At 46.7% G+C, this 71098-nt stretch overlaps 2 protein-coding genes and 1 pseudogene across 7 annotated transcripts; all 3 read right to left on the bottom strand.

Annotated features, from left to right (window-relative positions):
- Positions 1-8223: 8223 nt before the first annotated feature.
- On the bottom strand, positions 8224-42871 carry PPCDC (phosphopantothenoylcysteine decarboxylase). 5 transcript variants are annotated; one of them, XM_070430101.1, is made up of 6 exons: positions 42797-42871; positions 29082-29288; positions 13902-13997; positions 12859-12987; positions 9563-9731; positions 8224-9137 (listed from the first exon to the last, which is right to left on the bottom strand). In XM_070430101.1, the coding sequence occupies exons 2-6, from the start codon at positions 29265-29267 to the stop codon at positions 9052-9054; spliced, it is 666 nt and encodes a 221-aa protein (XP_070286202.1). In that variant the 5' UTR covers positions 29268-29288; positions 42797-42871; the 3' UTR covers positions 8224-9051. The 5 variants fall into 5 exon arrangements, with proteins under 5 accessions (XP_070286202.1, XP_070286198.1, XP_070286206.1 ...); XM_070430097.1 differs by lacking the exon at positions 42797-42871 and adding an exon at positions 34397-34495; XM_070430105.1 differs by lacking the exons at positions 13902-13997; positions 42797-42871 and adding an exon at positions 34397-34495.
- LOC139000365 (U6 spliceosomal RNA) lies at positions 19518-19616 on the bottom strand (annotated as a pseudogene).
- On the bottom strand, positions 35225-59053 carry SCAMP5 (secretory carrier membrane protein 5). 2 transcript variants are annotated; one of them, XM_070430083.1, is made up of 8 exons: positions 58966-59053; positions 51872-51957; positions 43723-43759; positions 42797-42925; positions 39791-39947; positions 38560-38661; positions 37986-38103; positions 35225-37809 (listed from the first exon to the last, which is right to left on the bottom strand). In XM_070430083.1, exons 3-8 carry the CDS (start codon positions 43727-43729, stop codon positions 37615-37617), a joined length of 708 nt encoding a protein of 235 aa, XP_070286184.1. In that variant the 5' UTR covers positions 43730-43759; positions 51872-51957; positions 58966-59053; the 3' UTR covers positions 35225-37614. The 2 variants fall into 2 exon arrangements, with proteins under 2 accessions (XP_070286184.1, XP_070286192.1); XM_070430091.1 differs by lacking the exon at positions 51872-51957 and having other exon boundaries at positions 58966-59011.
- Positions 59054-71098: the final 12045 nt, after the last annotated feature.

The following is a 71098-nucleotide window of genomic DNA, read 5'->3' on the forward strand; positions in this document are numbered from 1 at the left end:
TCCCACCGTGGCTCCCGGTCCCCTGTCTGCCGGCAGCCCCACTCCTGCCGCCACTGCTCCCATGCACTGATGATGCTGGCCCTGAGCAATTGGGACTGGTGCCAGCAGCAGGTGCAAGCGGGGCTGGCGCCATCAGCAAGTGTGAGTGGCAGCTGCTGCCCTGATCACCCCTCAGGAGCAGAGGGAGGTGGAGAAGCCCTCAGGGGCGATCAGGGCCAACAGCCGCTGCTAGCACCCGCAGACAGCGCTGAGCGATTGGGACTGGCACTGGGCACTGTTGTGGAGTGCGAGCGACAGAATAACCAGAATTCCAGACTGATTAAAATTTGGAGAGCCTTTATTGACTGGCCAGTGTCCGCTCCTCCACTCGGGAAGCCCAAGAGAGAATTGGCCTCGACCATCTGCAGAGTGCAATATTTAAAGGGGACAACTACATCCGTGTTCAGGTTCCCATAGCAAGCAAAGCCAAGTTACAAAAGCTAATTGAGTAGTTTTAGCCAAGCTATTCATCATCCTCCTGTTATTCATTTCTGGGTAACTTAAAGGTCAGGACTATTCTTAATTTTGATCTGTCTGTTCTTTGTAGGCCGTTGCTCAGGTGTGTTCATCTGTTAGTTCTTTGTAGGCTGTTGCTCAGGTGTGTGAGTTCAGTTCCTAGAAACTTTGCGCAGGCTGTCAAGCTGCTGAGGTGGCTAGGTAATTAAGCAGGCCTGAAAATTTTCCTACTCTGTAACAGCGCCAGCTGCGGGTGCAAGCAGGGCCATCGCCAGCAGTGGGTGTGAGAGGCAACTGCCACCCTGATCACCCCTCAGGAGCAGGGGGAGGTGGAGAAGTTCTCAGGGGCGAGATTGGTACCCCTAGCCACCGCTCACACCCACTGACAGCACTGTGATTGGGGCTGGTGCTGGGCGCTGGCAGCGAGTGTGAGCCGGGCTAGCACCGGCAGCCAGTGCGAGCGCTGGCGGGACTGCGGTGCACGGGAGCAAAGAATTTTCAGTAACCACGAGAGGCTTGCCCAGATGACAGCGACTGGTGCCCTGCCTTGGTCTGGAGCCCCCACTCACCTGCCCCACCATCCCGCCATGGCCTATGCCCACCATGTTCCACACTCTGCCGCCTGCTGCCGACGCCCACCATGTTCCGCATGCGTCCCCTGGTGGTCAGCGCACGTCATAGCGACTGGTTGTTCGGTTGTTCTGCCATTCAGTCTAATTGCATATTAGGGTAATATATATATGTTGATTTCAGAGAGAAAGGGAGAGGAAGAGAGATTCAATCAATGATGAGAGAGAATAATTGATCAGCTGCCTCCTGCATGCCCCCTACTGGGGATCGAGCCTGTAACCCGGGTATGTGCCCTGTCCTGGAATCAAATCATGACCTCCTGGTTCATAGGTCGACACTCAACCACTGAGCCACACCGGCAGAGCAGGAACATTTCTTTTTTTTTGGTTAATCTTTACCCAAGGATATTTTTCCATTGATTTTTTTAGAGAGAGTGGAAGGGAGGGGGAGAGAGAGAGAGAGAGAGGGCAAGAGAGAGGAAACATTGATGTGAGAGAGACATATTGATTGGTTGCCTCCCACGGGCTCCTGACCACAGCTGGGGATCGAGCCTATATCCAAGGTACGTGTTCTTCACCGGAATTGAATCCAGGACCCTTCAGTCTGTGGGCTGATGCTCTATCCACGAGCAGGAATACTTTATTAAATGCATTTATTTAAATGCTTTTGTGGTAGATAATTTATTCAGCTGGCTCAAAACTTGAAGTAAGCCTCTGACCTGTTTTTCAACCACCCAATTCCCTTGCTGAATGGCAAACAATGGCTCATTTCTTGTTTATTTTTCAATAGGTATTTGATGTATACATAAGCCAAGATGAACATATTCTCCTTTTCTCCCTCACTTTTTTATACACAGCTAGCATGCAATACATTGTTCTGTATCTAGCATTTTTTTTTAAGCAATATATCTCAGACATTGTCCAATACTAGCACCTGGGTAGCTTCTCCACACTTTGCCTTGTAGAGTTCCACTGCAGCAGTGGTTCTCAACCTTGGCTGCACATTAGAATCACCTGGGAATCTTTTTAAAATCCTGATTTCTGGGCCTCATCCTCTGGAAATTCTGTTTCTTTGTTATGGGGTGGGGTCACAACATTAGTAACAAAGAAACAGAATTTCCGGAGGATGAGGCCCAGAAATCAGGATTTTAAAAAGATTCCCAGGTGATTCTAATGTGCAGCCAAGGTTGAGAACCACTGCCCTGTAGGAATGACCCTAATTTATTTAAGCAGTCTCCAGCTGTTTTATGGTGAGGGTGTTTCCAGCCTTTTACTACCATCAACAATGTTGCAGTGAACAACCTGGTTGAGACATAATGTCATATATGTGAGTGCCTCTATGGGACAAAGCCTTAGAATTGCTGGGTAAGGTATATATGTAATTTTGAAAGATATTTTTAGATTGCTCTCCAAAGAGCAACACTTTCACTATCTAGTAGGTGAAAACTTTTATTTCAGTAGAGTTTGATTTGCACCACTTTCCTCATCAATGTAGTTAAGTAGCTTTTTATGTGTGTCTGTGTGTACTCTGTTTTTATCACCTGCTCACTTTTCTTTTGTGTTCCTGGTCCTTTTCTAATCAATGTACAGGAGCTCTTTATGTATTAGGGGAATTAGATCTCTGTTCTGTGAGCTATAGATAATTTCCCATTTGTTGTTTGTCTTTTGACCTTGCCTTTGGGCTATTGCTAGGCAGAATTATTTTTCTGTAGTCAAATTTATCAGTCTTTGCTTTTATGGCTCCTAGGTTATGTGTGTCTTGCTCAGAAAGGAGCAGGACCTTCCCCCCACCCCTCTACTCCACACACACCTTTTTTAATTTTGTCAGTACAAGAGGCTTGGAATGACCTACCAGGTTTTGTGAGGAAGAGGACAACTCCTCCCCTCTAGTCAATCCCCAATTTAGGGAGACACAAAGTAAACTCACTATTGCAATTCTGTTATAATAAACTAGAGGCCCGGTGCACGAAATTCGTGCACTGGGGGGAGGGGGCCCCTCAGCCTGGCCTGCACCCTCTCCAATCTGGGACTCCTTAGGGGATGTCAGACTGCCCGTTTAGGCCCGATCCTTTACCAGCAGTCGGACATCCCTCTAGCAACTCAGGACCACTGGCTCTTAACCACTTACCTGCCTGCATGCCTGCCTGATTGCCCCTAACCACTCTGTTTGCCAGCCTGATCACCCCCAACTGCTGGCCTGATCACCCCCAACTGCCTCCCCTGCCAGTCTGTTTGCCCCCAAATACCCCCTGCCACCGGCCTGATTGCTCCCAACTGCCCCCCCCTCACCAGCCTGATTGGGGTTGGGGGGGCCGATTGGGGGTGGGGCTGGCCATGGGGAGGGGCTGTGGTTGGTGGGCTGGGCAACCACCCCCCCAAATGGGTTGGGGGGTGGCGATCAGGGCCGGTGGCCTGGGGGAAGAGCCATGGGTGGTTGGCCAGCCAGCCCTGCCCCTGATTGCGGTTGGGGGGGGGGGGCAATCTGGGGTGGGGCTGGGCAAGTGGAGAGGCTGCAGGAGATTGGCTGGCCAGCCCTGCCCCCTCTTGGGGTGGGGGGGTGCAATCAGGGGCAAATAGCCATGGGGAGGGGCTGTTGGCCTATTGTGGGGCGGATTGGTCAAGGATGTGGCTGGTGGGGGCGGGGGTTGGGAAGAGAGGGCGTATTTGGCCAGCCGGCCTGCTCTTCTTTTTTTCTTTTGGCAACTCCACAATTTTAATTTGTGGTGCCTATGCTATGTCTGAAAAAGACCTTCTCCCCCTGCCCAGGAGAGCGATGGGGAGGGGGCAGCAAAAAATAGAAGACATCCCTCCCTATTGCACACAGACCCTATATACAGGCTCACCTAGCCCGGGCCGGCGGGATGCTTGGCACATTCTAGGATCCCTGCTCAGGGCCTGGAGGGGTGACTGGTGGCAGCACACGTGAGAGGGGACCTCTGGGTGACCACTCTGGTCCTGGCTACTGGTCTTGGCACTTCCTGGTCCCCAGTTCCTTTCTGTTCCTGCCTGCAGCCTTGGTCCCCCTACCTGGCCTCAGATGGCCCCCTTGGCTCCTGGGTGCTCTGTCCTCCCCTCCTAACCTGGAGATCTCAAGGAAGGTTATGGCTTCTCAGAGACTCCTCGACAGCCCTATCACTCATGTTCACACAGGGAAGGGGTGCATGTGGCAAAAGCAGCTGTATAAATGCGGGTGCAGGAGCAAGTCCTCCGAGGTCACTTGGACAGTTTGCTGATGATGCAGATCAGGGCCACATTCTCATCCTTGAGGCGCTGGTTGTCAGCTCGGAGATTGGACAGGCCCTTCAGCTCCTCTTCCAGCTCAGTGGCCTTGCACTCCAGGGCCCTGCACTCAAATCTCGCCAGCTCCAGGATGGCCGGCCTCTCTGCAAAGTGCTCTTGCCTCTGCATGGCGCACTCCAGCTCCACCTTGAGCTGCTCCAGCCGCAGCATGGTCTGGGTCAGGGCCTCACAAAATCTCTCATTCTCAATGTGCAGCTTTTCGTAGAGTTTCCTGAAGCTCCCTCAGGCTCTTCCAATTTTGGCTGGGGTTTGGAGTTTAGGTCCTGCTGCCTCAGGAGGGGAAGGGCTGGATTCTGGGCTGATGTCCACTGGCTTCACCTTCTCCCCCTTCACAGGCCCTCTCCTCTCATTGCCAACTCTGCGGTGCTTCCTGGAGGCCTGTGGTCCCTGTCCCTGCCCCTCAGGCACCTCTACTCTCTGGGCAGGCCCATCAGAATGCTTAACCCCAGGGACTTGGGGCTGCCAGGAAGGGTCCAGGCTCTGAGCACCCTGCTCTCCATGTGGATGGGAGAGTCTGATCAGGGGAAGGCCTGCAGGGGGGAGGGGCTGCGAGGTTGGCTGCTGGCCCCCTGATCAGGCGGTGTGCTGGCTACAGTGGGCATCATAGCGACTGGCCCAATCAGGGCCATGTTCTGCCTGCTCACCACTCCCCAGTCCCAACACGGCCTCCACTGCCCGGCTATCAGGCCTTTGGGATCACCAGCTCAGGGCGCCTGCTTGAGAAGGCGCTGGTGATTTCACCTGCATGCATGTTCGCCAACCATCGGCTGATGGAAAGCACTGCCCGCTTGGGGCTGCTCAAACCTGGGCAGGCAGGTCAGGGGCACTGCCGCCAGGGCTATTGCCACTGCCGCCGCTGCTGCTGCTGCTGCTGCTGCTGCTGCTGCTGCTGCTGGGGCTTGAGGCACTGACTGAGGCTGCCAGGCATGCCCGTGACCTGCCCGCCCGAGTTGGGTAGCACATGGGATGCGCCAGCGGGCAGATCACTGCTGCCGCCCGGCCTGTAGCACAGCGGATACCCGGGTGGGTACCCGATAGTTGCGGCCCCACTGCCAACCCCAGGACCCGGCGGGAGGCCCGGATGAGGGCGGAGCAGGTGCCGAACACCGTGGTCCCACCTGCCAGCCCTGGGTCCCCCACGGGAGGCCCGGATGAGGGCAGGGCGGGAGCCCGATTGCCAGGGTCCCACCCGCCAGCCCCGGGTTCCCTGCGGGAGGCCCGGATGAGGGTGGAGCGGGTGCCAAACACCACGGTCCCACCTGCCAGCCCCGGGTTCCCTGGAGGATGCCCGGATGAGGGTGGAGCGGGTTCGGTCCCACCTGCCAGCCCCAGGGTTCCCTGCGGGAGGCCCGGATGAGGGCGGAGCGGGTGCCGAACACCTCGGTCCCACCCGCCAGCCCCAGGTCCCCTGGAGGAGGCCCGGATGAGGGTGGAGCGGTTCGGTCCCACCCGCCAGCCCTGGGTCCCCCGTGGGAGTCCCGGATGAGGGCAGATCGGGTGCCGAACACCGAGGTCCCACCCGCCAGCCCCAGGTTCCCTGCGGGAGGCCCGGATGAGGGCAGGGACCTCTGCCACCAGCCTTGGATAGAAGGGAGCTGGCGGTTGGCACTGTCGGGCCGCCTGCAGTATGCAAATTAGCCGCCATATTGGCTGGTGGTTAATTTGCATATCTCGCTAATTAGCCAATGGGAAGGGTAGTGGTCGTACGCCAATTACCATGTTTCTCTTTTATTAGTGTAGACTAGAGGCCTGGTGCACGACTTTTGTGCACTGGGAGCAGGGGTCCCTCAGCCCAGCCTGCGCCCTCTCGCAGTCCGGGACCCCTCAGTGGATGTCCACCTGCTGGGGGCGGACATCCCCCAAGGGGTCCCTAGCACTGCTGCGAAGGCAGGAGTGGCTTCTGCCACCGTAGCTGCTCACCAGCCATGAGCCTGGCTTCTGCGCACTGACCACTAGGGGGCAGCTCCTGCATTGAGTGCCTGCACCCTGGTGGTCAGTGCGTGTCATAGCAACTGGTCATTTTGCCATTTGGTTGATTTGCATATTAGGGTTTTATTATATAGGATGAGAAAGTGGCACAATGGGTACCAGCCTGAGTTGGCCAGGGAAGGCTTTCCAAAGTAGGTGGCACCCAGACACACAGAGGCATGAGTAAGAGTCAGCCAGGTAAAGAACGGCCTTCCAGTAAAAGCATCAGCATGTGCAAAGGCAAGAAGCAGCAGGACTCCATCAAGGTTGTCCTGTCTGCAGGACTGGTGTGATGTAAGGGGTGGAGCTAGAAATGTAGGCAGGGGCCAAGTATGTCTTACTCAGGAGTCAGGGCCTTACTCTAAGGCAGGGGGGAAATGGCAGAGGGACACATAAGCTGTATGGAGGAAGAACTGACAGCCCAGTGTAGAGACTGGGACCTGGCTCAGAGGCTTCCGTTCCTTGACCAGCAGCAGCCCTAGCAGCCTATAGAGCAGTGGTTCTCAACCTTCTGGCCCTTTAAATACAGTTCCTCATGTTGTGACCCAACCATAAAATTATTTTCGTTACTACTTCATAACTGTAATGTTGCCACTGTTATGAATCATAATGTAAATATCTGATATGCAGGATGGTCTTAGGTGACCCCTGTGAAAGGGTCGTTCGACCACCAAAGGGGTCACGACCCACAGGTTGAGAACCGCTGGCCTACAAACTTCTCTGCTCCTGTGATCTTTTATTAAAACAAGTATTTTATAGCAGGACTCCTGGGCAACAGTCTTCCCAAAAGGGTCCAGCACAGAGCCTGGCCCACAATAAGCACTCAGTAAATGGTAGCAGTTCCTATTAAAATTGGAAAGCCTCACCATTCATTAGCAGGGTGCTGAAGGTAAGGAAGGGCCATGTGGACAGGAAGAGGGATGCTGGAAACCATTTAAGTGGAATTTTGGGACTGTCTCTGAATTTCAGTCACCCAGGCTCTCCCCACACCCCGACCTCCAAACCAGCCAAAAAGGCTGGTTCTTGGTGCTGCCATTTTAGTTATATTTTCTTCAGTGCCCAGAGGCAGTTTTATCCCAAAGGGTCACTTGATTAAGTCAAGTGCTATAGAGATAGAGGCTCTTGGAGGCTTTGGGAGGCCTTGGTTCCAGCCAGGCTTCCTGGTACCCCTTGAAGGCACCTCTACTCTCAGTGGTCTAAGGGCATGCATGGGGTCCCATTCACCCCTGGCCTGGAAGACAAGAGAGCAGGAAGCCAGCCCTAATCTCAGCTCCAAATAGGAAAACAAGCACCTCCCCGGTGCAGCCACCAAACAGCAATTAGGTCAAAGGCAGGAGAGAGTTTCTAGGGCTGAGCATTGTGTCTGGAGCCTGCTTCCTCATCCATGTGTGTTGCTGGGCACTGGGCGGGTGGGGCACACTCAGGCCCCCATCTGAGGTGCAGCAAAATTGAGGACACAGGCCCTGGCTGGTGTGGCTCAATTGGTTGGATTGTCATTCCATATATCAAAAGGTCGTAGGTTCAATTCTCAGTCAAGGCACATGCCTGGGTTGTGGGTTTGGTCCCCAGTTGGGGTGAGTACGAGAGGCAACCAATCGATGTTTCTCTCACATCAATGCTTCTCTCTCTCTCTCTCTCTTTCTCTTCTTCCTCCCCCACCCCCCTAAAATCAGTAAACATGTTCTCAGTGAGGATTAAGGAAAAAACACACAAGAACAACTGAGGACACCAGGAAGCAAGGGGACTGAGTTTCAGGGCAGGTTCCAACCCTGCTGGCTGTGTGCCTGTCACTTGCATAAAGGGCTACATCTGCTTAGGGTCGGGATTTTATTTTTCCCAAAATGAAACAGTCTATTTCAGTAATGTTAGGAATAAACTTCCATTTATTTTACATTTACTATGTAGGAGGCACTCAAGGGGGTGGTTATTCTACACAAATTATCTCATTTGATTCTCTTAATAACTCTGGGAGGGTAGAGTAATACAGATGAGGAAAGTGAGGGTCAGAAAGGCTGAGCCCTGAGCCAAGGTCCCACTGCTAGCAGGTGGTAGAGCTGGGATTTAAACTAGGGCTGTCTTGCTTCAGAGCCCTTTGCCCTTAACCACTGTATGCCATGGGGCCTAACAAGCACCAGATCCTTCCTCACCCACACCTAGCAACACCCCAATCTCTAAGACCACAGATGGGCTGTGAAAGAAGGAAGGAGTCTCTCAAAAGGTCACTTTTCTTTATTTCCCAGTACCCTCAATCTTACAGCATGATCAGGGTCTTTCCAACGTGTAGGCTTTCCTGACCCTGCAGGGCAGCTGAAGTTCCAAAGGCCTAGCCAGGGACCCACCACACTGGGAATCTCCAGCTGAGATGATTTCTAAAAGTGGTTCCTGGGCACAATGGGGAATCAGGTTGGCCAGTCACTCCTCAGTCCCCTCCTAGAGGCACAGGGACAATGCAGCAGCTTGTCCCTCTGGCTTGCTGGAACCATCCCAGGAAAAGGAGGGGAGGAACTCCAGATAGCAAGGAGTCTCCTGGCTGAAAGAAGTTGAGACCTGGGCCAATTTACCTTGGGGCAGTCGGGCCCCTGGAGATTGTGGAGCAGACCCAGGCTAGACCCCTACTCAGCAAAGGTGAATTCCCGCCATACTTTGCCAATGTCCACCTTCACTGACATGGCCTGAAAACACACTGGGTACAGAGGGACACACATGAGAGATCCTGGGTTCAACCCTGCTGAAAGCCAGCATGCTGCGAGAGAACTTCCTTCACTTTGTCCACAATGGTGTCCACCTCAGCCATGGCCCCCAAACCTAGGGAACAAAGTTCTGCTGTGGCCCTGCAGACTGAGGCAGGGTACCACCTCCCACTCCCATCCCACCCTGTACTCCCCCAAGGGCTCCACCCAGACCCCAGTGCCTGAGAAGGACAGGACCTTCTGCCTGAGCCAGACCCTCACATCCTTCTGAGATCCACCAGGACAGGCCCCGGAAACAGTTACAGTAGCTGTCATGAACTATGCACGGGCTGTGTGCCAGGGATACCAGGCACCTTACATGAACTATCTCATTTAATCCTAACAACTCTGAGGGGGAAGGAATTATGATTTCCATCTTCCAGATGAGAAAGCTGGGCTCGGAGGAGAATGGTTTTGCCTGAGGTCACAACAGGCTGGGATCTTAATCCAGATCTGACCATGGGCCATGAGGACAGGCTGTAAGCCTGGCCAGATGCCCACCTTGGTCTCCACACACCAGCTTCTTGGCCACACAGGGGATCTCGATATAGCCAAAGGCCTGGAGCTGGCCCACCTGCTGCGAGGTAAGGGGATGCTCCCACATGGCAGTGTTCATTGCTGGGCAGAAGAGCAGGGGCTTTCCGCGGTCCCAGGCCCGGATGACACAGGTCTGTGAAAAAGGATGGGGGAGGGGTGCCTGCTGTTCCAGCTGCCATCCTCCCCAACCCTTCCAAATCCTACACACCATCCTCTGGGTCACAAGCAGCCATGAGGTTAGGATGACTGAGGGCTGCTATCTGCAGGGAGCTGTCTCATGTCCCTCTAGGAAAAGAGAGGGGAGTTCAGAGAACAATGAAATGAAGAGGCCAGGACCAATGCCACCCTTCTCCGTGCCCCTGCCCTCTCCTGGGGACAGGAAGGAAGTAGGACAGCACACAGCCTCTGGATCTGGCTGTTTGCATCGTCCCAGACACCAGCATTTGTTTCCCACCAATGTCTCTCAGAGTTCAGCAACCAAGCTATGAGTGGACAGTTTCAGTCGCACTTTCTCTTGGCCCCATGACACCTGCTGCTTCTGCAAAAGTCATGAGTATACCTAGAAGAGCCCCTGACTGCATGTGGGGTAGGGTGAGGGCTGGGCTGGGGTTTCTACATGTCCTCAAAATAAAACACACTGACCAGAGCAGAAACCGAACCCCTCCATGTCCCACACTTTCTTGCTCTGCCCACCTCATCTCTAAGCTCAGGGCTTCCTGGACAAACCAGAGCTCCTCCAAACCTTCTGGCAGCAAGAGGCATGAAAGGAGGCATTAGTTCCCATCATCACTTCTGTTTGGCCAACACTGTATTCAGCAACTCAGGTTCTGCCCCTGGGAATCTGCTTGGGCGAAGAGAAGGCCTGGATCCCAATCAGGGGACCAGCTCCCAGCTAGACTGGTGACCCAAGGAAGTCTCCTTCTCTTTCTGAATCTGCTTGGCTGTTTACCACAAAGAAGGGGCCAAGGACTGAGTAGGCCAGAGGGCAGGTCAGATGACAAAAGGCCCGGAGGCCAGTACACAGATTCACACTCAGCACACTGCTCTAATAGCACCACAAGTTCTGGGCACTAGAAAGGAAGGAAGGAGAACTGAAGGAGAGAAGTAGCAGGGTGAGCTTCTTTTCCAGGATAAAGGATAAAGGATATAAGGATGAAACATCTTTTGAGAGAGGACAGAGCCACAGAGCAAGAATGGTGACAGTTAAAACATTGTAAGGCCAAAACCGGTTTGGCTCAGTGGATAGAGCGTCGGCCTGCGGACTGAGAGGTCCCGGGTTCAATTCCGGTCAAGGGCATGTACCTGGGTTGCGGGCATATCCCCAGTGGGGGATGTGCAAGAGGCAGCTGATCGATGTTTCTCTCTCATCGATGTTTCTCTCTCATCGATGTTTCTAACTCTATCTCTCTCCCTTCCTCTCTGTGAAAAATCAATAAAATATATTAAAAAAAAAAAAAAACATTGTAAGATTTGCAATTTCTTAAAATATTTGCCTTCGCCCAGCCAGTGTGGCTTAGTGGTTGAGCATTGACCTATGAACCAGAAGTCACAGTTCAATTAGGGTCAGGACACGTGCCCGGGTTTCGGGCTCGATCCCCATTGTGGGGCAAAGCAGGAGGCAGCCAATTGATGCTTCTCTCTCATCATTGATGTTGCTCTCTCTCCCTCTCCCTTATTCTCTGAAATCAATAATAAAATATATATATATATATATATATATATATATATATATATATAAATAAAATTTGCCTTCAAGTGAAACCTTTTGAGGAAAATGATCTGGGGGCTGGTCTTGGGAACTTATTCTACTGTTCAGCCAACTCAGGAGGGAACTCCAAAGATTTCAAGGAGCAATGGCAGCTTCAAGGAAAAAAAGGAAAGCAGAACTTTCAGGAGGAAGGAGGGAGCCCTCGGAGAGCAGCCTAGGCTGGGGCTTAATTCCTAGAGCTTGGTGTGTTTCGCCACATCAGCCAGCTGCTGACTAGCAGTGGGAAGCCTAGAGGTTTGGTAACACAGTGCTGGTCACATACAACTCTGACCCACTTAAATGAAAGTGGCAGGAGGCTCACAGGCTCCAGCTGCCCTGTCAGCCCTGGCACCAACCCCACTGGGAAGCCTTCTGCACTCCCTTACCCGCTCCTGGCCACACAATCTGTGTGCTGCCCTTCTTCTGGTCACCTTGTGTTCTTATTCAAATGATGCTTAAATCACTAGTAGATTCTTCCAAAGTGCCTTAAGTGCCAACAACAAGCATAGGAGGAGACTAACCTATCTGACCCCCCAAAATATTGACCCAGCTTGGTTATTCACTTCTTCGCCATATTAAACTCTGAAAAACTCCTGGCTGTTTGCCACAGTAAAATTACGAATTATCTCATACATATAATAAGTATATGCCTACTACTGTGCAAGGTGGTGACTCTATTGTCAAAGGACTGACTGGAAACATTGAAGATTGGGCCACACACCAGAGCATACTCCCTTCTCACCTGAATGGGTGAACAAAAACCCTCTCCTTCCAGACTGTGAGTTCCCTGTGTCCTGTGTGTCTCTCAGCATGGGTCCAGTTCATGGTAGGTAAAAGCTCAATAAATGAGTAAAGGGAGGGTAATAAGGCAGAGGGAGGAGAGAGATCATGCCTAACTCCTCCCAGGATGATCAAGTACACAAAGTTTCTTTAAGGACAATAGCTCCCTGAAGATCTATCAATCCCACTTTGCACAGCTGAACTTGTGTTCCTTTCCTCCGTCATCCATAAGCTCACACTCTTGCCCTGTCTTTCTCCTATTTTCCTCTCTCAGCTTTCCATGATACATAGGAAAACTGCACCTCCACCTGTGACTAAATACAGAAGAGATAAATGTGTGTGAAACATCCATGAAGAAGTAAACACTCTTATTAGTTGCCCATGTGGATATCCAGATCCTAGTGAGAAGGCAGGCAATGGAACTAGGCCAGGAGACTGACAGAATGGCAGCCCATGAATGAAGGACAAAGGGAGAAGAGCTGAGCATCAAAGGGCAGGTGAGTGGTGGACAGCCTCAGAAAGCACCCACAAGTCAAGTCCATCCATCCACCACACCTTCTGCCAACTTGCCAGAGCATAGGTGAGATGGGTAGGGGGCAGAGGGACAGTGTTCTGAGCAAACAGGACCATAATAAAAGGATTCCAAGGTGAGAACCTTATACAAAGGTAGTCTATAGCTCAGCAAACTAGGAGAGAGGTTCAAGGAGGGAGGAGGGCACAGGGATTCACTCACAAGCAAGTTGTCACAGATGCCACTGGCCACCTTCCCCAGAGTGTTGGCATCGAGAGGAGCCACCAGCATAAGGTCTGCCCACCTCCGAAGGTCAATGTGGAGAACTGGGTCGGACCGGCACTTCCACATCTGGCAAGGAGAAAGAAATGGCGTCACTGGGCAGACCACTCTGTTGGTGGAGGGAAGGAGGTGTGTGTGTGGGGGGGGGGGGGGGGGGGGGACCTGGGGGGAGGAAACAGAGGCCAAGGACACTAAGTCAGGAACCGGAGAAAGACCACCTGATGAGCAACCCTGCCCAAATCCACTGCCACTCCCTCTCACAGCTAAGCTGGTGAGAGCATTGGCTGCAGAGTCAATAGCCTGAGAGAAACCAGGCCTGAGAAAACAAACGCCCCTTGTCTTTCCAAGCCATTCCCTTTATGGTTCGGTTTTCAAGAGAGCTGACATCTGGCAGGGAACTCCTGCCCTGTCTGCTTGAGGCGGATGCTTGGATTGTCTAAGCAAGTGGACAGTGAGAAATGTCTGGGGCAGTGAGAAATGGGGGAGGGGGAGAATTGGGGAAGACGGACAAATCAGAAATGTTCTAGGTGGAGAATGTTTAAAAATGCCTGGCAGGGCACCCCTTTGAGGCCCACACTCAATGTCTGGTGAGTCAGCCAGTGCCCACCCTTCTGAGAGAGAGCAGATGTAGGCTGTGGGAAGTGAGGCACTCTGGACAGCCCTGACATTGGGAGCCACGGGGACATGGTGAGGGAAACAGAGCTCTTCTGTGGTTGTATCAGCCCAGATAAGCCCAAGGGCATTCAACTTCAGGCTCAGGGCCAAAGCTGAGCTCTGCCTGAGGTGGGGGGAGACTATAGGCCTCCCACAGGCCAGAAGCTAGGCAGTTGTTTTCCTCATCACCTCTGCCTTGAGGGCCCTAACTGCTGACGTGAGCCTGGTCTGTCTGCTCTGACCACCAGGACTATGGGCTGCAGGAGTACAGTCCTGTCCTGTTGATAGACACATGATGGAACACAGCCCTGGGGACCCCCAGCACTGACCTCCCATTCATCCGCATCGCTGTAGAGGGTGACAGGAATGTCCTGGGGGCTGTAGAAATGTTTGGCTCTTTCAGTTGTGACCACTGCTACTTCCAGCTGTCACCAAGAAAAAACAGGTGGGGTGGGGGGGTGATATATGTTATCAGAGCCACTCCTGAAGGCCATGTGGGACCAGGCCAGGCAAGAGCTTTCTTCATAGCCTAGCTACAGAGGACTTCTCCCTCCTTGGCAGTTTCCATAACTACTTCTACTGTCACCAAAAGTTCAGGCCCCACCAGGTGTGGCTGTTTCACTTCCCTATCAAGGAGCTACTGTGGAATCAGTCATCAACTGTGCAATGTATATAAAGCTGCAGCTGCCACAGGCTCCTGCCGCTCCGGCAGAATGAGGCAAGAGCAGAGCCAGATGGGAAAGAAACTCAGGGCAAGAGCACCCCAGAGGCCATGGCTGGCAGGAGGGGCCATCCCAAGGAGGCTCACAGGTCCTGAGCTGTGGACCACATTGAAGCTCTTCCCTCTACAGGTGAAGGCACTGGGAGCTGGGGCCTGGCACAGGGTGTTTGGGTCCATGCCCCAGCGAGAGAGTAGGCAGTTTCTTCTCGTACTTCTAAGAACCAGGACTCATGGGCTCCAGCTGCAGACAGGCTCCAGGAAAACCAAACCCACATCACGTGCCTACATGCATGGGGCAAGAACAAAGTTTACCTTCATACTACTCATTTACTAGATAAGTTAACAATGCAAACAAGGGGGATGGTTAAGGTGCTTAACAGAATGATGGCCTTGAGAAAGAGCACATGGTAATGTGAACGGCACTCAAGGTAAAGGGGCCCAGAAGAGGTGGCTGTGAGAAGGATGTAAGAAATAACACGTTTGGGGGACATTTCTCCAGAAGGGAGAAATGTCAAGTGTGACAAGGACAGAATCATTGACTAACCAGAGGAGGGGTCATGGGTGATAGTGTCTGGGCCAGATCCAGTCTGCAGACATGTTGTTTGGCTTGCATGGGGTTATAAACATTTTTGAGCCAGTATATACAAATCAAAAGATTTCACATAGAAAACTTATTTTCCTGGCTTCTCTTGAAAATCAGAAGCTCTGGCAATGCTGGACCCATATTCCTACTGATAATGACTTAGTGGGATTGAGTGATGGCTGTCTCTTTGGATGAGGTGTGCCTATGCCCATTCAACCTAGTCCCCAGCCCTCCCTACCATCTCCCCAAGGCCCCCTCTCATTTCTTTCCTGCTTGTCATGGGACAGTATTCCACACAGCACTTAAGAGAAAAGCAGAGAACAGAAGTCTCAGAGAGGCAGCCTACAACAGAACTTCAGAAGCTCTGGTGTTCCCAGCTCTACTGGAGAGCTCTGGGACTTGTCCATTCTCTCTCACTCCCCTGTAAGAACCTACGATACTCAGAACTTGCTCGAAACCTCAGGGACCTTTTAAAAAGTCATTTAAATCAAACCCCCACTGAGCACTGGAGTCCCCTCTAGGACAGCCCTGAACAAGCCTTGTCCAGTTCCGAACAAGATGGCAATTGGATGGGGCTGCCATTACTCCACTGAGTTGCTGAGGAACCAGCACAGGTGGGGAGAGCAGGAGGAGACAGGACGGTGTTGAGACTTTTAAAACACAGACAGTGACAGGGGAACATATGGGGCATAGTAAGTTAGGGTACACAGAGGAAAAATTAAATATAAATTTCAGATGAGCAGAGAAAATTCAATCTACACACAAAAAAATAGGAAAGGCAAAAAAGAAGCAGAGAGAAAACATGAGAAGTATAAAGCATGAAATTAAGATGGCAGAAGTCCTAATATAATCATAATTATAGTAAATATATAATGGGTTAAATTCCCTGATCAAAATTCAGACCCTCATATTAGATGTTTTAAAATCCATCAATCACATCAAAATGTGCCTAAAAAGGCACATTTAAAACAAAAGGATAGCCCTGGCTGGTATTTCTCAGTGGTTAGAGTGTTGGCCTATACATCAGAGGTTGGCAAGTTTGATTCCAGTCAAGGGCACATACCTGTGTTACAGGTCTGATTCCTGTTCCCCGTCAGGGCACATGTAGGAGGCAACCAATCACTGTGACACATCGATGTTCCTCTCTCCCCCGCCCCCCCTTCACTCTTTCTTTAAAAATAAAGGGCAAAAATATCCTCACACCTGGGTGAGGATTAAAAAAACAAATAAAAGAATATGTTAAATTAAAGAATAAACTTTCAGTTAAATAAAATGGATTAAACTCTGCTCCCTCCCAAAGCCCCTGAAATAAGAGTAAAGGGATTTTATAAATAGTATGAACCACCAAGAACAAAGAGAAGAGGACCAAAAAAAAAAAAAGCAGTTAATGTATGTAAACACACTTTTGGAATATGGAATTGGAAAGAGGTATTAGCAGATTCAAAGCAGATCAGATTAGATGAGATCAGATGCCATTTTTTTAAATGAACATTCAGAGGGGAAAAAGAACTCTTGGAAATGAAAATTATAAATAATGAAATTTAAAAACTCAATATAAGTTTAGAAGAAATCATTCAGAAAATAGAAAGATAAAGAAATGGATAATAGCAGGGGGGGAAAGGTGAAAAAATCAGATCAACTCCAGAATTCCAAAATCTGACATATAATGAGTTCCAGAAAAGAAGAACAGAAAAATAGAGGGGAGAAAATTACAAAAGAAATGAAATTTTCCAGAACTGAAGAACTCAGAGGTGGGAGTCATCTCTTCTGCCTGTAGGAGTTTGAGGTGTCCCAGCATTAGGTTCAGGGAACCTGGAGTATCACATCCCTAGAACCCACCGAGTGTCTGTCAATGCCTATACCCACACTAACTCTTCTAAAAGCTACATCCTCCTGCTGATGTATATGGAGCTTGCAATCCGCAAAAAAAAATTAAGAGTTCTTCTCACCCATGTTGCTACTGAGCCACAAGCCCTAAACTGCATCTGCACAGTTAACTCTTCTAGTCCTAAATGCAGTTTCTCACTATTCCCTGGTAAAATCCACCTTTCCAGAGTTGGTCCCCTGTTTCAGTCTATGGAGCTCTTGGCCTGTTCTTCTTGGCCTATTCTCCGCCAGCACCACCATCAGCAGAGCCCTGAAACACGAATTCAAATCATGAACAGAACAAAGACAAGAGCAGAGCCCTTCCATAAGTCTAGGGTTGAGGGTGGGGAAGAATCCTTCCCAAGTAGAATCTTTAAGTGGTTATAAACATGCATCACCAGGTGGTCAGGGGATGTCCTAAGGTTACATCAAAACCTTACCTAAAATCCAAAAATACTTTGTCTGATATTCAAAAAAACTAAAATGGGTATGCCTTATTCCCAATAAGCCCAATCAAGCCCAGTGACAAACCATTTCCTAAGTGCTTACAAGCCTTGTCTATAGATATCTGTGGAGCCCGCCTCCTTTGTCTTTTTGCTAAATGGATATTAGTCTTCTTTAGGCCCAGGCCCTCTGCTATCTCTAACGCACCCTGTAGGTCACCAACTATAACCTTAGTACTCCAGGAGACCTTGCCAAGGTCAGAAGATGAATCACCCAACTTGGGGTTCATGTCCCTCCTATCACCATCTGTCCTACTTTTTCAAGTTCAAAAGAAAAAATGGAAACAAAACAAGACTCAAGTCCCTCCCATTTCTTTCTTTCCATCCTAATGTTATGCCATTGGCCTCCAGCACCAGACACTGTTTTGTTCTTTTTCCAAATACACGGAACAGCCCTCTTGGTTGTCCTGTTTCATTGCAAGCTTCAGCTCAATCTGAACCACATAAACCTTCATGTTTAGTCACATGTCCTCCTTTCCATCTGTGTTCTCCCCCCCACCCCAACTGATTTATTTAATATTTATTGTTGAAAGCTTTACAGATGTCGCCTTGTTTCCTTCCGTTGACCCCCTCTACCCCGCTTCCACCCCTTCTCCAGGCCTTCACTGCACTATTGTCTGTGTCCATGGGCTATGCATATATGCATGTAAGTCCTTTGGTTAATCTCTTCCCATCCCTACCTCCCTCTAAAACATGTCAGTCTGTTGCATCTTCATTGTCTCTGGTTCTATTTTGTTTGTCAGTTTATTTTGTTCATTAGATTCCACATATGAGTGAGATCATGTGATGCTTATCTTTCTCGGTCTGACTTATTTCTCTTAGCATAATACTCCCCTGTCTCAAAGGTAAGAGACCCTTCTTTTTTACAGCTGCATAGTATTCCATTGTGTATATGAACCACAGTTTTTTTTATCCATTCATCTACTGATAGGTACTTGGGCTATTTCCAGATCTTAGCTATTATAAATAACTAGTGGCCCCGTGCATGAAATTCGTGCATGGGGGAGGGGGTGTTCCTCAGGGGATGTCCGACTGCCCGTGGGATCGGGCCTAAACCGACAGTCGGACATTCATCTCACAATCCGGGACTGCTGGCTCCTAACCACTCACCTGCCTTCCTGCCTAATCGCCCCTAACCACTCTGCCTGCCGGCCTGCTCGCCCCCAACTGCCCATCCCACCAGCCTACTTGGCACCAACTGACCCCCCCCCGGCTGGCCTGCTCACCCCCAACTGCCCCCCCTGCTGGCCTGCTCATGCCCAACTGCCCCCCTGCTGACCTGCTCACTCCAAACTGGCCCCCCACTGTCCTGATCACCTCCAACTGACCCCCACTGATGGCCTGCTTGCCCCCAACTGGCCTCCCTGCTGGTCTGCTTACCCCCAACAGCCCTGCCCCCCACCAGCCTGATCACCCACAACTGCCCACCCCTCTTGGCCTCTAACTGCCTCTACCTCAGCCCCGCCACCATGGCTTTGTCCAGAAGAACATCCGGAAGGTCTCCTGGAAGGTCTCCCAGTGTAATTAGCACCTTACCCTTTTATTAGTATAGATAGAGGCCTGGTGCACAGGCGGGGGCCGGCTGGTTTGCCCTGAAGGGTGTCCTGGACCAGGGTGGGGGTTCCCTTGGGGTGTGGGGCAGCCTGGGTGAGGGGCCTGTGGTGGTTTGCAGGCCAGCCACACCCCCATGGGGTGAGGGTCACTGCTGGGGGTGTGTGACCAGCCTGGGTGAGGGGCTGAGGGCTGTTTTCAAGCTGGCCACACCACCTTCAGGGTGGGGGTCCCTGCTGGGGTGCCTGGCCAGCCTGGGTGAGGGGCTGAGGGCTGTTTTCAGGCTGGCCAAGCCCCTTCAGGGTGGGGGTCCCCGCTGGGTTGCCTGGCCAGTCTGGGTGGGGGCTGATGGCTGTTTGCAGGTTGGCCACGGCCCCCAGCAACTCAAGGTCCCAGCCCCTCCTTTTTTTCTTTTTTTTCAGCGCCTCCTTGAGCAGAGGGAAGCAGGTATCTGGGATTTATTTATCTTCTATAATTGAAACTTTGTAGCTTTGAGCGGAGCCCAGGGCCAGCCAGGGCGGGCAGGGAAGCTTGGCTTCCTCCATCGCCAGGGGCAACCCAAGCCTCCTGCTCGCTCCAGCTCCGTGGCTGCTGCCATCTTGGTTGGGTTAATTTGTATACTCACACCTGATTGGCTGGTGGGCGTGGCTTGTTGGGTGTAGCAGAGTGACACCAATTTGCATGTTTCTCTTTTATTAGTGTAGATGCTGCTATGAACATAAAAAATATGGAATGCTTCACGGATTTGCATGTCATCCTTGCACAGGGGCCATGATAATCTATTGTTCCAATTTTAGTATACTGTATTTTTCCATGTATAAGATGCCCCCAACTACAAGATGCCCCCCACTTTTCCTACCCAAAATTAAGAAATTAGTATTTTAAACATAAAACAGAACACATTTTTATTTAGTAATTACAGTAGGTAATGTTTACATACCAGTACTATGATATTATGCAGCATATCACTTTATCCAACCTCTGTTGCATCACTGCTCTCTTCTTCATCACTATTAGTTCCAGACATATAAATTTCTTCAACTTCTATTGTATCACTGCTGTCTTATGAGTCACTGTCTATATATGTGAGATCATCCTCATAAACTGGTGGCATTTTCTGAGCTAACTTTGTTCGTGTTCTCATGGCCAACCCTTCTCTCCTCATGAAACTGAAGCACAATTTTGCCTTTCCTATAAAATCAACAACGTTCATTTTGCTTGCAAACATTCTTGCCTGACATTGAATAAGCTTGGTTGATACACATAAGCCACTCTGGCACTGTTCTATAATCCAAGTCTTAAGCCTCTGCTCCAAGTTTGCCCATTTTGCTGGTTTTCCTCTTAAGGCCTTCTCTTTTTTGGCATCTTAAGGAGTTGTTCTTCCTGTTTTCTCCACTGTCTGATCAGACACTCAGTGGGAGGAGGTCCAAATTGTCTCTCTGCAGCTCTATTTCCATGTTCTTTTTCATAGCTGATTACATTCAGTTTGAATTTTGCAGAGTAAGACAATCACTTACTGGTATTTATCTTTTTATTTTTTGACATCTTTATGGGCTCAGAACGCTCTGGTCTCTGTTGCATCTGCACACTCTTCACCTCCACTTCCAATTACAGCATCAGCTGATGTCAGTAACAATAAGGCTCAGGATTGGAGGAAGCCTATTTGACAAGGTATGGGCAGCCACGAACCCCTGTGGCTCCCTCCTCGGGTGACTTCCGTGTATAAGATGCCCCTCGACTTTCAGTCTAATGACTTTATAAAAAAATAGCATCTTATACACAGGAAAAATATAGTATGTGCTGCTGAAGTGAGCACTCCATCTGTTTTCCAATCTCTGTCAACAGAGGGCTTTCTAGGTACTTATATCAGTTTCTAGTCACTGCCTTCTTTTCCTCATGGGTACCACTTTCTCATTTCTAAGAGCTTCCCAACCATCTTGAACAATTTGCCACTTAAGAATGTCCCAGTTCAGCCCTAACCGGTTTGGCTCAGTGGATAGAGTGTTGGCCTGCAGACTCAAGGGTCCCAGGTTTGATTCTGGTCAAGGGCATGTACCTTGGTTGCGGGCACATCCCCAGTAGGGGGTGTGCAAGAGGCAGCTGATCGATGTTTCTCTCTCATCGATGTTTCTAACTCTCTATCCCCCTCCCTTCCTCTCTGTAAAAAGTCAATAAAATAAAAATAAAAAATAAAAAAGAATGTCCCAGTTCATCCTCTTCTATCCTGAAATTAGAAAGCTTCATCCTGAACATCTAGTTCCCCTACTCTCCCCAACTCCCAAACTGCCTGCCAGGTCTTCAAGTGAAGACTGTGCCTGGGCCCAGCCTTCAGAAGCATTCCGTTTGGTAATGGCTGTGTTTAGGGGCTCCCTCCTCTCTCTCAGCTCTACCCTTTCTTTCCTTCTACATCACCTTCAGGGCCTCAGGGCCTGTCCTTGGCCCCTAGAGGGTGCCAGGTAGGGCTCCCACCCTGGGGATTAGCCCCTGCTTGAGATCTTCCCTCTAAGCTCCTCCCCCAGTCTCTCAGTTGATCCCTCTCTGGCTACCTTCCCAGGGCACACAGTTGTTAGGGAGTTTCCTGGGGTCACTGTCGTTACCTAAAGAGTAATGTGGAAAGTATGTGATGGGTCCATCCTTTCCAGTGCTCCTACCCTGACCCTACTGAAGTAGCCACCTCTCCTTGGAAGTGACCCTGACCCCAGTGCTGTCCAGCAGGCCCAGGCCAGTTTTTCTGGTTTTAAAGAGATGTCACTTGACCTGATTCATCAGCCCTATGGGCTTTGTTCTTTCATTTTCATTCACTTTGTCAAAAGGTCTGGGAGCCAAGTTTGCACAATTTGAAGAAAATAAAAAGCAAGCTGTGTTACCTTCTAGATATTAAATTACTCAGACTATTGACTCATTCAACCTGACCTTTCTCCCAGCAAATGCCAAGGAGTCCTGGCAGGGCAAAAACAACTCCTGAGGGCAGGAACCCTCCTTAGCTTTCTCTTACACACTCCTAGGACCTGGTAGAATCAGGGCTAGGCATTAAAACAATCGCCCACATACTACAGAGCTCCTGAAAGGCAATTCTGTGCACAGTCTCCTGGCAAGACCACTGTGAACAGTTTTTATATCTAATGTTTTTAACCTGAACCTCTTTGTGTGATGTGACCAATGCCTGGCCACACCCTTATATGAGCTTCCTGTCTGTATTTTGCCCAGTATTCATAGTGATTTCCTTCTGAAACCAGTTGGCAAGTCTGATTTCCTTTTCTCTGCTGAAGAGACATCAACAATCCCAGCTGGGGTTCCTGGAGTCAGGGAAGGGAAATGAAAACAGATTTGGGGTGATACCTTCTTTTCTACTTTAGGCCCATTGTCTGGCCCACATTACTTCTGGAGCAGATTGAGAGACCTGTACTTCCACAGCCATGGGATGAGACAAACTCCATGGCTTGAATTTCTACCTCCAGTATAATCTCTGGTCTCTACCCACTATAACCATGAGCTAATAGCACGCCCTCCCCAAGTTATGACAACCAGAAATGTCTCCAGACATTGTCCACTGTCCCCTGGAAGGCAAAATCACCTACTCTACGCAGTGATGGAAATGTGTCATATCAGTGTTGCCTAGTATGGCAGCCACAGCCACATTTGGCTACTGAACACCTGAGGTATGGCTGGTGTTACTACAGAACTGAATTTGGGGTTCATTTAATTTTAATAATTTGAATTTGAATTTGAATATGGCCAGTAGCTGCCATATTAGATAGCACTGCTCTGGTATATAGAAGCAAAGAAAAGCCACCCAGCTGAGTGGCTGGAAAAGACAAAGTGTTTCTTGTAGGGTATGTGATAATAGCTCCACAGACTGATGAGGATTCTAAAGAGGAAGCACCAGCCATGGCTTAACCTGCCACAAGGCAAGGAGCCCTGTACTTTGGTGGATCAGACCTCTGGGTTGGCACACATAGCAAAGGCTGACCAGTGTTGACACTGGCAGTGCCCAGGGCCTGGGGGCCAGCCAAGAAGCTGACATAAACCTAAGCATGGGGGTGGCAGATATACTCCAGGAAAAAGGAGTCTTGGTGTCCAGGGTAGACAGCACATGGTGTGGGAAGCTGCAGAGGAGGTAGCACTGTTAACAAATCCCAAAGGGTTTCTGGTTGACTCATTGGGTGTTCCAATCGCTCATAATTATGTCTCAACTGGCAAACATTTACCAAGCCTACTATGTAACACAGGGGCCAGAGCTAGTAAGATACAACCTCTGCCCTCAGTAAGGGCTCAGTTTAATAGGTAGGTGGGTATATATAACCCCTGACCATAAAGCAAGGCAGACCAGGCAAGAGTCCACAGTTCCTGGAGATTCTCATCCTCACAAATGTGGTTAGCTTGAGCAGAGAATGTCCCAGCTCCAGATCTGAGCTGCTCATGTTCACTCACCAGTTCTGCCAACCTACTAGCTGGAGGATCTCAAGCAAATCCCCCTTCTCCTCTAAACCCAGTTTTCCTTTCTGAGCCATGAGCCATTTGGACCACATGGTCTCCAGTGGCCAATCCAGCCCATTGTGCCACCCCAGCCCTCTTGTGACCCTTGCCATATCCCACCAGGCTCTGCCTCCAAAGGGGCCTCCTGGGGGAGCTGGTGTTCTGGTTGCACCAGCCCTTCTCGTCACTCAAGCAGGACCAAGCTGCCAATCCCTCTGTGCCCTTCCCCAACAAGAGAAAACTCTCAAATATGAAACCAGAGAGACAGACTGCACAGGCTCTCCATGGGGATATTGTTCTGGGGTATCAAGGAAGGCCACTGGGGTCAGGACCCCGCAGCCAGGCCTGACTGCCTTTGACCAGCAGCCTGCAGAGTTCACTTCCTAAAGGAGCAGGCCAGCAAGGAAGGGGCCAGCCAAGCCAGCAGAGGCCCAAATAACTTGGAGCACTAAAGTTGAATGGACCAGTTTCCACAGCAGGACCACAGGACAGGCAGGTACCCCTGCCTGGTAAGAAATACCTCAAACCAGGCCTTGTTTCTCCTGCTTTGGAACATTAAAAAAAAAAAAAAGCAAAAAAAAAGCATAAAGTTACAAAGAATGTTCCATAATATCCAAACTGAAATCCCCAACTGACTTTAAAAATAAAATAAATATACACAAAGGGTAGATGCTCAACCACTGAGCCAAACCAGCCAGGCAGGGCCAAATACTACTTTAAACTTTGTCACAACTACTCAACTCTGTAGCAGTAAGACTGCAGCCATTGGCAAAACATAAATGAGTACATGTGGCTGTGTTTCAATAAAACATTATGGACCCTTAAATCTGAATTTCCTATACTTTTGTGTGACACAAAATAGTCTCCTTTTGATTTTTCTAACCATTTAAATATGTGAAAATCATTCTTAGCTCACAGGCCATACAAAAATGACCCATGAACCAAGAGGTCATGGTTCAATTCCCAGTCAGGCACATGCCCAGGGTGCGGGCTTGATCCCCAGTAGGGGGCGTGCAAGAGGCAGTGATCAATGATTCTCTCTCGTCATTGATGTTTCTGTCTCTCCCTCTCCCTTCCTCTCTGAAATCAATTTTTTAAAATGTAAAGAAAAATAAAAAACAGGCCACAAAACCGGATTTGGCCTGGGGCCATTGTTTGCTAAGTACTGTACCTTGCTCATTCATGTATATCTTAAGGATTGTCCCACAACAGCACACAGAGATCCATCCATTCATGCTTCTAAACCATCACCAAGGAGTCCATTGAGAGGCTGGACCATAATTGCACCACACCTCTCTATAGTTGGACAATTTGTTTCCTGTTTCATTGTTGTTTTGAAATTATAAAAAATGTTATAATCAATTTCCTTATACAAATGGATATTTATAAATATACCCCACAGGGTTCAGACCTATAGGTGAATCAAGGGCTGTCAACATTTGTGATTTCTCTAGATATAGCCAAATAGTCCTCCAGAAAAGCAGAATTTATTTCATACTACATGAGCAGAGCACTCTTTCCCTCCCCCTTGATGACTCTGAATGTCCTGATGGGCATTCTAGAAATGTATCCTTCTCTAAGCTCAGAGCCTGCCAGCTCCCTGAGTGGGAGATTTCCTCTACCTTTAGAAATCTCCTTCCAGCCTGGCCGGGCATGGCTCAGTGGTTGAAAGTAGACCTATGAACCAAGAGGTCACATGTCCTGGTTTCAGACTCTATCCCTCGTAGAGGGCATGCAAGAGGCAGCCAATCAATATTCTCTCTCATCATTGATATTTCTATCTCTCTTTCTCTTCTCCCTTCCTCTCTGAAATCAATAAAAATATTTTTTAATAATAATAAAAATAGAAATCCCCTTTTGGCTCTCAGCCCTGCTGATGCTTGCCCTAGCAAAGCTAGAGGTATCTGCTTTCTCCTCCCAAGTGAGAAGGATGCCAACCAAAGGGCAGAAACTGACTGATAACTCACACTAACTGCCACCCCATTACATGACAATTATGAACTGCAAAAAATCCTGAAGCTCCTTCCCCCCAAGACCTTCTCTCAAGATGCTTTTGGGCCCTAGTCCTTTGTGCTCTCACATCTAGAATCTTCTATCACTAGTGCCAAAGAGGTCTTGTAGATGGGTCATTTGAGTAGCTTCTCTTCAGTGCATGAATAAGAAATCTGAGGCTAGCCCTGGCTAGTGTGCTAAATGATTAGAGCATCGGCCTGCGCACCAAAGGGTCGGGAGTTCGATTCCTGACCAAGGGCTTATATCTGGGTTGCAGGTTCACTCCACACCCTAACCTGGGCGCATGTGGGAGGTAACCAATCAATGTGTCTCTCTCACCTCTCTCTCCCCCCTCCTCCCTTCCTGCCTCCCTTCTATTCTCTCTCTGAAAAGCCATGAACAGAATATCCTCAGGTGAGGAAGGGAAGAGGAGGGGAGGGGAGGGGAGGGGAAGAGGAGGGGAGGGGAGGGGAGAGGAAGGGAGGGGAGGGGAAGGGAGGGAGGGGAGGGGAGGGGAGGGGAGGGAAGGGAAGGGAAGGGAAGGGAAGGGAAGGGAAGGGGAACTGAGGCAATAAAGAACTAATTTGCCCAGGGTCCCAGAGTGAGAAATCCTCTACACTCAGCTGCCTCTCTTTTTATTTTTTTAATATATATGTTTATTGATTTCAGAGAGGAAGGGAGAGAGAGAAACATCAATGATGAGAGAGAATCATTGATCAGCTGCTTCCTGCACACCCCGCACTGGGGATGGAGCCTGAAACCCGAGCATGTGCCCTGACCAGGAATCGAACCCTGATCTTCTGACTCATAGGTCGACACTCAACCACTGAGCTACACCAGCCGGGTTCAGCTACCTCTCTTGAGGTAAGGCTGGCCCCTGTTGTCCAACTCCCCCCACCTCACATAAAGACTCCAAGTCTACTTTGTTGGTGGCCACCCTTCCCTGACAGTTGGTCTATGAGTCTTGAGGCCAAATCCATTCCTCTCCCTCATGCCCTCACAATTTCCCTGGTCTGGCTCTATGTCAGTGGCTCTGCTGGGATGACTGGACACAGGTGAATCAGGAGTAGTTATGAGCCACATCTGCGGAATCACTCAACTCCCTGCAGCCACACCCCAGCTTCTTGTTTGCTAGTCAGAATCTAGGTATACCTAAGGGTGCCTTGGCACGTGAACCCATGACTTAGACAAAGAGCAGAGAAGGACTGCTTCAAGGGACAAAGATAGCTCCTCGGGGGTGATGCAGAAATGGGGAGATCAGTGCCATCAGAGAATGTGGAGAAGTGCTACCTCAGGGTCAACACAAGGCAAGCCAGGGATCCCACTTAGTTACCAACACCTCACAAGGGCCCCACCAAGCAAACCCAGGCTCTTTGAGGAGCTGTCTACCTGCAGGATGAGAGAGCCAAAGGTGACATGGATGTGGGCCCTCTACTTGAACAGATGGATTGTGGATCCCATGATTCTTCCCATATGGCTGGCCCAAAGGACATAACAGTAAGGGGAAAGAGAGTGAAGGACAGGAAACAAACATTGTTAAGTGCTTTCATGTGCCAGGAGCTGTGCCTAGCTTTTGGCACAAGATGACAAACTGTTCCATCTGTGTCCCCCTTTCTGAGCCTTGACAAGCCCAAAGGGATGGGTGAGAGTAGGCATCCTAATTTTAAACCAAAAAACACAGGCTCCATGAGGCTAAGTCAGGACATCCTTCTTCCCAGGTCAGTGACTTTCTGGCTACCCATCTTCTGGCTTCAACTCCAGCCAGAGAGGGAAAACTGAGTCCTGTTCCAGATACAGCCTGTCCCTCAGCAGACCAGGCTAAAAAGCCTGGAGTGGGCTGGAGAACCTTCCTGCGCCAGGCAACCCTTTCTTCATACCCCTATAAATGCTGGCTGCGTGGAATGGCAGGATGCATGGAAGCTGCCCATCTGTTTCCTGGGCTAGGACTCCCTGCCACCAGCCAGTGTGGAAATGTACTTGCTCTGGGGCTATGGGAAAGGGAAACTACATGTCTTCCTCCCTCCCTAGGGGGGCAATGGCAGAGGCTGCTGCTACTGCAATCCCTTCCAGGCCTCCCACCCTCAGGGCTCTGCTGGCCAGCTCCTACCAACAGTTTAGGGCACATGAGGGTGGCAGGCTCCAGGTAGCCCTGCCCCAGCAGCACCAGTGCCAGCCTCGGAATAGCCACAAGACTCTCCTCTCTTTCCCTATCTGGCCTAGCTGGCATCCATGGCTGCCTGCTTTACTGCTTCTCCTGGCCTGGGAGGTGGGGGTGGGGGTGTGAGATGAGGGGCTGATTTTCTGGGTAGAAGTTTAGTGAAAGATTTCCCAGCCCCTGCCTGGAATCTCAACATGTTCATCTGCTGATGAGCACTGCACCCTGCTGGACACACCGGGTACACCCACCTGTGCCATCCTGCATCAGGAGCTGTGCAGATAACAATCAAGGAAAAGCATCACCCAAGCCCCAGTGGCTTAACACCACTCCACAAAACTAGTCTCCAACAACACAAGCAGTGTCAAAGGCAGTTGATGGTTCCCCATCTTAATCAAGATTCTCTCCTTGACCAAACTGTAGTGAGCTACTTTTTTGACTTGGCCTGTCTTTGAACCTTGTCCTCAAGACCTTATCCTGCTGATAAGTTGGTTTCTCCAGAAGCCCACCCCCGCCCCCCTCGATATCTGACTATCCTGGATCTCATCAGGCTTCTCATCCAGATGATGTCTGATCACCCTGCCTGCTTTCAGCAAGAATCCTGTTGGGACAGTTTAGTCAGAATGTTTCCTCTTAGCAATTTTTCCATCCACTGGCTCCCACAGTGCTCCTTGGCTATAATCCCCACTTTTCCTTGTTGTATTTAGAATTAAGCCCAGTTCTATACTGGGCTTAACTTTTCTGAATAACTTTTTCTGCCATAACTTTTCTGAATAAAATGTTCTTACCACTTTAATACATTAAATGAGTTTTGCAACGGAGCAAAATCACATGGGCTGAGGCAGGCCAGGAAGGTTCTACATGAATTTTTTGTGCAGAATTTGGAAAGACAGAGAGGGCAGTGCAGCCTGGCAGGGAATGGCCAAAGCAAAGGCCTTCAGAATGGAGTGTGGGGCAGTGGGAGATCAATGAAGGCACTTGGATACCAGATGAGGAAATGGGTTACCTGCTGGCTTTCACACTGTTTAAAGCGTAGAACTTTTCCCACAGAAGACTCTACCCTACCCCAGAACCCCAATATATTAAACTGATTAAAGTTGAGATGGTCTGGCCAATGGCTGGGGATTAAACCCCTCACACTGAACACAATGCAGTGGCCCCTGGGCATTGATGAACACTTGAAGGAGCAAAATTTAAACCAGAGCTGTGAACAATGCACTTGGACTAATAGGACAGCCATGGTGTCTAAGGAGGGAGAACAGAACCACAGTGTAGAAGACAGAGTGAAAGCAGGGGCAGGGAGCCCAAAGCAGAAGGGAACACAGAGAATTTGCTGCCATTTCTCCAGCTAGCCCTCCTCCCACACCAGGACCTTAGGGAATCTCAGGGTCAACATATGGAAACTCAATGCCTCCATTTATCAGTGTTCCTTTCCCAGTCTTCCCTTAAGCTCTGTCCAAACTATCTAATCCAGCTCCTGGTTAAACTGGCAAATTTGGTCTCTGTGTCCTGCGTTCCCCTCACACCAATGTACACAGACAGCCGCAAACACCATAATTAAGAAAAAGAAAACCCTGTGCACTGCACAAAAGTGGGCTGGCTACAGGACCAGCAACTCTCTAACGTCAGAGGTCGCCATGCTTGTCTAGTAAGGATACTCACACCAGGAATGTCCAAAAGCTGTGACACCAGGAGAGGTAACTTCAGGGCCGCCACACTCCCAGTGACACCCACAAGGACACGGAACTGCCTCTCTACCGAGGGCGCAGCGGCTGGACATGAGGCCCTTGGTTCCATGTGGGGTCTGGTGGCTTCGAGTCCTGGGAGCCTGCCAGAACTGGGCTCCATAAAGCTGTCAGGATTTGGAATCTAAAAGCAGAACAAGGGGTGCCCACTTCATTTATACATTCAACCAAAATGTATTGAGCACCCTGTTAGACCTCCCAGCTGCTGGGGTTCCTGAGGGATCAGCAGTCCCAGCTTCTGGGAGCACAGTTTGATAAGAAGGCCAGACACCCTCACCACACATAGGTCAATTACAATGTAATGTGGCCAGCACTGTGAGGAAGGTCAATACCAGGAACTATGGCTGCCAGTAGTAACTGTCTGAGGAAAAATTAACATTCAAGTTGAGTCCTAAAAGACAAGTAAGTTTTCCAGAGAGAGGGAAATAACCGTGCAAGTTACTGATAGTGGAGCAATCTTACAAAGATGGAAAGGCGTAAAGAAAGGTGGCAGGCTTGGTGAACAGGGAGCAGCTTAGTAGTGAGGCTAAAGTGTAATGGGCGTGGGGAGGTAAGGCTGTAAAGTCAGGTCAAGGGTGAGTTTCCATTTTAGAAAGATGGTGCTGGTGTTGGTGAGATTGGAGGGGCAGGGTAAGGAGCTACTGTAGTGGGCCAGGCTGATTGACTGAAGGGAGTGGCAGAATGCCTGTGAGGTGGAACCTTCAGCAACAAGGGGACCAGAGGGCTTCAGGGAGCTAAGAGATTTGCCTCTGTCCCTGTCCCTGTAGATCAGACTGGGCACCACTCTACAAATCCAAGCCTAGGAAGAGACAAGCATAAAGGGATGTAGGTCACCCTGTGAGACCAGCTGATTGGTTTATTCCTCTATCCCTCAGATGTTGCTGGACGTGAATACCCATGATAACTTGGACACACTAAAACCTATACTCTGAAGACTGGGACAGCAAGACATATTCCATCAGCAACAATCTCTAAGGACCAATTACATCTAGCACTGGGCAAAGGAACTGTGGAAGACAGATGCTGTCTTCAGGGAATCTATAGATGAATTTAGAAGAGAGGAATTACATCTGACATCATTTAAAATGGGTCCTTCTCTGGGATGCACTTTTTTTTAATAATCATTGATTAAATTTGTTCATCAGTTTCCTTGCCTCTCCCTCTCCACTTCCCACCACTACCACTGCCACCAGCAAGTCCCCTGAATGTGTGCCCAGGTATAATCACCAACCACCAGCCTCCTGGTAGGTCCTAAACATCTGCTGAATGAATAATAAACTGCACCCTCTGAAACAGGGTGGGAGAGAGAACAGAAACTTGGCCAGTGAATCAGGAGCCCTGGGCCCTGTCCATGATTGTGCTCATGACCTGGTGTGTAACCTTGGCCAGGGTACTTCCCTCCCCGGACCTGTCTCTTCATCTGAAGATGCAGAGATAGGACCAGGTGATCTTTGAAGCTTCTTCCAGCAGAAAACTTTGAGTCAATGCAGGAAAGACAGTGGCAATGGCTCTCTGTACTAGAGGGTCCTCAAATGGGCAGAATCAGCAGGGGAAGAGACACTAACGTAGACTCTGAAGAGGAAGTGCCTATAAGTTGCCCAATGGCTACCTCTGTGACTGTGTACCCATAGGGTCCTCCTCTTCACACCACAGGCCCCTTGGCTCACTAGGGCCTCTTGCCCAGTATTTGCTTTCAAGAGTCTGGCACACAGCCTCATGAGCTAAGGATCACATTTGGGTTCATTATCCCACTCCTACCTGTAAGGGTCTCCCAGAGGCCCACACCCTCCTCAACAGGGGTTAAACACAGGCCAGCTCCCTTCAGTAAGACTCCCCCAAAGTGCCATTTGCCAATGATCTCAATCTTTGCTCGACACCAGGGCCTCAATCAAAGCCCTGCTTGCTCAGAGCAAAACTGAGTCTACTCCAGGGCCTGGAGAGCCCTGTTAGCAACTGGCAAGGTCTAGAGCAGAGGTCCTCAAACTACGGCCTGCAGGCCACATGCAAATACAAATATTGTATTTGTTCCCGTTTTGTTTTTTTACTTCAAAATAAGATATGTGCAGTGTGCATAGGAATTTGTTCACAGTTTTTTTTTTAAACTATAGTCCGGCCCTCCAACGGTCTGAGGGACAGTGAACTGGCCCCCTGTTTAAAAAGTTTGAGGACCCCTGGTCTAGAGGGCCTACTGTCCAGCTTTTTCCCAGAACTAATCAATAGGCTGATCAGCACCCACAGTAGGTGATGGAAGCACATGTCTGACTCTCCAGGGCAGTGGTTCTCAACCTTCCTAATGCTGCGACCCTTTAATACAGTTCTGCATGTTGTGGTGACCCCCAACCATAAAATTATTTTCGTTGCTACTTCATAAGTGTAATTTTGCTACTGTTATGAATCGTAATGTAAATATCTGATATGCTATATGTGTTTTCCGATGGTCGGAACCACAGGTTGAGAACCGCTGCTCTAGGGAAACCTACCTACCAGATCTCAAATCTTGATCCTGTCCTACCCTAGCCAACTGGTGCTAGGACAGAAAAATTCCTGCAAAACCAGAAGGTGAATTTCATCTCTGCAGCCCCTGAACCTCCACCACATCAAGTTGATATCCCTAAAGAACGGGTTACTGAAAGCAATCAGTGAAACTTAGGGCAGGAATCCATGTTGGTGATTTCTACTATGTCCCGCAGTAGGTGGGACAGCCCAAGATTTACTACTAGGCCTCTGGAGCCATCTTTGCTAAGGACCCAAACTTATCTACCTTTCTAGAAAAAGTGGGGGTCAGGGAGAATTATATTTGAGGAATAGAAAGTGGATAATTTAACCCACATTTATTTGAAAGCAAGGTCAAATCAATTCAATCTGATAATCCCATGGAGGATGACAACTGGCAGGAGTTCTTTGTTTATACTCACAAAAGATCAGATCACAAACTAGTAAGCCTGTTACTCTCTGTCCAGTTCCTGTTAGAACCACCTATCTGCATAGCCAAGGTAGCTGTAGACAGCGCCTCATTTCCCTGGGCTCTGAGTACTCATAAGGAACTCTTAAGCAGCAGAAAGAGTTGGCAGGCAGAGGTTACAGGGTTGAAGGCTGTGATTACTGAGCCTCAAGCTCCCAGGGAACAAGCCACGCAGGTAAGCCACAGAAAGAAAAATGGCAACTCCTCTGTCCTTTAGAAAGACAGGGCTGGGCAGAGTAAAGAGCCTCAGTTTGTAGCAGGGTCATGGTGTGTAAATCTCCTATGATGAGTTTCATTATGGCAGAGTTAAGTAAAGGTTTTAGGGAGCTGCCAGTCACAATAAGGTCAGGTGTGGAGCCAGAGCAAACCAGGGCTAAGAAAGGGCCAGACAGGGTATGAGCCCAGCCCAAGATAGGAATGATGAGGTGCTAGGGCCTAGGACCAAAGCAGAATGTAACTCAGGGGTGGGTGGGCAGAGATCCAGCATATATTAAGCGCTTGAATCCTTTAGCCTAGTGTCCAAGCCCCTCACTATTGGCTCCAGGCTTCTGCTCTAGCCCAATCTCCCACTAGTCAACATACTCTACTCTGCCTCAGTAATAATAAACCACTTGTTGCTCCCTAAAATGTCACCATGTCCCCAAACCCAAAGTCATTAAAAGTAGTCTCATGGCCTGGCCAGCATGGCTCAGTGGTGGAGCATCGACTTATGAACGAGGAGGTCCAGTTTGATTCCCAGTCAGGCACGTGTCTGGGTTTTGGGATAGATCCCCAGTGTGGAGTGTGCAGGAGGCAGCCGATCAATGATTCTCTTTATCATTGATGTTTCTCTCTCTCCCTTTCCCTTCCTCGCTGAAATTAATAAAAATTATATTTTTTTAAAAGGAGTCTCATGGCCACAGGGGTACTTTAAACCCTCTCCCCCAAGGAAAGGCAAGGAACTCTTCAGGGAGCACTCAAGACCTTGGCATTCTAAGACTGTTCTCACAAACCAGAGGCCAGAATACTTGATTTTGCTGCACCAGTAATCTCATTAGGAGAACCTCCTCAACACATGCACAGGCTACTAGCAAGAGACTGAGTACTGCCAACTCTCAGCCACAAGGAGAAATGTGGAAAACCCTTGTTTCCAAGACACCACCACTTTTCCAACATGGGAATCTCTCCTGCCCATTATCTGGCATGGGCCTCCAATACTTCAAAAAACAGCATGATGTTTTTCTCTTGACAGAATTTGGCCTCACTCTAATTTTTAAATGCCAGTCAGTACTTTTAGGTGGATCTATGAGATAACAGAAATATCCCAGGGCCCTCCTTTTTCTATTTCACCAAAAGATGGCCCCATGGCTCAGTGGGTGAGCATGGACTATGAACCAAGAGGTCACAGTTGGATTCCCCATTAGGCCATATACCTTGGTTGGGGGCTGGATCCCCAGTGTGGGGCCTGCAGGAAGCAGCAGATCAATGAGTCTCTTTCATCATTGATATCTCTCTCTCTCTCTCTCCCTCTCCCTTCCTCTCTGAAATCAATAAAAATATTTTTTATAAAAAAAGATAGTCGTGTGTCCTTTCGGCAGTCCCTATTACTTTTTGGAAGCAGGATCATGATTCTTTTTTTTTTTTTTTTTTTTAAGGCAAACGTTAAGTGTGGGGAACTGACAGGGTCCCCATTTAAACTAGATTAAACAGCACTGGACTATCGCTTACCAGCGCAAAGAGGGGATGAGAACGCAAGATACAAATTCCCCACTTCAGGCTCTCCAGTGGTTCTCAACCTTCCTAATGCCGCGACCCTTTAATACAGTTCCTCATGTTGTGGTGACCCCCCCAACCATAAAATTATTTTCGTTGCTACTTCATAACTGTAATTTTGCTACTGTTATGAATCATAATGTAAATATCTGATATGCTATATGTGTTTTCCGATGGACGCGACCCACAGGTTGAGAACCGCTGCTAGCCGGAAAGAGGTCCTTAATGCTCCGGCCCAGGAGCACATATAGGAAAATGAAGTCCCCACAGGCTCCACAGTCCCTACATGCTGACCCACAGTGCAAGCTGAGCTTTACAGATAGATAGCAAAACGAGGTGGAGCGCGCGCGCGAACACACACACACACACACACACGAAAGTGAGGACATAGGCACAGCCGCAGAACCACTGTCGCAAGCGAAGCTTTTCCGACCTGACCTCCCTCCTGCCCCGCTAGAAGACCCAGTCTCCGACCCCTTACTCCCTCCCCAGTTTCCCAGCTCCCTTTGACTCCTCACCCTCGCCAGGGGCGTCTCGGGTAAACCCAAATATCGCACTATCTCTGGCGATTTCGCGCTGATTCTAATTGGCACACAACTTCACGTAAGCATCTAGCAGCCTACGTGATCGCACAGCCTTCTGGGAGTTGTAGTCCATTTCTTTGCTTTGTGGTAGTTGTAGTCCACTCAAGGGAATTCAGCCGCCAAACCCAGGCTCACCGTTCTTGATTTTTCTGGTGCTCTCACCTGGGCTTCGTCTAATTGCCCAGCCTCCTCACTCCACACCCCCATCCCACACATAAACACTGCTCATCGTGGGGCATTTAATACTGAATACTTAGCGAGCTTCTTCTGTTTTAAGTGCAAGGGTTACAGAGATAAATCAGACGCATCCCTGCTCTTGAGACAAGCAGGAACACAGAAAATTACAGAATAAGGTCCCCCATGAAGAAGCAGAGGGGTGTAAACACATAGAGGCAGGTAAACCATCTCAGAGGAGGAGTCACTCGGGATGAATCCTGAAGGATGAGCAGGTGCGTAGACTACCAAAACAGCAGTCCATATGGTGTGCGCGGCATGGCAACAGGAAGGCATCTGGAGCAAGCAGGTGGAGGCAACTTTGCCCCGGAGGCTGTTCAGTCAGCTGCCAGTTTCCATCATGAGAGTTGAGTGGGGCCCTCTGTGCTCTTCCTCTGCCCTTGCCTGCAGGGACTATCTGGACCAAACTACCCCTCCCCCACTATTCCAGCCTTCTACTTCCTCCTGCAAACCACCCTACCTCCACACCCCACAGCCCACAGGTGAGGCTCCACAGGCCCAGATGAAGACACATGACACAGCAGGATACACAGGGCCAAATGTTCCCATTTATTATAGTTCACTCAGTTACCACAGACACACTGGCTCAAGCAATTCAACTGCCAGATGGAGAATGGTCTATGTCTCCCAGAAATAAGAATACAAAAACAGGTCACTGGCTGAAAACCTGAGGATTCAAAAAACTGACGTGGGCTTCTTCCACCCCACCCCCCAGACCATCCTGCAGAGATGAATCTGTGCCCAGCCCCATTTCTCATACTAGATCTTTCACCAGAAAAGTGCTTAGCTGCCTGGAGATGCAGCATCCAAGGGCCTGGACAAGCTCAGCCACACACAAGTAGCAGGCCTTCCGAGGACAGTCAGGCATGGTCACATAGGTCTTGGGCCAGGACAAAGGAAAGGCAGGAAGAGAAGGAAATTGACTGGAGATGGTAACCAGCAGGTCCTGGATCCTGGGCTTGCAGCTAGACCACAGGCCTTCTGAAGCTACCACAGAGACTAAGAGAAAGGGAGCCAGAGGTCTAGGCTTGGGGAGAAGACAGGGAAGGAAGAACCTAGACCTAGTGTACTATGGGCTGTAACAAATGCTTTTTGGAGAGAGAGTGGTAGAGGAGAGAGCCAATCACACTCTGGCCCAAGCCTAAGGGACCATTAGAAAGAGAACTTCCCAGAGGCCCTGGCTCCCTTATAGGAAAATTAAGTGCTTGGAGCTCAAAGCTCAGGATCGTAACTGGAAGCCCAGGTGCTGGGTTCCAAGCTGGAGCCAGTCCACAATGGCCAAGCAGGGTTTGGTTCTTCAGGCCAAATACCCAGGTAGGAGAAGGGAGAGTAGGAAATGAGCAGCTACTCCTTGAGTGAGAATCCACTCCCCTCCAGGCCTCAGAGAGCCAGGGTCTTTACCAGCAACATTCCCATAATGCTTGGAGCAGAATAGCCCTATAACCCTGAAATCACTGTCCTGGAAAAGAAAGGGGTTCTGGCAGGGTGAGGAAGGGCCAAGAACCAAGGCCAGTAGGCAGAAGGTAGCAAGTTATCTTGATGTGAAAAAACAAACAAAAGCCAGAGAGGCTCCCTTCCCACCAATACTAATCTGAAATCCCATTCCAGCCATTGAGCCTGCTGAAAAGATTGGCCCTTTGCTTCTTCCTGGGCCCTAAGTTCAAGTGCCCAGAACTGCTCTGTGGCCAAGAGCAAGTTGGCAAGGGGGAGTCATGCAGCCCTCTCAATGGGCCATGCCTGCCCTCTCCTCTGATCTTCCCTCCAGGCCCAGCCCTCTGAGCCTATCCCTTCTACCAGAAGCACACAGAACAGCTACTGCTGCCAGGAATCCAATGGTCAGTCAACTCAGAGACACCTAGTACCTCCCTGCAGGCTTGAATCAGCCAGACATCACCCAGGAAACAATAATTATTTACATATCCTCTACTTCAGCTGTACCTTTGCCTGAACACCACCCAATTCTTCAGGGAAGGCAGGGTAGGGTGGCAGCATCAGGCCACAGCAGCTTGGGGTTTTGGGAGAGACCTAGGCAGAGGGGCTCGAGGGGTCGCTTGGAAGAGAAGCAGGGGAAGCAGAATAGGAAAAAGAGGAGCCTGCCTCTACAGGCTTAGCTCTGAGAGTCAGGGAGATGACCCTGCAATGTCATTCCCTGCGAGACAGGTGCCCAAAGGGCTCTGCATCAGTGTGCCCTCCCACATCAGGGCTAAGGCTCAGCATTCCTATCTGCTTCTTTGATCTGGGAACGGGCTCAGTCTCAGGAGCAGATACTACTGCGACATTCAGCATTGGGGAAGACAAAGAAAAGCCACATGGGGAAGAGAAAAATCCTGGGCAAGAGAATAGACCACAGGGAATGTGACAGCAGAAAGAGAGGAGGGGAAGGGTACTCAAATTAGGAGCAAGGAAAGATCCCCGGCCTGTCCCACCCTCCCACCCACTACCACCACTACCATGAGTGCTAAAGAGTGTCACTTCCCAATAAGACCAAAAGTGGAAACAGTTTCAACTCCTCACCCTGGGGAGGGGGCCAGGCTCTCTCGGCTATGCCTCCTGTCCCATGAGGGGTCCTTGGGCCAAGGTCAGAGGGAGTAGCCAGATGGAGGGTGGGCGGCTGATTTAGTTCTAAATATACATCTAGCACCACAACAGAGACCTCCACTGCACACTACTTTACATGGGACATGGACACAACTACTACCACAACATGGGGCAGCTCCATGTGTAGCCTATAGCTCTCAGAATGCTCAGAGCAAAATCCAAAGGGGCAGGGGATATATATATTTTTTTTTTCTTTCTTTTTCTTTGTACAAAGAGGAGAAAAGGAAAGGGAGAACCCTGCTTGGTCACCACAACAGATTATGTGACTTGAGCCCCATCCCATCATCCCCCAGCCCTGCCTCCCAGTAGACTTGGCTGGCTCACATCTCATTAGAGTATGTGTAGTTGGGGGTGGCAGAATATTGAGTCTGCGGCTGATTCATGGCACCCTGGGCTGCCCCCATGGCTGCATTCTGGGCTGCTTGTTGCACGTGTGGGTTCTTCCATGCCCCCGTGGTCCACTCCTCCTGAGCTTTGCTGAAACTTCCCCCACTGCCCCGGTAGAATTTATGAACCTGGAGGAGGAGGAGCACAAGGAAGAGTTAATCAAAGCTAGTCCCCCCTCCCACCTGTGCTCTGTGCATCAGGAGCAAAGTCCACCAAGCCATTCCACAGTTAGTCCCTGGGGAAACTTCTGGGTCCTAGGCCCTTTCCAAAGCCACCCCCTATGACCCTTGAGGTAACCACGTACCATGCTGAGGGCAATGAAGGAAAAGACAGCCACAACTGTGAACATGATGGTGGGAATGAGCATCACCACCGCTGAGCCAACGTTTGTTCCAAAGAAGGAGATGGTGGCAATCCAGCCGCTGTAGGAAGAGGCCAACTGTGAGGCTACCCAGCACGGTGAAGGTTATCCAGGAACCACCCCACTATATACTGGAGCAAGGGACCATCTCATTGTCACATGGAGAGACCATATTATTGGGTGCAAAGGGACCATCTCACTTATACCCAAAGGGCCTATGTCAGTGGTTCAGGAGAGTCCTCCCCATGGCTCAGGAGATGAACTCCTCAGACATAATGCTTCTTTTCCTCGGGTTCTCCCATGATTTTTGACACTCAGCCCCCAGAAACCACTGTAAGGTCTTCTCCTCAAATGCTATGGCTGTGTCTACTCCAGTAGCTTGAATCCTATCATACTTTCTATAATTCATAGTGTCCTCCCAGGTCAGACAGCTTAGCATATGGAGGTAAGCAAAAGACATTAACAAGGTGCCACCTATGCTAGCCATGGGTCAGTCCCAGATACCTCAGTCTCTTACCAGATGCCCCAGCCTGGGATGCCCACAGCCTGGATGATGCTGATGACCAGCTGGGCCATGAAGGTGAAGAAGAATGCCATGAAACTAAAGGAGCTGTCAGTCCTGCAACAAAGGAGATGGCTCCCATCAGCTGGGCAGAGGGCTAGGGATTCCCTGTCTTCAAGGCCCCCAAGCCCTTCCAAGTTTAAGTGAGTACACAATGGACAGAAGATAGTCAAAAGCCTTAAATGAGAGGCCAAAATGGGACAGTGTTTAACTATGGATCTTTGCAGGATTCCATGTTAGGTCTGTGTGTGCAGCATTACATAGGGAGACATCTCTTCATGAATGGACCACCCACTGGTACATTGGTTGTTGGCCCAACTGGCACAAAAATAGATGGGCCCATTGTGGCAGGAATAAATGACCCCACTGTCAAGAGGATGGACAATTCCATTGGCACCAATACTGCTAGCTCCACTGGTACATGGATGGATGATCCTATATGCTTAGAGACAGAAAGTCCCACTGGCACTAAAATGGACACCCTATTGGCACCAAGACAGTAATTTAATTGGCACATAGTTAGATGGTTTGGTTGGCAAAGACATTTGAGGCACCGGGGATACTACAAAGGCACCAAGACAGGTAGCCTTGTTGGTACATGGATGAATAGTCCAATTGGTACAAAGATTGAAAATTCTATTTGACACAAAGTAGACACCCATTGGCACCAAGACAGCTAGCCCAACTGATACATGGATGGGTGGTCTCTTTGGTACAGAGTTGGATGACCTCATTAGCACATAAATAGTATCACTAGAATATGGATGGCTAGTTCCACTGGTGCATGGATAGATGGTTCACTTGGCACTAAATCAGCTAGCCCTATGGGTACAGGATGAGCATCTCCACCAAGACAGGTGGCCCCATTGGCAACATTTAACATGCAGCTGCCTGGGGAAAGCAAAACTAAAATAGGCGTGGTCTCTACTCTATGTTGCCCACACCTAAGGGCAGAGTGATGAAGAAAGGAACTAAAAGAAAGGCTCTGACTCCCAGCCCTCTCATCCCAGCCTTGAGCTCCCGGGAAGCCCAAATCTTACCTGGCAGTCTGAGCTGAGGGTGAATAGGGAAAGTAAGTTTGGGAGATGGCAAAAAAAAAAAAAAAGTGAGATAATATGTAGAGAAGAGATGGGGAAGGTGAGCAAAGAGGCAGGGTTAGGAGCCGGGGTCAGCACCAACCACTTACTTGAAGGCCTTGTAAATGGGCCGAAACCAGCAGACGTAGGAGCAGGGTGTGAAGAGGATGAGCCAGAGAAAGGCGAGGCCAAAGTTGGTGGCTCCCCCACCTCCAATCAGCCACGCGAGACAGCCCACCAGGTTCACCGCCAGCGTGACGCTGTTCACTGCAGACCCAGGAGCACATGCACACACAGAGACATACACCAGACATGAACACAAACACCAGGCCCATGCAGAGATACATGAGCACCCAGAACAGGTACATACATCCATAACTCAAGACATAACAGTCAAACCCATGCAAACAGAGCAAGCAGAGAGATACGGACAAATACACATGCATACCACATTTACACATATTCACACCCATAACCCATATCAGTGAACACACACACACACACACACACACACACACACACACGAGTACAGATTGTAAGAAAGAAGTCTGGGAGCTCAGACCACCCCTCCCCACACCCAGAGAACAGTCTCCAGAGCAGGAATCCAGGGCCTCAGCCCAGCAAGTCCCATTGAAGGGCTCCAAAGCCTCAGGGTAGTAGAAATGCTCTTTTCCTTTTATGAATGACCTCAGCCCCTGACCCTGCCAGATCCACAGCAATCACCAAGGCCAAGGCATGGGAAACCCATCTTACATCTTCTCTTGCAAGGTAAGGGCACAAAAAGGGGAAAATAAAAGACCTTGTGGAAACATCTATTCAAGCCACTGTATAATCTGCCCTGTACTTAAATGGGGCAGGCAATAGTGGCTGGAATCTCAGTCTTTATCTAATCCATTTTTTAGACAACTATCATGCTACCCACTCCAAGAAGCCTTCCTTCACTACTGCAGCTTTACTCATCTCCCATCCCTCTGATCTCTCACAGACCTGGGTTGCTCTCATGGTTCCCTCAAGTACAAATCCCAGCCCATCAACCAGACTAGAAGCTCCCCAAGAACAATACCCAGGCTCCCCCTCCTCCATGCCCACATAATTTAGCTGAACCTCAGAATCACAGTATCAATGAGTCACAGCCAGTCGGGACCTCAAAGACTCCTTCCTCATCTGATGCTGGCACTAACACACACCCAAGTCTTCTGACACAAGGTAATCCCTTCCTGGAACATTAGGCTGGATCCCTTTAAGGCTCCACAAAGACCTGCTGAATAAACAAAGGAAGAGGGGCTCAAATGGAGCTTCAAACACCCAGGGATGTACTGTACTGGCTTCTGAATAGAACCCTTAAGCATTATATACATTTCTTTGGGAGCAAAGCATCTGGCAGGCACCTAGAGAGGACTTAGGAAGATATTTATAGCCCTTAAATCCAGCTCCTGAATGAGATCTTCTCAGGGGCAGAATTTTCAGAGCCCAGGGTCAGGTGAAATGCTCCCCAAGTCTGCTCTGACAACACCGTCACTCTGCAGGTACACCCATCTCGGGTCTCTCATAATAAGAATGAACATTTCTTCCTATGCATTCAGCTGCATTTCCTCCTTTCCTGTTTACTGCCCCCAAATTTCCTGGAACCTTGGTGTTCTTACTGATTTTATTTGCTCTTTACACAAACTAGACATTAACCTGTTTTAATATTGGTTTACACCTCTCTTCCCAGCCCCATCTCTCTCTAGCTCAGTTGATCTAGTTACCTCTCCTACCAGTTCTTCAGAATTCACATCCATTGACTTGGCCACTTTCTCTCTAGCCATCAACTTTTTTCTATCTCCACTCCTCTCTTTATCTAGCTTAGATGCCATACTTCTCATTTTCTTATTCCCTCCCCTGCCCTGTCATCTGATCACACTCACCTCGGATGAACACAACTCCCATCTGGACCTGAACTGACTGTTACTAGGAAAAAAGGAGACCCCATCCCAAAGGCCTGATAGGACTATAAATTCATGGTAGTCAATCTCAAATGGACCCATGCATGGTCCATAAATTTTGAATAGTGTATCTACCCTGTGTCCACAAACATGCTGTCATTCTAATCCCAGTCTCCTCAAATCTCCTAACCCCACTTCTACATCCTATTTTAATGGAAAAATTCTCTTCAAAACATCTACAGAACTACCCACACCTGTCCCATCCCTTCTTTCTCTCATGTTATATGAGGGGAAATGGCCCCATAGCCACCCAAAGGTCAAGCCAGGACTTGAAACTGAGTTTGTCTGTCCCCATATTCTTTCTATCACTCCATGAAGGACCTGTTGCAAAGACAGTATTCTTTCTCACCTTCCTGGCACAATTAATCATCTCCCCACAGGTAAGTAGCTAAGTGCAGGACTGACTCAAGGCAACATCACATGTGGCAGACCCAGGTTAAGGTCACCCTGTGATGCCTGGTGTTCCCTGGGACTGGTACCCAGCATAGGACAGCCAGATTCCTCTCCTTGCACATGCCGAAAGGGTACCTATGACCCAGCCTAGACACATCCAAGTCTAATCCCCCTACGATGATGCCTTTCCCACCAACCTGCCACAGATCATCAGAAACTAGGGCCTTTACATACCTGACCTCAAAATCTTAGAACATTAGAAGTTCTAAGAGTCCATACAGAGCTCTACGTGGAACCACAGCAGTCACTGAGACAACACCCTTTTCTACAAATGAGAAACCTGCTTCTTGGAAAGTGGAGCAACCAGCCCAGCTTGATCTCAAAGAAAGCAAAAAAAAATGAGGCTTAAGGGAAGAACCCTCTCCAAATCCAGAATCCTGAGGTTCCCTAGAAAACTACTCCAGTGGGAAAGGAAACAGAGAGGAAGAGACAAAGACCCTTATCCAAATGGTCTGTGAATGGGAGATGGGGATTGGTGGGAGGAGAGGCCTAGATCTTGGGGTTGAGGAAAACTGAGGCCCAACTGGGGAGTGGGCCCATGAAAGGAGCCTTTTGGGAGTGAGGGAGGGTGGAGAATTACTGGCCCATGCAGATGCTGCAAGTGGAGCTAAAAAGATAGCCAGCCTGTGGGTACCCCACCCTAGTGCCCCACCTGGATCCCCCATCCATAGCACTCACACATCCAGAGGTAGTAGAGGCGCTTGGTCATGCTGAGGTGCTGGGGAGGGATGTCTGCCTCAAAGTCTTGGTAGAAACATGGCTTCAGTGGGATGAATTTGGGCAGTGGTGGGAAGTTGTTCACTCTTTCTGTGGGTAAAGCACATCACATGTCATCACCTTGAATGTTCTCCTCCCCGACAATCCAATATCATCATGTTTTCCCTGGCCTAGGCTGCCCGGAAGGCCTGTAACCATAGGTCACTTTGCTATCCTTACCCAACAAACCTTCCTCCAGGATGTGTGGTTCCCAAAGTAACCAAAGGCCCCAAGGTAGTGTCACTGCCTCTCAGAAGGAAAACAGTAAATGCTGTCCATCAGGGGTTCAGCATTCTCCTCAGCAGGGAGCCAGTTTCAGGCACTAGTAGGAAGGGTTAGTCTGGAAATGGGGGTTCTAGCCTCAACTCCAATATTCTGCTCTTGGGCAAGTCACTACCCCTCTCCAGATCTCAGTTTATCCAGTGGGATGAGGGTGGAGCTAAATAAATAGTCCCTAAAATTCCCTGCAGCTCTGGCATTCTGTACCTGAACCTTGGGAAATCAGACAACTCAGAAACCAGAAGGACAAAGTCTCAGAGTATTAGAGAGCAATGGTGACAGAGGGGACAGGGACTGTGCCACCCATGCCGCTCATCAGTCCAATGGCCAATAGGACCAGGACATCAGGATGCTTGATCCCTGTTCCCCAGGGTCAGAGATCTGATACAGGGCTAGACAGTGTCATGTTCAGGGTCACCGATAGACAGGCCCAAGTGGGGAACCAGGGAAAACCTGGGGACGAAAGGACCTGACCTCCAAATACTAGGGAAGATAAGGCGACTAGGAAGAGGTCCAACCACCCTATGCTTACTTGAATGTCTTACCCACATGGCCTGTCCTCTCCTTACCTGCCATGATGGCACCAGCTGGCCCAGCCTCTTTGTTCTGAAATGGAAGGAAAGAAAAGCCAGTGAAGGATGAGGATCATGGCCCATCCTAACGAGATACTTTTCTCAGCCCCAGTTGGGCTGGATGCTCCCTGGGGCCAGGCCCTGTTCACACTCTCAGTGGGATGAACCCAATGGAGGCATCTCCCACCTCACAGAGCAATCATTCCACCAGCTACCTCCTTCCACATGGCACAAAGTCTAACCACAGAAAACCCCATTCAAGGATAGGAAAGAAACCTAGAATGGGACCATGCAGGGAAAGGCAAGTGACAGAAAGGGCTGGGGGTACTAGAGACTTCTGAAAGAGGAAATTCTATCCCTTGACGCTGAACACAGCAGAGCCCTGGCCTCAGTCATAGGCTGGGCTCCTCTTCCTCCTGCCTTTGCCTTTGGTTATTTGTTCACTTATTGGGGATTTATAATCTGTCAGGCACTGGGGAAAAAGCATGAATAAGAAAGATATAGTCCCTGTCCTTGAATGAAACAGTCAATAACCTCTGCAGTAAACAATATAAAATGGAAGGATGGCTGCTATGAAAACATACACAGCATATATCAAGGTGATCTAACCTGGTCTGGAGAGTCGGAAATTAAATATAATCAGTAAGAGGTGACCTGAAGACCACAGAGGAGTTGCTCAGGGCAGGGCAGCCTTCTGGGCAGAGAGGAAAGCTCACAGAGATCCTGATGCAGGATCTCTCACTTTTAAACAAGGGAAAGAAGGCCACTGTGGCCAAGGTAGAGTGCAAATGAGGAAACAGCAGGAGTGTAAGGCTGGAGAGACGAGGTAGGCAGGGAGTGATACTTGAGGCCCTTAGGAGCAAGTACGAAGGGGCCGTGAGATGGACTTGGGAATTGGGGGGAGAGAGGCCATCAAGATTTCCTGCCAGCCCTAGCCAGTTAGGCTCAGTGGATAGAGCCTTGGCCTGAGAACTGAAGGGTCCCGGGTCTGATTTTGGTCAAGGATACATACCTTGGTTCAGGCTCGATCCCTGGCCCTGGTCTGGGTGTGTGTGGGAGGCAACCAATCGATGTGTCTCTCTCACATCAATGTTTCTCTCTGCCTCTCCCACTTCCTTCCACTCTCTCTAAATATCAATGGGAAAATATCCTCGAGGGAGGATTAACAAAAAACAAAAAGAAGATTTTCTGCCAGCTTCAACACTGGGGGAAGGGGGCGTGTTAACAGAGAGCCCCATCATAGGAGGCAATCCATGAGAAAAGATGCAGGATCCTGGGGAAGACAAATAGCTGCCACTGACTTGCCAAGTCCTAGGTGTTGTGAGACCTCCAGACAGGCTGCTTTGTAGGCAATGGGGATATTCCAGTTGGAAGTTTCAGTAGGGGGGCCTGACTGAGACATATATTAAGTGAGTTAAGGCTAAGGAAGTAAATGAGCAATCAACTCACTAAAACAGTAATTGGTGGAGCTACATGCACAGCCAAAATCAGAAAATGGTCTATGACCAAGTGCTAAAGCAATGCAACATTTAAAAGTTGGATAGAGCCTGACCAGTGTTGCTCAGTGGTTGAGCGTTGACCTATGAATCAGTAGGTCAGGGTTCAATTCCCAGTCAGGGCACATGCCCAAGTTGCAAGCTCAATCCCTGGTGTGGGGCGTGCTGAAGGCAGTCTATCAATGATTCTCTCTCATCACTGATGTTTCTCTCTCTCTCTCTCTTCTTCTCCTTCCCTCTTTGAAATTAATAAAAATATATATATTTTTTAAAGTTGGATAGAGATTTCTATAAAGTTTAAAAACAGACAAAAAAATCTATGGTGTTAGTGCTGGTTACACAGAGGTGTTGGTTTTGTGAAAATTCATCAAGTATACAATTATGATTTGTGTACTTTCCTATTTGTTATATTTCAATTAAAAGTTTGCTTTTATTTTTTTTGTTTGTTTGTGTGGTTTTTTTTGTTAATTCTCGCCAGAGGATATTTTTCCATTGATTTTTAGGAAGAGTGGAAGGAGAGGGAAAGACAGAGAAACATCGATATGGAAAGATCTCCACAATTACTAGTCATTGAAAAAAATGCAAGATGTTGAACAGTCTATATAATATGCTACCTTTCACATTAAATAAAAGGGGGAGGGGGCCTTGGCCAGGTGGCTCAGTTGGTTGGAGTGTCATCCTGTACATCAAAAGGATGAGGGTTCAATTCTGAGTCAGGGCACATACCTAGTTTACAAGTTTGATCCCTGGGGCGCGTATGGGAGACAACCAATCAACGTTTCTCCTTCACATCGATGTTCCTCTCTCTTTCTCTCTCTCTCTCTTTCTCTTTCTCTCTCTCACCAATAAACATGTCCTCATGAGAGGGTAAATAAGTAATTTTTTAAGAAAGAAAAAAACAAAATACAGACAAGTATAAATAGTATGCCACCTTTTATGTAAGAAATAAAGAGAAAGAAGAAAATGCATATTAATTAGCTTATTTTTGCAAAAGAAACATAGGAAGAATAAACCAGAAACAAATAACATGGTAACCTACATGATGGAAGGGCTGGGAGGAGTCATGAAACTTCTCTAGGTAAAGATTTTTACATATTTTTGTACATATAATGTCTAACATATTCAAAAACTTACACCAGAAATAAACCCTAAAGTTGAAATAAACAAAAACAAATGAAGCTGACACAACCATGGAGAAAAGAATTAGCCACGTAACTTGTCACAGTGCTCTGTGTTCTCTTAGAGAGATCTAGCTCAAGGACAAAATCACTGGAAAAACATCTTATACATTAACAGGTTTTCTGTTACTGGTGGTACCGAGGTGGTGATTCTGAAACTTTGTCACGTGTACTATAGGAGAAAGCTATGAGTAAGTGTGTGTTAATGGGAACCTGGGTTTTCACTGTTAGAGTATGAAGACAGAATATGGAATGTGGGAAGGTAAAAAAGAGCCCTGTGATGTTGGATTTGAATTGGAGGTATCAGTAAGAATGCATGACTTAAAAAATATCTATGGCTAGTCCCAAACCAAGACAAATACAAGGTTAGCCTAGAACAGTGGTCGGCAAACTGCGGCTCGCGAGCCACATGTGGCTCTTTGGCCCCTTGAGTGTGGCTCTTCCACAAAATACCACGTGCGGGCGCGCATGTACAGTGCGATTGAAACTTCGTGGCCCATGCGCAGAAGTCGGTATTTTGTGGAAGAGCCACACTCAAGGGGCCAAAGAGCCACATGTGGCTCGCGAGCCGCAGTTTGCCGACCACTGGCCTAAAACATCTTGTAGTGCCAGAAACGAGTTATTCAATGAATGGAGGCATGTAAAAAGGACACCAGTCTGAAGGGCTACCACCAGCCAAATTTGGGACCATTGAGAGTATCAAAAGTAATAATAAAATAATATAACATACTGAATTTTTAAAAATAATTTGAGTCCAAAGTGACACTCTTATTTTTAAAAGAGAGGGGAAAAGGAAAAAAGAAAGCTCTCCTTTGCAGAAGAATGCTAGCTATGAATGTAAAAGAATTAAAAGACTCTCCCAATTTTGCAGTCACTAAAGAAATAGCTGATTCAGGAAAAAACAGAATAGGAAGGAGACCAAGATGGCGGCGTAGGTAAACACCGCAGACCGCTGCCGCAAACAACCATTTCAAAAATACAACTAAAAGACTGAACGGACATCACCCAGAACCACAGGAAGGCTGGCTGAAGAGAGACTCTACAACTAGAAAGAAAGAGAACAGCAAATCGAGGCTCAGAGGCGGCGCAGTGTGGAAAATACAAAGGTACCGAGGTGCGCGCGCAAAGCGGGCTGGTGGCTGAGGGCGCGGTTGTCGTTTTCTGCCGGGAGTGAGTCTCAGACTCTGGGCTCCAGATCCGGGCGAGTCTCTAGGGACCCAGACTCAAACGGGAGAAGCGGGATTATCCGGCATCAGTTGGGACCTGAGGGCAGCTTTCTCTCCGAGGTTTGCAGCGGCTGCCGGGGTTCTGAGAAGCAGAGCCTCTGGGAACGGGACTGAGCGTGGCCATAACTGCTCCCTCCGCCCGCCCTGTTGATCCCGCCCCGCCCAAAACCTGCGCACAGCCATTTGCCGATCGCCTCAGGCAAAGGCTGGATTAGCACCTCCCCAGAAGGCAGACGTTTTCCACACAGCTGATTCCTATAGCCAGTCGGCCTGGGGGTCAAATCCCTCTAGTGTTAACTACAACAATTAAGGCTTGGCTAGAACAAGACTGCGCACAGAGACCACAAGGGGTTGCACCAAGAAAGCATAAAAGATGCGGAGACAAAAAAACATGACAGAAATGGAGGATATGGAGCTAAGAATCGCAATTTTGAGGGCTTGCCATAAATTTGTGCAGAGCCTCACGAAAACTAATGAGACCCTCGATGCTACGATAAAGAAATTAGAAAGTAAGCATACACGGACTGAAATAAAGAATATTATACCCAATAGCAGACCAGAGGAGTACAATAATCAAACCAAAGATTCGACAAAAAACACCCAATTGGAAAAGCAAAATGAAAAAAGAATCCGAAAGTGTGAAGATAGTGTAAGGAGCCTCTGGGACAGCTTTAAGCGGTCTAATATCAGAGTCATTGGAGTGCCAGAAGATGAGAGACAGCAAGATATTGAAAACCTATTTCAAGAAATAATGGCAGAAAACTTCCCCCACCTGGTGAAAGAAATGGACTTACAGGTCCAAGAAGCGCAGAGAACCCCAAACAAAAGGAATCCAAAGAGGACCACACCAAGACACATCATCATTAAAATGCCAAGAGCAAAAGACAAAGAGAAAATCTTAAAAGCAGCAAGAGAAAGAGGCTCAATTACCTACAAGGGAATACCCATACGACTGTCAGCTGATTTCTCAACAGAAACTTTGCAGGCCAGAAGGGAATGGCAAGAAATATTCAAAGTGCTGAATACCAAGAACCTACAACCAAGATTACTTTATCCAGCAAAGCTATCATTCAGAATTGAAGGTCAGATAAAGAGCTTCACAGATAAGGAAAAGCTAAAGGAGTTCATCACCGCCAAACCAGTATTATATGAAATGCTGAAAGGTATCCTTTAAGAAGAGGAAGAAGAAGAAAAAGGTAAAGATACAAATTATGAACAACAAACATGCATCTATCAACAAATGAATCTAAGAATCAAGTGAATAAATAACCTGATGTACAGAATGAACTGGTGATTATAGTAGAATCAGGGACATAGAAAGGGAATAGACTGACTATTCTTGGGGGAAAAAGGGGTGTGGGAGATGCGGGAAGTGACTGGACAAAAATCATGCACCTATGGATGAACACAGTGGGTGGGGAGTGAGGGTGGAGGGTGGGGTGGGAGCTGGAAGGAGGGGAGTTATGGGGGGAAAAAAGAGGAACAAATGTAATAATCTGAACAATAAAGATTTAATTAAAAAAAAAAAAAAAGAAAAGAAACAGAATAGATGCCGAAACCGGTTTGGCTCAGTGGATAGAGCGTCGGCCTGCGGACTGAAAGGTCCCAGGTTCGATTCCGGTCAAGGGCATGTACCTTGGTTGCGGGCACATCCCCAGTGGGGAGTGTGCAGGAGGCAGCTGGTCGATGGTTCTCTCTCATCGATGTTTCTAACTCTCTATCTCTCTCCCTTCCTCTCTGTAAAAAATCAATAAAATATAAAAAAAAAAAAAAAAAAAGAAATAGCTGATTCAGGCAAGGATCATCAATAAATGCTAAGCCTTTCACTGGGTGAAAGATTGTTCGAAGAGAGTCACAGAGTCTCAAAGTACTAGGCCAAAGATGACTGAATTACAAAAGGAAACAGGAACTTATCCTGTGAAGAAAGCTAGAGAAGCCACCTTAACAAGATGATCAAACTAAACCTCACCAATAATGAGACAAATGGACATTATGGCCTCCCAATGTGAGCAAGGAGACTGCACAGCATCACCTGTATAGTATTCAGACCCAAAATGTTTAACCTGAATCTAATCATGAGGAACAGTCAGACAAATCCAAGTTGTGAAGCATTCTAAAACCTACAATGACCCAGACTGTTAAAAAAAAGCCAACATCTGAAAAATAAAAAAAAAGACAAAGGTAATTTTTTTTTTTTAAATATATTTTATTGATTTTTTACAGAGAGGAAGGGAGAGAAATAGAGAGCTAGAAACATCGATGAGAGAGAAACATCGATCAGCCGCCTCCTGCACATCCCCCACTGGGGATGTGCCCGCAACCCAGGTACATGCCCTTGACCGGAATCGAACCTGGGACCCTTCAGTTCACAAGCCGACGCTCTATCCACTGAGCCAAACCGGTTTCGGCGACAAAGGTAATTTTTAAGAGATAAGGGATTTTCTAAACTAATGGAAACTAAAAATACATGGCAATGGAAACCATTGTGTGAACCTTGATTAAGGGAAATACTATAAAGAACATCACTGAGGGAAAAAAACATCACTGGAGTAACAAAGGAAACTTGAATATAGACTCTAAACTAGATAATATTGTGCCTATGTTACATTTCTAGAGTGGGATAATAGTATCAAGGTTGTAGGACATGCCTGTTCTTAGGAAAGATGTGTTCAAGTGTTTAGGGAAAAAGTATCATGATGTCACTTCAAATAGTTCATAAAAGAAGAAATGATAAAGAGATAGATATAGACAGAATCAAAGCAAATGTAGCACATGTTCACAACTGGTGAATCTGGGTGAAGCTATATACAGTAAAAAGTGCCCCTTCTGTGGCCTTTCACCTGGGTATACGGTAACTGCACAATAAAGCAATTCACATTTAATATTATTATTTCAGTAGGAGTCCTCTTTTATCTAATGTAATTGAGACTAAAAGTTGGTCAATTAAACAAAAAGTCAGAAGTATCATTTAAAATAGGTATTTGGCCCTACCTGGTTTGGTTCAGTGGATAGAGCGTTGGCCTGTGGACCAAAGGGTCCCAAGTTTGATTCTGGGCACGCACCTTGGTTGCAGGGTCCTACCCGGCCTGGGTCCTGGTCAGGAGCATGCAGGAGGCAACCAATCAATGTGTTTCTCTCACATCAATGTTTCTCTCTGTCTTTCCCTTTCTCTTCAACTCTCTCTAAAAGATCAATGGAAAAATATCCCCGGGTGAGGATGAACAAAAATAAATAAATACATACATATATACCTGCTCATTATTTAAGAAAAATAAATAAATAAAGTTATATGTATTTGGTCTGACTGGTGTGGGTCAGTGGCTAAGCATAGACCTATGAACCAGGAGCTGACAGTTTAATTCCTGGTCAGGGCACATGCCTGGGTTTTGGGCTCAATCCCTAGTAGGGGGTGCACAGGAGGCAGCTTATCAATGATTCTCTCTCATCATTGATGTTTCTATCTCTCTCTACCTCTCCCTTCCTCTCTCTGTAATCAATAAGAATTTTTTTTTAAAGTGTTCCTTTCAATATTTCTTCAACTTCAGCACGCAAGTTGAAAAATATGAATGTCAGTCATGGGTGGGTTATAACACATTGAATGAAAATAATGTACAAGTCTAGGGTGACATACAAAAGAAAGAGAGAGAGGAAAGGAAAAGTTCTAATAATAGAAAGAATCACAGAATTTTTTAAAAAATCACCATTTGTAGCCCTTGTATAAGAACTGATACAAGCAAGGATGATCAATGGCTGTTAATAAGAGAATCACACAGTTTGAGTACCACACCCTAGATTAGTTACAAATCACAACAGAGGAAAAGTAGTTCAATAATGAGAAGATCTGGCAGACCAAGTGACCAAATTTAGCATTTCTGGTAATGGGACCAAAGGACATCATGCATCTCCTGACACACAGAAAGACACAAGATCATCTATATAGTGTTGTTGCCAAAATGTTTACTTTGAAAATAGTATGAAAAAATACCCTGAAAAATCCAGATTGTGGAAAATTCTCCAAGACAAATGTTAATGTCATGAAAGACAAAAAACTGGTAGGGAGACTCATCTAAATTAAAAGAAGACTTAAGAGACACACAGCCAAATGCAATGAATGATCCTTTAGTGAATCCTAGAATTTTAAATCACAGCTCTAAAGGACATGTTTAGGACAAGTAGAGAAATCTGAAAATAGATTGCATAGTAGATATTATTATTCAGTGTTAAATTTCTTAGGTGTTGTGGTTACCTAGGAGAATATCTTTGTTCTTAGGAGATACATGCTGAAGTATTTACAGGTACAGTGTCTTGTCTGCAACTTACTTTCAAATGGTTCTGCAAAAAAAAAAAAAAAAAAAGATAAATAGGTAAAGCAAATGTGAAAAATATTAATAATTGATGAATCCAGGTGACATACCTTAGTACAGGTGTTCATTGCACTGTTCTTTAAACCTTTTTGTAGCTTTGAAATTTTTCAAAATAAAATATTGAGGGGAAAATATACACACACACACAGGGTGGGGCAAAAGTAGGTTTAGAGTTGTGTGTATGAGAAACACTGAGTTTATTCTTGCACTATTATTTATTAATCATTGTGTTATTTTCCATATGAATAACTGTAAACCTACTTTTGCCCCACCCTTATGTATTTGGTAATAGATACTCAAAGAATCTCTAGGATATCAAGGGGAAAAAATGTGGCTCCCTAGGGGACAGAGAAACTGAATACATGTGGAGCAAGTGGGGAAAAAGAATTGTTACTATGTATCTTTAGACTATCTACCCCAAGACATCATGGATTTTAAGAGAGAGTGTTAATTTTATTTACACACACAAAATAATACTGCCAAATTGTAATTTTAAGATGCCAAAAATTTTAAGACACAGACATTAAAATGTTTTCTGAAATATCAAAATGTTCATTTTAGTACTGATGAAATTTGGGACATCTTTTCAAATTATGAATCATGTGAATGTATTTATTACCTGTTTGAAAAAACAAATGGAAAAAAAGTCAGGCTAAAGAGGATAAGCTGGCAAAGAATGAGAGGAAGCAACTGATGAGGCAGAAGAGAGTGGAGTCTCCAAAGTCAGTAGACAGTGAACAAATACGACAGCAGGAAAAGGACTGGGCCGAAAATGTTCATTATACTCAGTAACAACAAGTCATCTGTGATCCCAAAAAGAATTGTTTTGGAAGGTTGGGGATCAGAGTGGCAGCCAAATTAGATCTATAGTCGAACAGGTAAGCAGGTGTAGACAGCTCTTTGAAAAAGGGTGCCTATGCCTAGGAAGAGAATAGAGAGAGATAAGGCACTAGCTAGGTGGGACATAGGGTCCAGGAAGAGATATGGCTGATGGTTGTTTAAGATGGAAATAAATAAGCTAGAGATGTGAAGGATCCAGGGAAAAAGTTGCAATTACAATAGACAGAAGTTAACCCTTTAAAGAGGAGAAGCATGGGACCCAGTGCAAGGAGGTAAGACAAGCCTCAGTCCTAAAAGGTAGGAAGGAGAGCATGATGCAAGCAGATGCAGGCAGGCTTAAGGCCTTGGAAAGGAGAGTGAGAGTCCCATGTATCTGCTTCAATTTTTTCTGTAATATTGGAGACATGTTGGAGTTGAGAGGGAGGAAGTCAAAGTAGAGGATCCAGCTAAATTCATGAGCAATTACAACACAGCCTGAGAAGTGCTCTGGGAGAGCAAGTACAAAAAGCTGTAGGAACATAGCAGAGCATCTCCCTGATTTGACCTGGAGGAACCAGGGAAGGCTTCATACAGATGAATCCTGAAGGATGAGTAAGAGATAGCTAGGGAAAAAGAGAATCAGGAAAACAGGTGTGAAGATCAGGAGACCAACAGCCTAGTACAGGGGTGGGCAAACTTTGACTCGAGGGCCACAATGGGTTCTTAAACTGGACCGGAGGGCCGGAACAAAAGCATGGATGGAGTGTTTGTGTGAACTAATATAAATTCAAAGTAAACATCATTACATAAAAGGGTACGGTCTTTTTTTTTTTTTAGTTTTATTCATTTCAAACGGGCCGGATCCGGTAGTTTGCCCACGGCTGGCCTAGTGTATCCAAGGAACAGAAAAAAGTAGAGCCAAGAAGTGGGAGGGACAGAAAGGCAAAAATAGGGTTGATAAATGGGAGGGGCCAGGGTCATCCAGGCCTTGAAGGCCATGGGCAGGATTTGAGCTTTATTCTCAGAGTCCTGTCAGCCACTGAAGAATTTTATTATTCTTCTTCTTTTTAAAAATATAGAGCCTTCGCACGGCCTGTGTTGCTCAGTGGTTGAGCACTGACCCATGCACCAAGAGGTCACTGGTTTGATTCTGGGTCAAGGCACATGCCGCAGGCTTGAGCTCCAATAGGGGGCATGCAGGAGGCAGCCAATTGATGATTCTCTCTCATAATTGATGTTTCTATCTCTTCCTCTCCCTTCCTCTCTGAAGTCACTTAAAGTATATTTTTTAAAAGATTATGTTATTTGTTTTCTTTATTTTTTATCTTTCTTTTCTAATATTTCTACAATGGTCATATATCATTTTTGCAAAAAGACAAAGCCACTGGTTTAAAACAGCAGCAACTAGTGGAGAACACAGGGTTAGAAAGTTTTTTCCAGATAGAAAATGAGCTTATTTACAAGCTGGTACAGTTAGAAGGGAAAATAGCTGATGGACATTAGTATCTCAGGAGACAGAGGGCCAGCTTCCGTAGCACAGAATAGGCATATTAGACTAGGACCCTTCCCTCTGCTGAGATTCAAGAAGTGGAGAAACATGGGTGTGGTTCCACTTCTCCCACAAACCCCCAATCACCCTTTCCATAAATAAAGGGTTTGGAGAGAGTAGCCCAGTTTGGAATACTCCTCCCATGAAATGAAACTAGGAGTTGTTGGGAAGAGGGAAAGGATTTCTTTCTTTGTCTTTCTTTCTTTCTTTCTTTCTTTCTTTCTTTCTTAATAATCACAATTTTTTTTTACTTTTTTGCAATAATCATAAAATCATGCTGGCCCAATATTTCATCATTTATTTATTATTTCTCATCTGATGTATTCTTATTTACCTGTTACATTTTGATGTTCATTTGTTACTAATTAATTCCACTATGTCCTCCTCAGCCAAAGGTGCTATGTCTTTCATTTAGTTAATATGATGTAGTTTCATAGGCCAAACAGTATGCATAATGCGTGTGGTAAGAGTAGAATAACTGTTCACTATTGTTAGGGAGCATGACCTTTGAGGATGTCTGGAAATCAGATCTTCCTTCAAAATTTGACAAATCATGAGTTCACTAATTGACAAATAATTTGAACTAAAGTGAAGTACTATCTAAATTTAAATAACAACTCATTTTGGCAAGGTTTCTCTATGCTATGACTAAGGTGTATGTAGCTATTTAATTTGTTAATGTTTGGCCATGCCATTGGTCAACATTGGGGCTTAAATTTCAGGCCCTTGACACTCTAAACCAGCCCTGGGCAAACTACAGCCTGCGGGCCGGATCCGGCCCGTTTGAAATGAATAAAACTAAAAAAAAAAAAAAAAAAGACCGTACCCTTTTATGTAATGATGTTTACTTTGAATTTATATTAGTTCACACAAACACTCCATCCATGCTTTTGTTCCGGCCCTCCGGTCCAGTTTAAGAACCCATTGTGGCCCTCGAGTCAAAAAGTTTGCCCACCCCTGCACACTCAGTAAGTCAGTGTTCTCTATCTTGCCTCCCGACCTTACTTACGTCACTAAAGAAATACCTTTATATTTCATTAGTATTCTTCTCTCTACCTTCCTCCTTTCTCTCAAGAGTCCCCAGTGATGAGGGAAAGGATTTCTAAAAAAAAAAAAAAAAAAAAAAAATGGTGGCGGGACAGCTGAGGCTGGAGACCCCGCATGAAAGTAGAACCAAACTGCTCTGGTATGTGAATTGCGACTTCTGCTGCTGGGTTGGGACACGCAGGCAAAGTGGCAGGTTAGTTGAGGGCATGGGCCAGAGAATGGTTAAAATCCTGGACTATGGGATCCAGATAAGACATAGAAGGTATGATGCTCATCGTATAGAAAAAATGGAGGTATCAGAGAACGAGAGGTCTCTTTAGGGTCCCAAAGTAGGTAAAGTAAAAGTTGGACTGTGGTCAGAGTATACTGGAATTTAAGATTTCAGAGGTAGTCACATGCCAATAATGACCACACTCAGGAGTACCTGGTAGAAAGGGTGGCAGGAAGAGGCATTGCCTCCCATGAGACAATGGGATGTGGAGTGGGAGACTTGTCCAGCACTGAAGTCCTCCAAGGAAAACAAGGAAGAGAGAGAGATAACTGGGTAGTAACTGGATTCTAGGGGGCTTAAAGGAGGAGACTCTAATCCTGGCTCCAGCCTTACCTCTGTCCCTCGTCCCAGGCTATCTTCCAAAGGTGTGCCCATGGTTACAGAGAAGTCAGTGTAGCAGAGTATGGATGACACAGAGTGGGATAAGCCAGAGCTCATGGCCAGAGCACAGGGCAAGTCTGCTTCATTTGTATATGAAGGTTAGCCCAGAAAGAACTTAGGCTTGGGAGGGCTGCAGGAGGCTATGGTCACAAGAATGGAAGGCTCCAGGCTCCTCTGCTGTTATTTCAGTGTGTGTGTGTGTGTGTGTGTGTGTGTGTGTGTGAGTGAGAGAGAGAGAGAGAGAGAGAGAGAGAGAGACAAAGATAGAGAGACTGACAGAGACAGAGAAAGAAATGAGTGGCCTCAGCAAACCAAATTTCTTGACTACAAAATGGGAAAAGTAGCAATTTTGTTCCTCAAAATGTTTTTGGTGATGGGTGAGGGTGCTATCTATAATAATAAAAGCATAATATGCTAATTAGACCGGACAGCCCAACAACGTTCCGGATGAAGCCGGGGCTGCAAGGGCTGAGCCCCTTGCATGAATTTCGTGCATTGGGCCTCTAGTATATATATAGCAAAATAACCTGAGAAAAAAATAAGATAGCAAATACTACCTGAATTTTGTTTTAAAAACCCAGATTATTATTTATTCCATTTCTTACTGTGAAGCTGGGAGAATAGAAGATCCCACAGTGGAGAGAGTGAGGCCCATGGCAAAGAGAAGAGACTCAAGCCATGACTCAGATTAAGCCAGAGTCCTGGGGCTGGTTCCAGGGCTGCCTGCTGCCCAGCCTTCCCTCCTCCCCAGCATGAGCCCTTCATCCTTGGTATAGAAATGGTAATTTTCTTCCTGCCTGCCTAGAGCCCAAGATGGAAGTTTTCCCTTCTTGCTCAACCTCTGGTCCCCTTATCCCACCCCTAACTATGAAGTCCCAGAACTATGAATCATGCTGAGAAAGTAACACTCTCCTGGCATTGCTATCACTGTCCTATGATGACTCTTTAGTAGCACCTACTGAACCTGTGCCTAGCATTCAAGGCCTATGCCAATCAGCTACAAAGCTATCCCACTACCCTTTGCTTCTCTACCACAGGCTGACCTGCTTCCCACACAACCCAGTTTCATTCATGAGATCATGTCTATCCACCCCTCTGCTTGCAGTGCCCCTAAATAAGAGACCTGTCAGCTCCTCTAAGTCCTACTGTTTTCTCACATCCTATCTCCCCTGGGAAACCTTTCAAATATCCCTGCTATACATCCTACTGCTTAAATTCTGAACCAGTTATTGGCCACCAAGCGGTCACTCATTCTCATCCAATCTCTTCCTCGGTCTCTCATGGATGGGCTTTCCAGAAGGGACCCAACACAGGGCAGGACACAGAGCACTGTCAACCTGTGTTCCTGCTTAAGACCTGGATACCCTCCCAAAAGGTGGGAGAGGAGCAACTGATGCCCTGCCCCAACTGCTATGCCCACAGCTTCTGTCAGCCCTGCTGTCCCACCTCCAGGAAACCTTCAGAGACACCAGGCTATATCAGCAGGGAAGGAAGTGCAGCCCCTAAAGGAAATGTGAGGAGCAGCAGGGAGAGGGAGGTAGAGAGAGGAGAAAAGGAAAAGGGAGATGAACTGGGAAGGATGCTCTAAATTAGGACAAGCAGCCTCCTCAAGGGAGGTCAGTACTTAATCCTATTATTTCATCCCTAAAGAAAGGTGCTGGCAAAAAGATGCCCAGAGAGAGGAATAGCCAGCCAGGGAAAGGACTCCATAGGCTTGTAGACCTAAGAAGACCCTCTTTCTGTGGCCCATTCACCAAAGAGACTCCTCTCTCAGCTTTGAGGGGTTTGACTTCAGGTTCACCAAACCCAGATCAAATCTCAACTAGCAAGACTTGTGTAGCCTCCCCAGAAAAATCATTCCCACCAGTAATGCCCCTGAAAGAACCATCTCCCTCTTTCAAAGCGCTGCCCCTCAGAGGTAGAACCAGTAGCTGCAAAATTCTTTAGACTCCCCCACCGCATGGGCTCACAGGCAGGCTCCCCAACAGCTGTGCTTAATTCCCATCTCTATGCCTTTGCCTACCATTCCCCAGGAATCCCCTCTCTTCCCATCCAAATTTCACCTCCTCCAGGAAGTCTCTTATTCGCTGGCTCTTGCTCCCCTTTCTCCTTGTGCTCCTTGTGTCCACCGGAAGGTCTGTCTGGCCCTCCCTAAACTACCCATCTGAGAGCTGGGGCAATTCTCAGTCTCTACTTGGTTCCCCTACCTCCCAGATCAAAAGCTCCCGAAGGCAGGCAGGGGAAGGGACGGGTTCCCCAACACCTCACCCTTATCCTCGTGACCGACTCCAGCCAGCGTTGGAATTAGCTACATGCGGCACACCCAACACACCACCTCAGCCCTGGGGGACCCCAGGCTCAAGCCACTGCACCCCACCCCCGCCCCCCGCAAACCCTGAGGCGGCTCAGACCAGCAGTCCAAAGGTCGGTCGCCCCTGGGAGGCGGGGGTGGGGTGGAGGTGGGGGAGTAACAACCTGGGTCCACCAGCAGGTGCGCCTCTAGTGAGGAAGGACGCAAAGGATGCCACAGTCACCCCGCCTCCAGTCGCCCCCGTCCCCTATGGCGTGCACCATCCCCAGGAAAGAGAACACCGGTTTCCAGGGGGAGAATGGAGGGCCCAAGGCCCAGTCAGGCTCCAGAATCCAGAGGTCTGACGTCACCCAAGAATGCGGGTTTCCTCTAGGGAGCTAAGGATAGGGATGGTGGGAGCTGGAAGGCCTGGGAGAATACGGGGATCCAAACTGGAAAGGTGACCTCGACTCTCCACCTCTCCAGCATCTCGGCCAGCCTCCTGCGTCCAAAGGTGAAGCGTAGTGGGTACAAAGTGGAGAAGGGGTGACCCCCGCCCCTCGCCCTGCGCCCAGCTTCCCTGCAAAGCCCTTCTCCGAGCCTTCAGGCCCGGACTCACCCGCTGCTGTCGCTCGGATGCCGAAAGTCCGCGGCGCTGCCCAGAGCTGCGCTGCACCCGGCGATGCGGCGCCAAGCCCGCCGCAAGGCGCTCGGTCCTGGGAGCGGGGAGCGCGCGCCGCCCCTGACCGCAGCAGCTCTCGCGAGACTCCCGCTCCACTTCTAAGGCCTTTCTCCCTGCTCTCGCGAGAAAGAAGTCCAGGACGCCTCCGCACGTTCCCGGAGCTATCCGAGGTCCTAAGTCCTGCGCGATCAGGGGCATGGCGGGGACGTGGAGGAAGAAACCCAGGGACGGGAGCCTGGTACCAGCAGCCGAAGCTTCAGCTTCTAAGTCTGTAAACTGGGGAATAACCCCCAAGCCGGTTCCAGAGGCCTCTGGGATTTACCAGAAAGGAGGAGTGAGAAAGTTTTGTGAACAGAACATGGTGACTGATGAAGGTCCTTCAGATCCACATCCAAGGGGATGGAGGACAGAAGATCAGAGATGAGACATGAAGAGAGAGAGACATATGCACACGAGACACGGAAAGGCAAGAGGAGAGCCGTGGAGATAGAGATACAGAAACTTGTAGAGAAAAAAGATATGGAAAGAGAGAAAGGGAAGAGAACATGATAAAATGAGAAAAAATATAATAGAAACAGCGCTGGCCTGTGTCGCTCAGTGGTTAGACCGTCGGCCGGCTCACCGAAGGGTGGTAGATTCGATTCCTGGTCAAGGGCACGTACCTGGGTTGCAGATTCGCTCGTGATGAAGGCAACCAGTGAATGTGTCTCTCTCACATCGATGTTTCTCTTCCTCTCTGCCTCCCTCCCTCTCTCCTTCCCTATCCTCCCTTTCTCTCTTCCACTCTCTCTGAAAAGCAATGGAAAAAAATATCCTCAGGTGAGGATTAAATTAACCAAAAAAAAATTCTTTTTAAGAAATAGGGACAGGAAGGCTACACAAAGGAATAGAGAGAAACTTAGAAAGAGAAGATGAACACCTAAAAAGAATAAAGACCAGCCTTGGGAGTATGGCCAGTGCACCAGAAGGTCATGGGTTTGATTCCCAGTCTGGGCACATACCCAGGTTGTGGGTTCAATACGTGGTTAGATGCAGGAGGCAACTGATTGATGTTTCTCTCTCACATCGATGTTTCTCTCTCTCTCTTTCCCTTCCTCCCCCCCCCCCCCCCGCCACCTCTCTAAAACAAATTTTTTTAAAAAGAATAAAGACCAGGAGGGTAAATCTTTAAAAAACCAGAACTTGCCCTGCCAGTGTGGCTCAGCGGTTGAGCATCGACCCAGGACCCAAGAAGTCACTGATTTGACTCCGAATCAGGGCACATGCCTGGGTTGCAGGCACCATCCTCAATAGGGGGTGTGCAGGAGGCAGCCAATTGATAATTCTTTCTCATCATTGATGTTTCTCTCTCTCTCTCTCTCTCTCTCTCTCTTCCTCTCTCTCTCTCAAAATTAATAAAAACATATTTTAAAAGATAAAATAAATTAAAGAAAAATAAAAACCCAAAACTAATGATGGTTGAGAGATACCCACTTGGAGCGATGGGGCTGGGAGTAAAAGACAGGCTTTTATTGTGAGTGGTGCTTACAATGTAAACCTCCTGTGGGATTTCTTCAGTCAGGGCCATCCTCTGTCCTGCCAGCCAATGGCTTCTGCCCTCCACAGTGCCATCTGCCCACACTACCCCAGGCCTGGAAGGGAGCCTCAGTGGGTGGGAGACACTGCAGGGATTCTTTGCCCAGAATAAGGGCCCATTGTCTGGCTCCAGCCTGTTGGGAGTGGGGTGGGACTTCACTCACACAGCTGGGATAGAAAGCGGGCAGGAGTTTTAAAAAAGGCAGACAAGAACCAGTGAGGGAGAGAGAAGAGAAGGGAGGGAGCCTCAGGGGTTGGAGAAGGTTGAGAGGCAAGTATAATCTAGCCACCAAGCCAATCAGGGGGAAGAGTCACGGGCTATGGGCAGGACAATGGGGTTCTGCTATTGATCCTGTCCCTGGTTCACCTGCATGGTCACTGCTTGCTATCCTTGTTGTAATACAAGCTTCAGCCTGTTTACAGAGCTGTAGGGAGGACCCAATGAGATGATGATTGAGAACCTGAAGAGGTTATCAAGCATGGTTTTTACAGGAGAGATGTTTGGAGTCCAAGTGGGCCTCAAGAAAGAAAAGTTCACCTGAACCTTCAGAAGAGGAGCCTGAGAACTATAGTGAAGCCTTCTCAACTGTGGTAAGTATCGCATAGGCTCACATGCCATCCACCAAAGCATGTCTTATGACTAATGCATGGGTAATAGAAATGTCTGGGATCCACATAGAATTTACCGGAGATATCTTTCAGTTCATGCAGGTTCTACAGTAAATGTTTGTGTTCCCATCTGATGACCACAGATGACTTTTCTTCAATCAGGAGAGTCAGAAGGGCCACCTATTTGGTTAACAACAGAGGCAGGAAAAGTGCCCAAGTCCAAAGTTAGAAGTCCATCTTTTTCCCAGGGTATTGCACCTTCAGAATTTGGGTAAATGGAAGGGAACAATACTTTAATAATGATAATTATTTAAACAAACTTTTATTCAACAGGCATTTTCTGATCACCTACTATGAGAAACAACATAGTGCAGTTGTTAAGAACATGGACCTAGAAGGCAGACTGCCTGACCCTTCCCAGCTATGTGAGGTACTCATCCTTATTGAATCTTAGATTTTCCACATATGTAAAATAAGGAGGATGATAGTAGTACCTCTGTCTTAGAGATCCTGTCAGGATGAAATGAATTAACACATGTAGAGATGTGTAACCCATAGGACAATGCCTGGGCCATAATAAGTAATAGTTCAGAGATTCCAAGATGGCAGCAGACTAAGTGAAAGCTACACTGACTTTCTCCCAGGACCAAACTGGAATTACAACTAAAATATAGGGGAAAAAATCCTGAATAAGCAACTGAAGACTAACTGGAGAGAACCCTTATAACTGAAAACATAAAGTGGAGACTTCATAGAGACTGGTAGGAAGTGCAGAGGCATGAGAAGGCTGGCTGGGCTCCCATAGGCAGCAGCAGAAGTTCCGGAGGGATATCTCAGCTGTGGGGGGAGGGGTCCCCCTGAGAAGTCTTGGGTCTAAACCACAAGCTGGACTCCCAGGCCCAGAGAACCAGAACTGAGAAGGTGCCCACATAACATCTGGCTATGAAAAGCAGCAGGGTTGCTGTCTGCCAGGGAGAGACAGCTGGAAATGCAGGCATCCTCTTTCAAGGGCCAATGCACAAAATCTCATGTGCAGCCTCTCACCTTGGGCTCCAACAGGGGGAGGGCAGAATGGACTAGAGCTGTATGAGGAGAATCTGGGGTTAGTGGCTCTAGGAGTAGAGTTCAGAGGGCAGCTGCCTGGATCTCTGTGCTGAATCATTCCCCCATATTGCAGAGGACACCTTTCTCAGGCAGACATTTACCATCTAGGCAGCTTTTGCCTGGCAGTAGGAGAAGCAATTGCCCCACCCACTGGCAAACCTCTGGCCCCATCCTGTGGAGTTTATACCTTGCTGTGGTCTATAACCTGAGGCTTATTGAGTGACTGAAAATAACAATCAGCTTGCAGGCAGACATGGATCTCTGGGTACTTTGAGTATTTGCCTGATCTACTTCTGGACTCCAGGCTAAGAAAAGCAGACCTTGGTGCACATCTGGATCCTTTCCAAATGCACCTAGCCCCACCAGAGGGAGTCACAAGCTGCAGATCACTGATAGCTCCAAACAGAGTACTCAGAGCCAGTCACAAACAGCGTCTGACATTGGCCTACACCCTCCAAAAAGACTGGAAGTCATAGCAGATCTACCTAAGACATGAAATAAATCCAAACAGGCAGTAAAAATGGGGAGACAAAAAAAATCTCTAAATGAAAGAGCAAGAGAATTCTCCAGAAGAGCTAAATGAAATGGAGCTAAGTAGTTTATCAGATATAGACTTCAGAGTAATCATATCAATTGGAAATGAAGAATGACATACCAGAGACAAAGAATACACTGGGAGGAGTAAAGATCAGAGTAGAGGAAGTCAAGAATGGGATCAGCGAATTAAAAGACAGGGTAGAAAAAAATCACTCATTCATCCCAGGCTGGTTTGGGTCAGTGGTTAGAACATCAGCCTGGAGACTGAAGGGTCGCAGGTTTGATTTCCGGTCCAGGGCACATACCTCAGTTGCAGGTTCTCCAGCCCCAATAAGAGTGCATGCAGGAGGCAACCAATGGATGTGTCTCTTTCACATTGATGTTTCTCTCTCTACCTCCTCTTCCTCCCTATTACTCTGTCTAGATATCAATGGAAAAAATATCGTCAGGTGAGGATTTAAGAAAAAATCATTCAATTACAAAACCAAAGAGAAAAAAAACAATTAAAAAACAGGAGGACCGCTTAAGGGAGCTGTGGGACAACATTAACTGCAATAACATCTGCATCATAAGAATACTAGAAGGAGAAGAAAGTGAGCAAGGGATAGAGAACATGCTTGAAGAAATAATGGCAGAAAACTTCCCTAACCTGGTGAAGGAAAAAGTCACACAGGTTCAGGAGGCACAGAGAGTCCCCAGCAAGAAGAGCCCAAATAGGTCCATGCCCAGACACATCTTAATTAAAATGCCAAAAATTAAAGACAAAGAGAGAATCTTAAAGGCAGCAAGAGAAAAGCAATTTGTTACCAACAAAGGAGCTCCCAGAAGGCTGTCAGCTGATTTCTCATAGAAAACTCTACAGGCCAGAAAGAAATGGCATGAAGTATTCAAGATAATGAAAGGCAAGGATCTAAAACCAAGATTACTATATTCATCAAGGCTATCATTTCAAAGAGATGGTGAAATAAAGACCTTGCCAGACAAAATAAAAGGCTCAAGGAGTTGATCACCAAAAGGAATGCTAAAGGCACTGCTGTAATGAGAAGAAGAAAGAGAGAGAGCCCTAGCTGGTTTGGCTCAGTGGATAGAGCGTCAGCCTGTGGACTAAAGGGTCCCGAGTTCAATTTCAGCCAAGGGCACATGCCTGGGTTATGGGCTCGGTCCCCAGTAGGGGGCATGCAGGAGTCAGCCAATCAATGATTCTCTCTCATCATTGATGTTTCTATCTCTCTTTCCCGTCCTCTCTGAAATCAATAAAATATATATTTAAAGAGAGAAAGAGAGAGAGAGAGAAACATAGGCATAAAGAATAAAAATATCAATAAATAAGAATCTATCAATAATATCCTTAAATGTAAATGGATTAAAATGCTCCAATCACAAGACATAGGGTACATGATCTCACTCATATGTGGAATTTAATGAGAAAAATAAACTGAGGAACAAAATAAATCCAGACACATATAAGCATGGAATAGACTGTCGAATCTCAGAGGAAAGGTGGGGGAGGGGGAGATCAACCAAAAAACTTGTATACATATATGCATAATCTATGGACACAGATAATAGGGTGTTGAAGGTCTGAGTTGGGGGGCGGGGATGGGCTGGAATTGGTCAATGGAGGGTGAAGGGGAACATATGTAATACTTTCAACAATAAAGATTTTTTAAAAAGACATAGGGGAGCTGAATGGATAAGATAACATGACCCATAAATATGTTGTCTACAAGAGATCCACCTCAGAACAAAAGACTCACACAGGATGAAAATGAAGGGATGAAAAACATTCTTCTATGCAAATGGAAATGAAAAAAAAAGATGGGGTATCAATACTCATATTTGAAAAAATAGATCTCAAAATGAAAGCCATACAAGAGAAAATGGAAAAAGTCACACAAGTTCAGGAGGCACAGAGAGTCCCCAGCAAGAAATGGAGGTCACTACATAATACTAAAGGGATTGATACAACAAGAGGATATAACCCTGGTAAACATGTATTCACCTAATATAGGAGCACCCAAATATATAAACAAAACTTCTGAAGGACTTTAAGGAAGAGATTGATAGTAATACCATCATAATAGGTGTCTTACCACCCTACTGACATCACTGGATAGATCTTCGAGACAAAAAAATCAACAAAGGAAATAGCAATCCTAAATGACACACTAGACCAGATGGAATTAATTAACATTTGCAGAACATTTTGCCTCAAAGCTACAGAACATATTCTTCTCAAGGGCACACAGGTCATTCTCAAGATAGATCACATGTCAGGACACAAACTAAGTCTTTACAAGTCAAGAAGATTGAAATCACATCAGGCATCTTTTCAGGTCACAATGGTATGAAAGTAGATATCAACTACAATAAAAACACTCAAAAATGTTCAAACACATGGAGGCTAAATAGCATGTTATTAAACAATAAATAGGTTACCAATGGGATCAAGGAAGAAATTTTAAAAATTCCTGGAAAAAAATGAAAATGAACACACAACTACCCAAAATCTATGGGACACAACAAAAGAAGTCCTGAGAGGTAAGTTCAGAGTACTACAGACTTACCTCAGAAAACAAGAACATTTTCTGATACACTATCTAACCCTACAACTTAAAGAATTAGAAAGAGAAAAACAAGAAAAGCCCAGAGCAAGTAGAAGGAAGGAAATAGTAAAGATCAGAGCAGAAATAAATGACATAGAGACTTAAAAAACAATATAAAAGACCAATGAAACCAAGAGCTATTTCTTTAAAAAGATAAACAAGATTGATGAATCTTTAGCCAGACTTATCAAAAAACAAAGTGAGAGGACCAAATAAATAAAATCAGAAATGAAAGAGATGAATTAACAACTGACAACACAACAAGCTGGACAACCTGGATGAAATGGACAAATTCCTAGAAAAATACAATCTTTAAAAACTGAATCATGAAGAAGCTGAAAACCTCAATAGGCTGATAGCAACTGGTAAAATTGAAGCAGAAGGGAAAAAATAAAATAAAATAAATAAAATCTCCCAGCAAACAAAAGTCCTGGAAAGGATGGCTTCACAGGGAGTTGTACCAAACCTTCAAAGAACAACTAAAACCTATATTCCTCAAACTATTCTAAAACATCCAAGAAGAAGGAACACTTCCAAGCTCTTTGTATGAGGCCAACATTATCCTAATTCCAAAACCGGATCAAGACACTACAAAGAAAGAGAATTACAGGCCAATATCACTAATGAACATAGGTGCTAAAACCCTCAAAAAAATATTAGAAAATTGAATCCAGCAATATATTAAAAAGATTATACACCATGACAAAGTGGGATTTATTCCAGGGATGCGGGCTGGTTCAATATCCACAAGTCAATAAATGTGATACATCACATAAAAAAATTGAAAGACAAAAAAAATTGAAAGATAAAAATCACATGATATCAATAGACCCAGAAAAAGCATTTGACAAAATCCAACACCCATTTTTTATTAAAACTCTCAGCAAAGTAGGAATGGAAGGAGTATATCTCAACATAATAAAGGCCATATATGACAAACCTACAGCCAATATCATACTCAATGGACAAAAACTAAAATTATTTCCCCTAAGAAAAAGATAAAAGGCATCCAAATAGGAAAGGAGGAAGTAAAACTCTCATTATTTGCAGATGACATGATATTGTACATGGAAAATCCCAAAAAACTATTCGATTTAATAAATGAATTTGGCAATGTAGCAGGGTACAAAATTAACACCCAGAAATCGATGGCATTTTTACACACCAGTAATGAACTCTCAAAAAGAAAAACTAAACAAATAATCCCATTTACCATTGAAACAAAAAATTAAGATACTTAGGAATAAACTTAACCAAGGAGGTAAAAGACCTGTACTGGAAAAACACAGGACATTGGGGAAAAAAGAGATAGGAAGATATAAACTAGTAGAAAAAGATGCCGTATTCATGAATTGACATAATTAAAATGTCCATACTCCCCAAAGCAATTGTAGATTCAATGCAATCCCTATCAAAATACCAACAGCATATTTTACAGATCTAGAACAAATACCCCAAAAATTTATAAGGAGCCAATAAAGATCCCAAATAGCTATAGCAATTTTGAGAAAGAAGAACAAAGTTGGAGGGATCACAATTCCTGACATCAATTTATACTACAACGCCACTGTAATCAAAACAGCTTGCTACTGGCACAAGAACAGGTATACAGATCAATGGACCAGAACAGAGAACCCAGACACTGACTCAAGCCATCATGCTCAATTATATTTTACAAAGGATGCAAGAGCATACACTGGAGTAAATGGCTTTGGGAAAATTGGACAGGTTCATGCAAAAAAAATGAAACTAGACTACCAACTTATATTATACATAAGAACAAACTCAAAATGGATAAAAGACTTAAATGTTAGTCATGAAACCATAAAAATCCTAGACGAAAACATAGGTAACAAAATATCAGACATCTCACGTAGCAGAATTTTCACCAGCACATCACCTAGGGCAAGAGAAACAAAGGAAAAAATAAACAAATGGAACTACATCAAAATAAAAAGCATCTGTGCAGCAAAAGGAACCACCATCAAAATGAAAAGGGAACCCGCTGTATGGGAGAACATATTTTCCAATGACCTGATCAGGGGTTAATTTCCAAAATACATAAAGTACTCATACAACTCAACAAGAGACAAGCAATCCAATTAAAAAATGAGCAGAGGACCTAAATAGACACTTCTCCAAAAAGGACATACAAATGGCCAAGAGGCATATGAAAAAATGCTCATTGTCTCTAATCATCAGAGAGATGCAAATTAAAATGACAATGAGGTACCTACCACCTTACACCTACCAGAATGCAGGGGAGGATGTGGAGAAAATAAATAAACAAACAGCAAGTGCGGGGGAGGATGTGGAGAAAAAGGAACCCTAGTACACTGCTGTTGGGAATGGAGACTCATGCAGCCATTATGGAAAACATTATGGAGTTTCCTCCAAAAATTAAAATGGAACTGCCATTTGACCCAGTGGTCCCACTTTTAGGAGTATATCCTAAAAATCCAGATACACCAATCAGAAAGAATATATGCACCCCTATGTTCATAGCAGCATTATTTATAATAGCTAAGATCTGGAAACAACCCAAGTACTCATCAGTAGATGAATGGATAAAAACAAACAAACAAACTATGGTATCCCAGCCAGTGTGGCTCAGTGATTGTGCGTCTGTTGGGAGCCATTATAAATCACATATACATCTCCAGCTTACAACAATAGGTTTCTGGCTCCTCCAAGCCAACTCCCGGTTTGGCCTGGAGTTAAAAGTTAACCTTGCGATTTGGCCTGGAGTTAAAATTTAACCTTGCGATTTAGCCTGGAGTTAAAAGATAACATACCCTCACCCTAAGCACAAAGCAAGCTACATCTCCGCTGATAAGCTGCGACATTCCAAAGCCTGTTACATCCTTAACGACTTCCTTTGCCCACCCCCCTCCTCTAGAAACAGCATAAATACCACCCGCTGTAAAAATAAAACTGAGGCTTGATCAGAACTTTGTCTTGCCTCCATTTCTTCGCGTCTCCTATCCTCTCATTCCTTTGCAGGATTTGGTGTGGAATACCCACGATGCGTGCCCTGCAGGTCGGGGCAAGCGTCAACCTATGAACCAGGAGGTCACAGTTTGATTCCCAGTCAGTGCACATGTCTGGGTTGTGAGCTCAATCCCCAGTAGGAGCCAATGATTCTCTCTTATCATTGATGTTTCTTTCTCTATCTCCCTCTCCCTTCCTCTTTGAAATCAATTTTATTTATTTATTTATTGTCTTTTAAAAAAAATCTTTTATTGTTAAAAGTATTACATATGTTAATCTTTTTTTCAGCTAGAAAAATGATTTTAGGTATAATAATGTTACATGCAATAAACATAAACATTTTTTAAATATATTTTATTGATTTTTTACAGAGAGGAAGGGAGAGGGATAGAGAGTTAGAAACATCAATGAGAGAGAAACATCAATCAGCTGCCTCCTGCACACCCCCCACTGGGGATGTGCCCACAACCAAGGTACATGCCCTTGACCAGAATCGATCCTAGGACCCTTCAGTCCACAAGCTGACGCTCTACCCACTGAGCCAAACCGGTTAGGGAAAACATAAACATTTCAAGCAAAAAAAAATTTAAATGCAATAATATTACCAAAACTGTACTAACATGGTATAATATCACAAAAGTTGTAGGTAATATTAAAAATCTGCAAATAACAGGATTACTTCTATTATATTCTAAAATATCTTTTTTCCTCTGGCTCTATTTTGGTCCATCAGTTTATGTTGTTCATTATATTCCATAAATGAGTGAGATCATGTGATATTTCTCTTTCTCCGACTGGCTTATTTCGCTTAGCATAATGCTCTTCAGGTCCATCCATGCAGTTGCAAATGGTAAGAGTTCCTTCTTTTTACTAGCAGCATAGTATTCCATTGTATAGACGTACCACAGTTTTTTAATCCACTCAAGTGCTGATGGGCACTTAGGCTGTTTCCAAATCTTAGCTATTGTAAATTGTGCTGCTATGAACATAGGGTTGCATATATCCTTTCTGATTGGTATTTCTGAATTCTTGGGATATATTCCTGGAAGTGGGATTACTGGGTCATATGGGAGCTCCATTTTTAATTTTTTGAGGAGACTCCATACTGTTTTCCACAGTGGTTGCAACAGTCTGCATTCCCTCCAGCAGTGCAAGAGGGTTCCTTTTTCTCTGCACCCTCACCAGCACTTGTCATTTGTTGATTTGTTGATGACAGCTATTCTGACAGGTGTGAGATGGTACCTCATTAGCATTTTGATTTGCATCTCTCGATGATTAGTGATTTTGAACATGTTTTCATATGTGTCTTGGTCTTCTGTATGTCCTCCTTCCAGAATTGTCTATTTAGGTCCTTTGCCCATTTTTTGATTGGATTATTTACCTTCCTTTTGTTAAGTTGTATGAGGTCCCTGTAAATTTTGGAGATTAAACCCTTAGCAGTGATAACATTGGCAAATGTATTCTCCCATGCAGTGGGCTTTCTTGTTGTTTTGTTGATGGTTTCTTTTGCTGTGCAGAAGCTTTTTATTTTTATGTAGTCCCATTTGTTTATTTTATCTTTAGTTTCTATTGCCTTGGGAGCTGTATCAGTAAAGATATTGCTATGACAAATGTCTGATATTTTGCTGCCTATGGATTCTTCTAATATTTTTATGGTTTCCTATCTTACATTTAAGTCCTTTATACATTTTGAGTTTATTTTTGTGTATGGTGTAAGTTGGTGATCTAGTTTCATTTTTTTGAATGTATCTGTCCATTTTTCCCAACACCATTTATCAAAGAGACTGTCTTGACTCCACTGTATACTCTTGCCTCCTTTGTCAAATATTAACTGAGCATAATGGCTTGGGTCAACTTCTGGGTTCTCTGTTCTATTCCATTGGTCTATATGTCTGTTCTTGTGCCAGTACCAGGTAGTTTTGAGAATAGTGGCTTTGTAATATAGCTTGAAATCTGGTATTGTGATTCCTCCAACTTTGTTCTTCTTTCTCAGGATTGTTGTGGCTATTCGGAGTCTTTGTTTATTCCTTATTAAGTTTTGGAGAGTTTGTTCTAGGTCTGTGAAATATTCCATTGGTATCTTAGTGGGGATTGCATTGAATCTATAGATTGCTTTGGGTAGTATGGACTTTTTAATGATGTTGATTCTGCCGATCTATGAACATGGTATATTCTTCCATTTGTTTATGTCTTCCTCTATCTCTTTTTCAATGGCCTGTAGTTTTCTGAGTATAGGACTTTAACTTACTTAGTTAAGTTTATTCCTAGGTATCTTCATTTTTTTGTTGCAATGGTAATTGGATTGTTTTTTTAGTTTCTCTTTCTGTGAGTTCATTATTGGTGTATAAAAAAGCCATAGATTTCTAGGTGTTAATTTTGTATCCTGCTATATTGCCAAATTCATTTATTAAGTCTGGTAGATTTTTTTATGGAGACTGAAATCAATTTTAAAAAATATTTTTTAAAGTAAAAATAAACAAAACTGTGGTAATTTGCACAATTGAATATTATACACCTGTAAAACAGGATCTCTTATCCTTTAAGACAGCATGGAGGAGCCTGCTGGGTATTATGCTAAGCAAAATAAACCAGTCAGAAAAAGACAAGTATCACATGATCTCACTTATATGTGGAATATAATGAACAAA

Source organism: Myotis yumanensis, unplaced genomic scaffold, assembly GCF_028538775.1.
Source record: "Myotis yumanensis isolate MYYU_CA2020_CCGP unplaced genomic scaffold, mMyoYum1.0.hap1 SCAF_1, whole genome shotgun sequence".
NCBI lineage: Eukaryota > Metazoa > Chordata > Mammalia > Chiroptera > Vespertilionidae > Myotis > Myotis yumanensis.

Coding starts and splice junctions, on each gene's coding strand:
- PPCDC (XM_070430101.1), bottom strand. CDS start 29,267: ATGGAGCCCAGTTCTGGCAGGCTCCCAGGACTCGAAGCCACCAGACCC. Junction 12,988..13,901: donor GCGATGCGGATGAATGGGAG/GTCAGTGCTGGG, acceptor TCTCCTTGCCAG/ATGTGGAAGTGCCGGTCCGA. Junction 9,732..12,858: donor GCATCTGTGACAACTTGCTT/GTGAGTGAATCC, acceptor CCTTTTTCACAG/ACCTGTGTCATCCGGGCCTG.
- SCAMP5 (XM_070430083.1), bottom strand. Junction 39,948..42,796: donor CCTCTACTACCTCTGGATGT/GTGAGTGCTATG, acceptor CTGGGTCTGCAG/TGAACAGCGTCACGCTGGCG. Junction 37,810..37,985: donor CCTTCATTGCCCTCAGCATG/GTACGTGGTTAC, acceptor CTCCTCCTCCAG/GTTCATAAATTCTACCGGGG.